This window comes from Schistosoma mansoni (assembly GCF_000237925.1).
Source record: "Schistosoma mansoni, WGS project CABG00000000 data, chromosome 2 unplaced supercontig 0108, strain Puerto Rico, whole genome shotgun sequence".
Taxonomy (NCBI): Eukaryota; Metazoa; Platyhelminthes; class Trematoda; order Strigeidida; family Schistosomatidae; genus Schistosoma; species Schistosoma mansoni.
The window spans coordinates 999,737-1,071,825 of NW_017385999.1; the positions used below are offsets into that span (position 1 = coordinate 999,737).

Genomic DNA, 72,089 nt, shown 5'->3' on the forward strand with positions numbered 1-72,089 from the left:
GCTCTGCAAATACTACGCAATGCACTCTTGAAAGCAAAAAATGCCAGACGAGTGTGACGATTAAACTCATCTTTTGGTGGATTTTCCCCTGTAGGACATTCAGTTGTCGATGAATAAGTGGCCCCAGAACTTTGCTTATAAGATTGAGAATGGTCATGAACGTTTTGTGAATGATATGGAGAAGTCAATGAACTTGGAGTAGTGGTAATATAATTAATCTTCCATCGCTCATGAAGTACTTTTGACAATAACCATAATTTACAATCATATGGAAGGAACGGTAATAAAATTCCAAATAAACAAACAATCAAACTTAGAATAAATAAGGAATTATAAAGTAGATTATGAAGCAGAATGATGCTTGTTCTGGAGTTTTCTGATTGACTATCACTGGTGCCACGACAGATTGTTAACGTACCTGCAAAAAAAGATTAAAACAAAGTTACTTCATGTACGAAAGTAAATGATAAGATACTAACAGGGCTACTTTAGATAGGACATTTCCTTAGAGGTAGCACAAAACGGGAGCTGATAACTGAATACAAATTATAAATTAGCTGTTTTCCATGGGCGGGAATGAACAGATGAGAACCTTTAGTTTAAACAGGATTAGAGTCACCACTGGAAAAAGAATAAAATTACCAATTACATAAATGTTACAAAACTCTACTATATTATGACTATCGATGTAACGAAGGGCACCCATTGAGTCATTGAAGATGCACATTGATTTGACCCAGAGCGGAGGTCTTCCCTTCACATAACTTCAAATTATGGGTCGACTAAAAAATATAGTCCGAAGTTCAGCCGAATGGAACGTTTTCCTTGGTGATCTTGAAAGTTTTTTTCCAGCTGCAGTGTCTCCTTAAAACTGAGTATCCATGAAGAGTCTTCTTTGGTGCTATGAATACTTACGTTGTTTTGCTTTCACATTTTTCTTAGTGAATCAAGGTGGATATCCATTGTTGATCAGTATCTACTGTAGTTTATCAAGTTCAATATCGATTGTATTCTCGGTACAGATGCGTATAACCCTCAAACAGAAAGAATGGATCAGGTCTCTTTTTTGCTTCAGTGGGACTTCTGAAAATTTGTGTACTGACCACACCATGCTGGCTTTCTATATGTCAATCTTTGAAGGGAACAGTCAGGTCTCCTTCTTACCGAAGCATCTAAGAAGTAGAATTCCGAATCCGACTCTGATTTCATCGTGAACTTAATTGATTGATGGCAGTTGTTGAACGCGTCCAAGATGTTGACGTTGATAGTTTTGTCACAAATAACGAGTGTCATCTAAGTATGTTTGGTGTACACAACTTTCAATTATTAGCCTAAGTATGTTTCCGAGATTGGCAATGAAAAAGTCAGCTAGAAGTGGGCTGACTATTGAGTTCATAGCTACGCTGTCAGTCTGTCCATAGAATTCATTGTTAAACTTAAATTGGACGTTGAGAGTAAATCAAAAAAAGTATTTCCTTCAAGTGATAGCGGAACATCAACGTCGAGTTTGTTGTTTTCGATATAATCACATAGTAGGTGAATTATTTCTGTTAGAGAGATATCTAGTGACGTCACCTTTCCGGGTAGGTTGACACGATATTGGATTAACAAAACCAAACGAGTCAGCAGTTGTGTATCGATTGAGTTGATTTCTGACCGGTCGTAGAATTTCCACTAGCCATTTGACCATGGCATGATGTGGAGAGTTATATCTAGTATGGGAAGTAGAGGGGTATCCTTATTTGCTTCAGGAAGGCCGTATAATTGTGGAATAATGGGTCCAGTTGGTCTGTTTTTCACAGATCTTTCATTTCCCTAAGGATTTTAATTGATTTCCGCTCACTTTGATCTGTAGCATCTCTCTGAACTTTTTCTTTAGGGAATTTGTTCGCATTAGAGAGGATGCAGAACACTTGAAATATAGTCCCTTCGATTCATTATAACTGCCAGGACCTTTGTCTGGACGACTTAACGCTATATCTTTGTTTCTCAATAGGTCCAATAGTTGGAATTTCTTCTCTAGAAAGTAGTCTAGTTGTTGACCTTGTATTGGTATATTGATTACGACAATTCACAATGTTTAATTTTCAAGTTCAATTTCTTTGTTGTATAAAGGGATAAGGCCTAAGTTTGGTGGGTCAGGCTTTCAAACTGAATTTTTGTGCTAAGCTCAATGACATTTGTAGAAACATCACAGAATTTCGGACCTAATAAGTGTTTGCAATTGAATTATGGACAAATTGATATTAGAGTACTTAACGACGTATTTCTCAGGCATTTCTAGAAAGGAATTGTGCAGCTCCATTGGTTTTAGACTTTTCAGAGACTTCACATATGTCAGCAATATTTTTACAATACCTGTTAGATGCATTTATATTCTAGCCAAGACGAAGTGAGAATGAATAAAATAAACTAGTCACCGATAAGTGATTAGACTTCCAGAAAACGTCTAGCTGATAGATTTTATAGATTATGCTACTGAGTAAAATTGAAGTATAAGCTTTCATAAAAATACAACCAATTAATCCTAATAGCTAAATACTCTGTACGTCAATAGAGTACATTATTTGTCCTAACTTAATATCTGACACGAAGTCAGGAAACTGAATATTGGAATAAATATACATTGTACTATATAAGCAAATACCAAACACCTAGACAGATAGTGTACAAGTACATAAGAAAACAAAGGTAATTTATTCATAATTTTAAATATTTACTTGAATTCGATCTATTTTTATGTGCTTTGACTGTAGAGAATACGTTGGAGAGACCCACACATTTCGTACGATCCAATGATGAGTATGTTTTAGAGGCAATAGGGCGCTTTTCTGACCCAATAAGGCTTCCAAAAGCTCGTGATAAAGATGCTGTTCTTAAGCTTGAGGTAGACAAACCAACATCATGATAACGACTGGGCCAGGTGCTGCATGAGTCTGAATCTTGAATGGCAACATTATGAGACGGGTTACGTGCAATAGTTGAACATATATAGTGCTCGCCTAAAAAGAAGCAAGAATGCAAATCATGACTAATAGAAATAAGTATAAATTTTACCTAATGAAATCTTCGTTACTTCCTTTTTAAACCAAAAACAATGGAGAAACAGCAAATAACGGTAATCAAGCCAGAAAATTAATGGTTTTAAGTATCTTGAAAGACATTGATAAATCTGTCTGAACATAAATCCAACCTATTAGTTGACTAGAGTGAAATAGATGAAAGTGAACGGCACTGACGATAATGTATTCAACCCTGATATCTCTCTAGAACCGATGAAACAAATCCCCTTATCGCAGATCCTTTAAGTACGTCTTAGCCTATCTGTAACCCAAGGTGGATTCATCACAGAGCACTGAATGCTCACAAGCCCAGAATCGATTATATGTCAGCTGACTACAGAATCTCCTATTCAGTCTACAGCTAATGTAACTCTTTACCCCAGTATGTGGTTAGGGTTTCACTAGGCGATGGATTCAAATAAAAGTTCAAGTAACTGAGAGATCCCCATCGCCAGGAATAACACATACCATCCAGCCTTGTTTTTTCCAAACTCAGATGGGGATTAAAGGCTAATGAAAGCACTAGGACTTTGAAAAACGCCAGCTGGACTAGTTTGTCAAATAGTCATCCAACTGAACTAGGGAAGTCGCAAACATCTAAGACCAGTGAAGACAGTTTGGAGTATTTGACCACACCAGATATGGAGAAAACAAACTACTGTTTACGGAAACCTACAAAAAGCGGAGCCATCGTATGAATCGAAAAACTGGATCTTGAAAAAGTCCTTTGTATCATCCGTTATTGAAACTCCGGAAACTGAAATATCTCTGAAGAAAATAGTCAAGTGAAACTGACAGAATTACGTTTCAACAAATTCACCAGACTTTAAAACGCCCTTGCATACTGATAGTAAATACTTGGAACGTGCTGTAGATAAAACTGAGTATTCAGTGATACAATCTTAAAAGACTCCTGAATTTACCTTTGAAGCGTAGTATTCTTGCTGATTTATTAACAATCAACACTTGGCATGTGTTGCAAGTGCCTTCAGTTGAATAGTGAAAAAATATGTTTGATGGCTTAACGAGGACTTCCTTGCTTGGATCCAGCGACATAACGAGTTTTACAAGACAAATAGCTGGATAAAAGTCCGTCACATCCTCACTTGAATATTTGCCGTGACGTTAAGAATTATATTGTATACATGACCGTTCAAATTTCAGTCTTTGAGGATAAGGTTAAAAGACCGATTGATCTGGATTATTCCTAACGGTATATTTTTGCCGTAAGTGTGGCCCAATCTGTTCGACTGGTGACTTTATTTGAGTTCACATTCGGCTATAGAGTAAAAATAACACGCTTGATATTATATATTAATGTAACTGATATGAGTTGAACAGAGATGACTACTGTAGAATCTGAAAACCCTTTGGATATTAGGCTACTGACGGCGGGAATGGAGCATGCATGTATCAGAGCCCACATATTTTGATTAAAATCAGTGATCTTTGTTAAAATCATTTGTAATCATTCATACGGTCGAGGATATTGCCTATTTAAATGTTCTCCACCCGTTAAAAAAATGGGGATTATGCTGTTTTGTCATTCACGTTTGAAGCCTGTAAAGTAATGTGCGATTTTGGTTTAACCTCGTCTAAATGTGCTGGGTGCAAAAATATCGGCCATGAAGGAATTCCCTGTAACAACGGGCTCGTCAGTAAATACTAGACCATTAATTGAAGAAGCATGGTCCGTGCCTAAATGTAGGCTTAGCTTAGTTACGTCTCCGTTTATAACGATCTCAGTATCACTTGCATCGAATGACTGTCCACCACGGATAACTAAACAGGTCAAGAAACAGCTTAAGCGTGGGGAAAGGCATTGCAGTATGTTTATCTCTACGGTCACTGAACAATACAGATCCACTTACTGTGGGACTAGGGACGCTTGTAGTAAGTAAGGCTAGATATTCATATAAGAAGCAATTGTTTAGGGACTGAGAAAATACTCCGAAGAGGTTGTCCTTATAAATATAAAGAGAAGTGATGAGATCCCATCACATCTAATACAAAAAAATCTGTTGATACCGGCGAGGAATGATCTTGCAAAGGCTGAAACTTCATTAGAATATTTAAGTTCAGTGTTTTCTTCCGACCATGGTAAAACACCAACAATTAATTAAGATGACGGCTAGCCAATGGATCCTGTGGTTAATGAAAACGGAGTTGTCTTACGATTATTTCAACATCTTATGCCAGATGCGTTCGGTGATTCCATCTATATTCATCCTAGGATTATGAGAGCCCTGTTGGATGTATATGCTGAACCTCTCATACTACCGTCTGATATGTATTTATGTAAGTGTGAACTGTCAGGGGATTAGAAAAACGCAGTTATCAGTTTAGTTTATAAAGCGGGGAGTAAAGACTTAGTAACTGCCGGCCTGTTAGTCTAATCAGTGTAGTTGATATATTTCTAGAAAAGATTATTCAGATGACCACTTCAAATTATGTGGAATGGACCAATGTGGTCTTAGGAAAGGCCTCTCATACTTCACAAATCTATTCGTTTCAAGAAAAGATTGGGCCGCGGCGAAAGATACAAATGTTCCATAAGATAAAATTTTCGTAGATCTATGTAAAGCCTTTGACATCGTCTCTCACCTGAGTCCTAAATTAAAACTGGAAAATTTCGGAGTCCATTGTGAATTAAATCCTTTCTGTAATCCTATTATTCCAGCCTCATTTAGTTTGAGGTTTCGTAGTCACCTCTAAGGAATAGAACAAGTGACTTCGCTACTCTCAATAGATTGTGTATTTATGGTGCGGAAAAAGAGATCCTTGAATTGTTCCACGTGGAACAATACCAATGAAAAATTCCTATGATTATGGAATAGGATTTGATCGTCTACGTCTTTCACTCAGAAAGTTACAGATCCAATATTTCAACCGTTCAACATTTTCTGTTATAATGCGAGGTAATGCTGACCAAGTATCTAAACTTTCACCCCTGCCCGAGCCTTGCAACCAAGTGTGGTTTGGGTAGCTCTCGATATGTCGAACCTTGAAACCCAATTTTCAAATGTTAACATTGGGGTTTGCTTCTACAAAGGCCGCTGTTACACTGGGTGTATTCGTTTGAATTTAATACTATTCTTGGATAGAATGGCGAAATACTCCGTAAATTTTGGATCGTTCAGTCGCTTTCTAAGTAGTTGTAACAGAAGACATATTTTGCGAATCTCGCCCAAGTGTTTTATTGGACAAAACTGTCATTCCTTCATTTTTTTCGTCTTCTATTTTAACTTTTACTCAAGGATTTTGGGCAAGCTTAAAACAATTCATATCCACAAACAATCGCGAGCTATGTATATATGCTGAAGTCTCCAAGTACTTGCATCCATGCCTGGATTAAATGTAACAAATTTAGACAAACACGCAATCTACTTAGTCTCCTTTTCAAAGACTTACACAGGGTAGTTGCGAGAGGACCGGTGCATTTTGTCGGACGAAAACACGAGAGCATATAAGCCATAAGTACAGATAGGTTGAAACGGACTTATGTATATAATTAACCAACATATATGGTGCTAGACTATTTATGTGAAGCAATTATTACATGACCGACAATTGCGAACGACAATTCTCCCGATGTTAACTTAAAAGGTCAGGTGACCACAACTGATTATTCAACTCGACATACCCAAAGTTCAAGATTATCCTCAAAGCCTCACTAAATATTTGTTATAACTTAGGTTCATTAATTTTTTTACTTTGTGTATTTAATTAAAGAACAAGCAACGCCAGATCTTTTTGCTTATCATCTGGCCTTTCCTGAGGAAAATAGAGGACAATATCGAATTATTAGTTACCTTAACAGGTATTTCGTCAATCCCTACGCATATCTTCTTCCATGCGTGTTATATTGATGTACATTACTAAGTATATTACACATACGACTAGCCCCCTGGACATTTCAACGAAAACTATAGAACATAAACACAATAGAGGAGTGTCACAAACGAATGAAGGATATTCAGCTGAGGTGAATGATGTTTTCAAAGTACCCCGTGAAATTAACCATACCTCAATACGGTTCTACTAGAAGAAGCGAATAGAGGGAGAATTTGACGGCAGCGCAAAACGAAAATCCCGCCCATACTTACTACACGACCCAAACAGTGAATTTTCAAAATGAAGACCAATTCGAAACATAATTCAGGCATTTCGTCGAACCTATCAAAACCACTCCAGACCTTTTAGCATTTATTACACGATGGGCAACTATATGTCCTATCATCAGTGTAGAACACACTACAATATGGACACATGAACCCCAGGAGATGAAATTTCGTTGAAAGCAAACTTAACAGCCTCAACGCTGTATCACCTTTGACATAGTGTTTGTATTGACTGAGGAGTGTATATAATACTATTGCTCGCTCTATTTTAATCACGAGAAAACGAATCCACGCATATTCACTGAATTATTTCTTACTCAAAGGCCGACCTGTTCGTAACTGTTAAAGTGCACCTAGGAATATTATGTTCAGTAGTATTACCCAAACACATTCGTACCGGGATGAACTGGTATATAACGAAGGTTAAGACTAACGTTAGGTTGTTTGTCAGTCTTTAACAAAATGGCCGCCAATCAACACCCCTCAGTTGACTAACGAGATAAATTATATCAGTTGGTGGAATGTAATAAATGCAAATGTAACGGATGGGCTATACATGAACATTATATGAGGTGCAGGAAGCAATTCCTACAACCCATTCAGCACCTCATGATACCAAACTAAGTAAAGTGCACTATGCGGATTTTATCGCAAAGGTACAATTTAAAACACCTGAGGAAAATTTTTATCACTATCGTAGAGTTATCTGAAATATTCTGCGGTTAAAAGCATCAAGTATCGTTTTATTATGTCGAATATCTATGTAATAGAAGGAAAGGTTTGAAAATCCTGCAATGATCTTTTGTTTGACAGTGTCGTTTTTTATTCTTTCACCATGCCTTATCCTTTGGTGTCTTCTCAACACTGTCGCAATAATGCTTTTCATTCTTTAGTCTTCTTTATCTAGGCCTTCATTATTTGACTTTGGTTAAGATTTTCACCAACTTTTTAAATTAATTGTTGTATGAGGTTGATAAATGTTGACTTTTAACTGACCCTTGAAAATGGTTACTTGAATCGTTATAGATAGATACTTGAGTCCCTATGCTGGAAGTAATTTTATTGATTCTCACGTGCCGAATACTAATTTAGTAATAACTTCTCTCGTTATTTGATATTTTGTTGTGTGCTAGAAGAATTTTTGCCTGGGTAGCATATACTGTATTGTAAGAGGTATTCTGTATTTTTCATAAGTCTAGTCTTCATTTCGAAAGTAAAATCGATCAAATTGGGTGCATAGTATGTGTATCTGTTCACTTTGGTACGGGTGACTCAGAATAGTTTTGTACGTCATACGGAAGAGCATAGTTAGACCAAATCGAATGAACTTTAGTGCGTTAGTCCTCCGCGGTCACACCAAATTTTGGAATTCCGGTCGCCACATCATATACGGTACTCCGTACTTCAAATGGAATGTAGAAGTTTTTATAATCTTGACATCCAGAAAGTAGAAGGAAGGTGAGAGTTGCCAGCCAGATCTGACCCATCTTCATACAGAATGTATTAATTAGCTGACCTTTATTCACAACTTCTAGATTCCACTGCTGGCAGGAACTTGGTATGATGGGGATGATCTCTACATTTACTCTATCGTATTATCACACAACTTGTTCAATGAAGAGAATATTCCATCGAATCAAAGAACTTACACAAACTTACGCCAGAATTTCCTCATTATTTGTCATTCGACCACGCGAACCGGACTACCAGTAGACTCATGTCGCAGTGAAACTATAATTATGTTCAGAAGTCTCCTTCATGACTTTATTTCCGAAAGTGGTTCGCGTCACCTATGAAATATCGAAGTGATTGCTAGTGATTTATAGAAAAGAGTTTCGACATCTGACTAACTGCCTTTAAAGCAAACTAGAAATTTTGAAACTTTGTTAGCTTATTTTATTTCGTTTTCTTTCTTTTTAACCGAATTTCCGAAGGCTACTTACGTTCATAGTTGTTATGGTAATTATTATTATCACGACTGGTCTCCTGACACATTAGATATTCTTTTCTCCCCTTCATTATCTTCACACTCTCCTTAATCCTTGCAGACAAATTTTATTGCTAAGCATACAAATTTTATAACTAAAAACATATTATCTTGCGTTAGACTTAAAAAAATTATTTTTTAAATCCGTTTTATCTTCACCACATATATATGGTACATACAAATTGATATTTGACGATTGTTCGCTGCAATCAGTTGACACTTCCATAACATTATCCTAAACGAATATTGTGCAAGCTCTTATCTTACAGTCAAACCATACTGCATTAATCATTAGGTTTCTCATTTATTGATCTTTATTCATTTGATAATACATACATAACCGTTTATTTTCATTCTGTTTTCACCAACGCGTTGACTTAACTATTGATTTATTTCATATATTCCTCCATTTTTTAAATTCTTTTTCCTTTCATTCTTTAAAGTCAGCTTAATATTCTTCTAAATTCTACAAAGCTTGTTTAAATATGGCCAATATTACGTCGACATTACTGAAAATTGTGTATTGCTCTATTTATGAACAAAACTGAAGTAGTTTCTTCATTACACTTATGTACCTATGAGCTGTTTGATAAAAATGATGATAATCTACTCTACAATGTGGAAGATGATTCCTTTAGGTTTTTTCCTCTCCATGCTATCGAAAGATTTTTGTCAACCAGTCTGTTACCGGCAAATAAGTATCACTGACACGACAGCTACTTTGACTCTTGTCTTGCAACGGGACTATACTGAAAATTTTTGTGACTTGGTTAATATACGTCCTAATGACTCCTCTTCAATTTAACGTATCGTTAAGAGTCTCTTTACCCGTTTGTTGCAATATTCGTTCCTATCCCCATCCATTCACAATTCTTTAGACATGAATTTACTGACAAGAGATATTTATATTCGATATCACAACCACTTTTAAACGATCTCCCAACAACCACTGGAATAAATCAGTGATGAGAATTATCAAGACGAAGATATCTAAATACAATGTTTAGTAGTGGAAGCGGTATTACCTGTGTATAAGTACAGGTGCAAAATATAAAAAAACTCGATACCCGAAAATTTCCTCATCTTGGCTATACAACTACTTACACTGAAACCTTGTTAATAATGAACCATAAGATTTCACGTATATAAAACATTCGAAAACGCGAAACGGGTCATCTGTCAAAGATAAAGTTGTTTCTGTCCATGAAGCAATCAAGCCAAGGTCAGGTAGAGAAGGCAGGGTGAATCACACTAACATACTCAAAGATATTTCATGGCGTGCAGTGAAAGTAGGAAAGTCCGTTAAAGACCACAAAATAGCAAAGATACAATTCAGGGACAAAAATTGTGGATGGAAGGAGTAATATTGGTTTCATTTATACCAAAAATAAACATAACAGGCAGCTTTGAGGAGTTTGAAATTTGTGGTTTAACATTTAGGATTTCGTGTGAGATGCAAAAAGGTGGGATTTTTACACACACATACATGAAAGATCTTGCATAGTGGGTCTTCATCTGCAATACCTTGAACGCTAGCTTCCCTATCGGTTAGTCTGCCATACTGCTAAAGTTCATCCTTCATGAGTTTGTCGAAGACTTTTCCATTTCCTGATTGAGTTTTGAATTGTGCCCTTTGAATGTGGACTAGCAACACTTACACAGTGTTTGTTATGTATGCCAGAATCAGTCCTACTTTAGTGGTGATGACATTTTGTCAATTATTCATATAGACAAGAAGTGAGAACAGCTACGCGACTAGATTAGAGTCAGTCTAGCTAGAAAAGCCATTATATGGTGTGACCGTGACGTATGATTACGTACGATGAGCAGTCATATCGCACCCTGAACAAACATATTCTCTCCTGAACAGATTTGAAAACCAGACAAATAAATTATTTTGAATATAAGTGGTTGCTAGTTTTATTAAATCTAATGTACTTATATCCTTTATAGCATCCAATTCTTTGCACCTATCTGTTTAGCAGTTATCTAACGAGCTATCTTACAGGTGAATTGATTTATTTAGAAACCCTCAGTTTAATTTGCTGGTGAAATTGACCTACATTCCATCCATCTATTTATTCTCACGGTCTAGAGGCTTACCTGTATGTGTAAAAATATAATATTCATAATACTTTCTCTGTGAGACTTTAATGTCATTTTATCACAACTATACTATATCACATTATGAGCCAAGTCTATGGATGTAAGTAAAATTAATCTGGGAACAAATTATGTGAACTAGCAAACTGTAGGAAACAGATGTAAACTGGAAGTCAAATTTTAGTGTGAGAAGAGTCTGTTCACATCAATGGAAACCTCAGGTTATTACAGAAATATACACTTGGACTAGGAATAGCATAAAAGGTGGATGATGAACAGTTTTAAATGTAAAACATATGCCCTAGATCCTTTCAGATACCAGGGCGGGAAAAGTACAGTTCACTACAGAAGCGTAGAAAATTCAAAGTATTAACCGGGGCAATTCGAATTATAGTTCGACAAATATTCTCTCACTGATGCGCATACTGAAAAATTAATAAGATTTACGATAGTATGGAAACTTCTGTCTTCTTCACAGAAGATTATCAGGCGTTCGTTGTTCTTAGGGGCCTGTATCTCAGCTATTCACCGCCCTATTAGGAGATGATAACGTTAGAAGAATGCTGGATATTGAATGGGTAATGAGAGAAAACTGTCGGGGTATAAAATGGTTGACACTGAAAAGTTATCTTAATTGAATGGGTCAGGCATCCAGACTTGGTGACCCATAAACCTCCTTTCCTATATTTAGTACATTATTTTATCCGTAATTTTGTATTATAAACCCGTACATCTTGACTTCCAAGGTAAAAATGTTGAAACATATGATGTATCATCATACATATTAAGTAGTCAGATCATAGTAAGTCCGGAACTATTACATTAGGTTTACCATCCTGACGACTGAAATAAGTCAATTAATATCTACTGATGCATTTAGGCCTACGTAACCTCAACTTAATGACGCGCCAGTTAAACAAATTGAATCCTACAGTGTGAACATTTCTCTACTCGGAACTTCTTATGAGCACCACTTCAGACTGACCTCACGAAGAAACAGATCCACTCATATGAAAGGGGACAATGAAAGGTTGACCCTTTTTTCTCTTAGGTGACTACAATACACGAAACCAGTATACGATACACCTACAGAGCTGAAAGTGGTAACTGACTAACCTAAAATGAATGCTCTATTACTTGTTCAGCATTTAACACTCATGGATGTAACTAGTTGAAAGCTTACGAAACTGGAATACTGTGATGCTCGTAAATGCAGTCACCGAACTATAGATGTCGCCTCGATTACAACGGTTTACGTTCAATGAAAAACAAACCGTTCCGTCTTGAAATATGTTGAGTCATTAAATAGTACGACCAATCGGCCATTAACGTAGTATCAAGAAACAACATACTGGCTTTCTTAGAATTTACCGAAGCAAAATTCTTCAAGTGAAAACATCTACAACTGTTTCATAATACACATTTGAGTAGTTAGTCACACTGCCAGCTCAACAGCCAAAGGGAGTAACATGAATGAAGACTAGATATTGATTTGAGATTAATAGATTAGTTACGCAAAGTTTAGTAGAGAGGAAAATACAAATTAAGTATCAGATATTAGACTGGTAATAATAAACAACGAGCTGACTCGTCCCTAAGATGTGTTTAAAGCTTACTGAGTGAGTTCGGAGTACCTCTTCCCAGCAACCTAAGGGAATATAATACCATAATTCACCAGAATCCTTTACTCTTCTTTAATACATCAACACATAATACATCAACGTCGTAAAACACACTTAAAGAATGCGAAAGTTTAATAATTTGTTAGTGGTATTTCTCTGTTGACAATTAGTTTTTTTACGCAGTTGTGTTTAAATTCACCAATATATGTGTTGACATTAAGAACGTAACAAAGATAGTTCGATTTCTCGGCCACTGTATACATAGTCGTACGACTTTGAACGTCTATAGAACTATTCTATGATTCCAGACCTCATTTTTGCGACCACATGTAAGACTCATTTGTTGGATGTTATTTGCGGTCGTGTATATTCAGTGATTCCGTTTTACCAACCAATTGTTCTTGATTAAATTTCTATGGAGAAGAATGACAAAAAATTGTAAGCTATAAACCTACAAAACTGATCAATAAAAGAGCTGTTTTGAAACAGAAAAAGGAGAACAAGCTGTTGGCTATGGAAACAAAGGAGATTGAAGAGAGACTGAAGCTGCTTAAATCGACTCTTTATTCAGAACTAACCAAAACAAATAAACTCAAGTAATGAAATTATGTAGTTTAAGTTCAATGATCAGTTTGTCTGTGCCGATTTGGGAAGGTAGTTGTCCGACCTCTATAGTAGAAAAACAGAAAAGCGATACAATAGTTGACGTATGAAATTTATTCAACCTGTTGTGTATACTTGATTTTAGATCAGTGGACTTAAATTCAAGCCTTTGAAGCACAGTATGACTTCTGAAAGTAGCTTGATTTACTAATTTGTTACTTATTAAGTCAAAAGCCCAGATACATATGGTAGTTTTATCCGAAAAATAAATGAAGGCATGAAACTTACACCCGTAAATCCTATCAATGCTCATCCGTCTATGTGTGGACAGTGTGAAGACAAAAAGGCTGTTGTTGTACGTGTTATTTTTCTGACTTTTTTTTAAAGTTGTGCCAGGAATGCAGTGAATATTACTGCGCTAAATGTTTTGCAACGTTTCATTTAAAAGGAGCACTTAGACGTCATCATTCGTTGCCTGTTTCGGTATGACGACCGTTTATAATCATGGTTTAGACTTGTAGCTTACGGCCTGAGTCACGTCCCTGTAAAGAAAGTGATGGTATTAACAAAGTAAAAGAATTGAAAGAGTCAGTTAGCAAAGTAAGTTTTATTTTGGTAAAATCTCAACTATACTTATAATTTGCTAATTATTATTAATATTTGTAATTTTAATCTGAAGCACCCTTTCTAGAAACGTTATTTATAGTCTGAATATGGAAACATTAAAACTCAGTTGTATCAAGATTAAACTTTGAGTACTACTAAATGAAATAACGTTTGACTTTTTTTATCTTATGTATTTAATAAATTTTAAAAGGTTCACCAAACATTTTGATAACAGTCACTCCAAAAATATCCAGGTCGGGACTTTCATAAAGCATTTAACAAAGCGTTTTAGAATTTCTAGTCTTTAATGTCACATCACTCAAGTCTACGAAAGACCACTTACAACGTAGGCAGGCTCCAAGCTTCAAAAGAAGCTACTATCATGTGAACATGCTAACACTTTCATGAAGTTAGTTCCCTTTATGAATTTAAATAAAGACAGAACAAACATTGATGCATCAATATTTGTTCTGTCTTTATTTAAATGCTAACACTTGTTTAATACTTGTTCGAGTCTTGGTTTCGATGCTACTATTTTTGCACCAAGCTAACGGGTTTGCATAATTTCGATTTTTACGTGTGTTAAATTGGCCCTCAGTACAGGATATAAACATCTACTTATCGTGCATTGAAAAAGTTAAATAAAACTTTCATCTATGAAGCAAAACGCATAAATGCAAATTAAAGTTAGTGACGTTGTAATGAGCTTCGTTAGCGCGAAGAATGATAAAGAATGTTAAATTTGTATTAGTGGCTAATCTTTGCTAGAAACCTTTTAAAAATCAGGGTACAATAGAAAAAACGGCTCCTCAATGTTTCTTGGTTTTAAGTGGTTATTTAACTACAGTCAGTCTGTGTTATAGAGACAGATTTATTTACTTTGATACATAAATAGACAATGCATACTCCTAATCTATTAAATAAAGAAGTCCTCAGTAAACATCTGTAATGTATAAAGACTTGGATATGCTCAACGACACAATAACAATGAAACGGTAATAAAGGACGGCATAAAATGTTCTTTATGTTTTTATTCTCTAACTTTGCAGGTTAGTTTGATCATAGCAATTAATTCATTCACATAAATAATTACTCAGTAAATTTTGAATGTAAATTTCGAACTTTTGTCGCATAGATTCGAATCAGGTGATATGAGTGAAATTCAAATGAGAGTTCTACTTAATTCTAATTAAATCCGAGGTTTTTGGACTATCTGGAGAGAGAATACCACCCATAATTATGCTTGATTATTTTACAATCAAAGCGCAATTATGACCATAAGAATCGTAAAATTTAATAAGTTTGTCCTAAACCTTTACGAGGTTTAGGGACTCAACAGTGCAAGATTAGTCCCTTGGTCACATTAAAAGTCAACCTGTTGCAAAGATAAAACTATTACGTTGAAGCGTCACAATCTTAGTTTTAATAGCTGGGTGATTTGAAGTAAAATATTTGTTAGTTCTAAATGACAAGGAAATAGGTAATTTGAACTGATTTTTTTAATGAATCTCAAGTATCATTTTCATCCAAATAACCTTTTTTATAAAATTTCACAGGGATGTCAAAGTTCCTTTAATATTGCGACCAAATCAAATTTAGCTTTGCAAACTGAAGCATTAAATGATCCCGACCAATATGGTACCCCTATTAAAACACCACTAACAACAGAACAATCTTCAGCCACAGTCAGTCATATAACCTCAATACCATATAAAACATTTGTTCCGGTAGAAATATATTTCAGGCCAAGTATATCTTATGCAGAAAAATTATTGCTTCGTTCGCATCGGAATTCTAAGCTTCGGCAACCAATAGGACAAGAAGGCTTAGATGGTCAAAAAGTATCTGAAAGGAATTTCTTGCCAAATCTAAGTATTGGTGAGTTTCATGTTTTGATCAAATTTTCACTGGGAATACCGTGCAATGTATTGATCCAAAAGTGACATAAATAGTCGGAAACTTAATGTGTTAGAAAATGCTCAACACTGAACAGTTTGACTAGCATGGACCTGGAAAATACACTTATCACTGTAACTTGCGAAAGAGTTACTACTGTGCAAGTTGGTTGTTTCAGTTATCACTGGATGTAACGCTTGATGTCAAAGGTCTCATTTGAAAATTTATGTAGAATTAAGTTTGTTCACTTAAAAGAATGTACACCATAAAGTCGCAGCTCATACTTCTGCTGAAGAAAGACGGCTCGTCTTCATCATGAGCTTTAGCTATTTAGATAAGAACAGTAAATCTTATTTCCTACGTGCGATTCTTTCCTTTTGAGACCACAGAACTTCTTAATGAAGTATGAAGATAAGATTTATTTTTAATTACTTTAAATAGTGTTTACTCTGATGCTTTGTGATATGAGATGAAGTTGAAATCGGTCTTTATATTATGCACTTAACATTCAACCTTAATTTTTCTCTTAAGTCTAGTCAGCATAAACATAAATTGCCGGCCAAATGCTGGAAAATTACTTCAGTATATTCAAACTTATGTTGAATGAAGTTTTAAAATCACTAAGAATTTTACAAATATCGACATTTTAAACTATTTGATTTTTAGAAATTTGTATTTTGAATCACAGTTACATCCTCTTGAAACAATTTTCGCCGCAAAATGTTAATAAAATTTCAAGAAAAAGAAGTTCAGAAATCGGAGTACATATGGTTTTGGTTTTGTTTTTTAAGAATGATCCCTACTATCGGGGTATAAATACGCCCAAGAAACAGACATTATGAAATTTTTCATGTTCACATCAGTAAAAGAAGAGAATAAAAAGTTAGCTTCGTCGTTCGTCAATAAATTAGAAAAATTAATCTTAGGACTTAATCATCACTCCATAATTTATAGACATGACTAAACACAGTGGGCGAAAGCATAATGTTTGAGTAGTTATTCCGTACAATGATTATTCTTTGCTAAAATATTAACGTCTGTATGCATTTTCTTACTTTTTGTTTACTTTATCGCCTTTCACATTTGTGTCATCAATTCAAAATGGAATTCGAAAGAAGAACAAGAGAAAAACCAGAATGGAGTTATGGAGAATTGCACATTAAATAGGAATTCATTTGATGAATTACATAAATTGGCTACAACACGAATGCAATTGAGTAATGATAATCCACATGTTTTCTCGCATTCTAAATTAGATTCGGAAAAGCCTATTACTCAAACAGATGAAGTAAATTTAATATTCGATTGTCTTAATTTCATATTTTAAGTCTTCACGTAATTACCTACTTTTAATTTTCTTTATTTATAACAGATAATGTATCCAATTAATGATGAATCGAATGAAAATTATTCAAGTACACCCCTTTTTGATGTAGCACTATGTGAATTGACTAGACAAAAAGAAAATACTGGCAAAATCCACAAAGGACAATCTTCACAGTAGGTATTACAATTCTTATAAGTATTTATCATAGAAATGTTGGTTTTGTTTAAACCATGATAACCTCTGTAATCATCTTTAGACTAATTAGATTATATCATTTTGTTACGATCTAGTATATGGACCTTTAAAAAATGTTGGTTACTGACAAATTACTTAGATTTGGATCCTATCTATCACTCAAATACATGTAAAAAGTGACGTCTTACTTCGGACTCGATAGCTGAATATATCTACATCCTGTTGTTGATGTTTACGCTGGTACCAGAACCTAGTATTTATCATATTAAGCTTCAATGCGTCATCCAATGATCTGCTGAGTTCAGATAGTTAATAACTTGCCCGACAAATGTGATGTTTATTCTTAACAATTTGGATTTCCCTGTTGTTAGTATTAGGGACTGAAACTGACAAGTCTATTATTATACAAACATCCTAGATATTATCTGTTAGCTTCAATTTTTTAGTATTTCTCTATTGTAGTCAAAAGAGTAAGCCGGGGTGCTCGTTTTGTCCTACTTGACCACTCTCCTAAGGATATCAGTAATGGGCAAATACACGCACTTATAAACTGATGACTGGATTGGAAAATTATCCTAAATATCGCCATTGGTTGACAGTCTGCAAAGATGAATAAATTTTGTATCTTATACGTGATATCATGAAGGTAATCATTCGAAATCATTCAGTTGATATCAAATTATACGAATAATGTATTACTGAAGAACGACCGTTAGACTTACAAGACATAACAATAAAAAGGCAGATATTTAAATACCATGGTACTTGTGTAGGTGCACTTACACAAATCAGCTAGTGTCACCAATTTAATTTACATTATATAAGTATCAAACAACAGTGTCTGTTATATGAAACCAAGTTTATCAATAGTGTACACAGGGTATTCTAAAAAGCTGACAAACTGACATGACTTAAGCACTAAAAGCTTATGATAAATATGATGACAAATGAATAAAACCAATAAAAGCTCCTCAGGATCAATAGACCCTGAGTGGGCACTGTGGGAAAAACCCATACAAAGGAATGATTCCTGAAATGTGCCCCAGCCAACTTATTCTGATAAAGCGTGACTCAATAGTTACAACTAAACAAAAATAAGCTGAAGACATGTAATGAATGAGGTAAGCGATGAGTACACATACGCTCATGTAAAACAGTCAAGATCATCAGCGAAAATTATAGAGTCAAAGTATGACTTCAGAATATTAGATTGATTAATCTATCCAGAAGTTAGAATAACCCATATAGGCTTGACATAGTACTAGAAGCTACAAATTTAATTAACGTTGAAAAATATAGCTTTGTGTTGCACATAAAATTAATTCACTCTTTAGAAATATATGCTTATTGAAAGGGTATATTATGGTGTGTTGTCTGAATATACAATAATGTAAGTTACATTTAGCATAAAGATCATAGATAATGTATAAACTTATTCATCTACAATGGTTTACCTTGAACTTGTTTATACGATTTAAAAATATAAAAAAAACTGTACAAATAATTATCCAAAATATCTCACGAATTAAGTAAAACTATTTCATTTTTCAGACTAACCATGTTTTACTTCTATTTCTAATAAAAACTGTATTTAATAGCAAAGTATATATCCTTCAATATATTTTTCAAGCTGAATTGAATAGAAATGAATAAAACAATGAAGACAAAACACAAAAATACATGATTTCATAGAATTATTTGATTTGATTTATTCATTATCACCTCTTACGTAATCTGACTACTTGCGTTAGTAGTCAGTCACTTTGAACACTGTCCTTCTTAGAAAGTGCCGTCAGCTGAATGATTCATAGTAGTCATTAATGATGGTCAATCAATTATTAGTAACTTGAGTCTTGATAATCATTCACGTTAACCACCGGTAAAAAATAACTTTATGATGAAACAGATCGGATATTTCAATCGGATCTTTTTACGTTTAAATCTACGTAAAATGTTTTATAGATATGGAAAAATATAGAAGGTACTTGGTTCTATTGGAGTCATTCTTAAAATACATTTAACGTCCTAGATAAACAGATTTTTCTCTAAAGCGTTTTAGTTGTGAATTATCACTATTCTCTTGCAATTAATAAATAGTACAATCTTATCAAAATAACAGATGCCAGCATCAGTGAAGTTAAACTTTCAAAGATTTCAATGATCTTTTCATTTGAATTTGTTTATTTATTCATCCAACTTTCTTTAGGATCAGTGATGAAGATGATCTCGTCAATGAAATTCATGAGCATAGTAAAATTATGGGTATGTAAAGTGTCAATAAAATTTAACTGTTTGTTTATGTAATAACATCATATTTTCTTATTCTTTTTAAATAAGACAATAAATGAAATATTAATAAGAGATATCGAAATTAGTGATGTATATAAGAATAAATACAGATTTTTCTATAAAAGCTAAATAATATTTTGGTAATTTATTTATGAAAGTGAAATTCTAATTTTAAGCTCTATCAACCAGTCGGTAGTACATTTTGTGAACTACACTTCAAATGCCCCCAAATGCCCCAGTACGGCCGAGAGTGTGAAGGGGCCACCCTCCCTCTCGAAATGCTCTCACACGGCCACGCGTATATAGCCTCTGCCAGGGAAGCCCTACTCACTGCCTTCTCGTGGCAGGGGTATTGTTTACGAAATTAAGAGGACGAAAAGCGAATATCTGGCGCTTCCACCGGGTTGGTGGACACGGAAAGTCCACCTAGGGGAGTTGGAAAACCCTAATTCCAAACCAATGGTGCATATGGGCTCCAGTATCCTGAGGGAACAAATGGCGTATGAATCAATTGTTTGCCACCGGCTACCATGGGACTGCATCCCCCCACGATGCTCCACTGCCTTGTGGATCAGATCTTTCGGTCAAAGGCTCCGAGTGTGGCCCCCTAAGAAAACCACCTGCTTCAGTTTGGGCACCTGGGCAGTATCACAGTACTCACACAAATCAAATGAGATTTGTGCGGCGCATATATATTTGGCGTCCCTTTGTACCAATATTTACGTGTTCAAATAAATAATAATAATAACACTTCAAATATCCTCCTATTCATATTGATATAAATTTATTATTAACGAAAACGTAATTAGCCTTAACCAGTTCTTTTTTATCACTTTTGTGTTTATATTTTTATGACTATTAATTAATTTTATTGTTTCAACAAAGGTTCATTAAGTAATAAACAAAATATATGGTGCCCAGTGCAATCACTAATTAATCCTGATTCTAATATAAATCTTCGAATCAGTGAAACAATCATACGGAATTTGAATATGGTTTTAGATGAACAGTCAGTGAACATCACCGACCCACAAAACAGCTTTATAAAAGACTCAATAATGAAGTAAAATAATTCGCAAACATCAGCATTATTCAAAATCAGTGTTATATGGAAAAAAATTAGACAACTTTCACTTTTTTCTTATGTATAAAAAAGCAACTTATTCGGTTTTCATCAATAAATTGCTTTTCGTATATTTTAATTGATTTCTTATTGTTGACTCATTCGTTTGATAAAGAAATAAACAACTTAGTAAACTAAACGGAGCACTATTTTGTCTGATAAATTTCCGAACCGGATCGACAGGAACTTTATCATATGAAATATAAAGTTCTTCACCCATATCTCTCCTTTAATTACGCCCCATCTGTGGCCGTACAATAATCGTATCCCCATGTTTACTCGAAATATCCTTACACATTCTCAAAATTCAATCCTCAGCCCCAAGTACCACATAAAAACCGTATGAACAAAGTTCCCTAGTTCAGAGCATCAGCAATTGTCGGAACAGCAATCGGTAAGCATAAAATACCACATAGAACTTGATGCTTATTTCAACACAGGTAATTATTGGCTATCCTTTCAATACATCATTTTACAATCTTTTAGATACTCACCGAAACTCTTAATTTCATGGAAAAATATATTATCACTATAAACTAAAGTCAACCTTTTAAAAATATCCCTAGAGCTTTTCCGAAGGTTCAACAAAAAACCTTAGCAGCGCAATTTAAAATGGTTTGAATTATCCCGTTGTCAATATTTTGGCTAAAATATTATCAGACTTAGTTGGCATATGTACACTCTAAGCACACTGCCACGATATATCCATTTTCCATAAGTTTTTATAGAATAGACGAACTGTAGTTAGCAAAAGAATCCAGGACGAGCATTTACTTCTATTTCAGACACAGTAGCAAAGTGGATAACGCGATGCCGTTTTTAGAGAAAGGTACTGGGTTCGAATCTTGAAGTCGACATCGACTGTGGGACGCAGATACATCCAGCTTATTAGTCCTAAATAAGACAAAAACGCGCGTCTGAAGCTTCACTGCTAGCCACAGTCCATGTTTTCAATGTAAACTTTGAAGCTCAATCCGTTTGGTTACTAAACAAACATGTATATTATGGTAAATATTTGTATTTAATAAACTATAGAATTAGTTTGTTTGTATCTTCAACACTAATTTGTATCTTTTGAGAAAAATTTAAAATCCGTAGAGGAAACCTTCAAACTTAAAATTCTAATTATTTATTCTGTAGCCACTTCAGACGCTTACAATTATTTAAACACAATGAAATCAAAAAGCATGTAGTCCTTTCGATTTTGGAATCTACAAATGTCATTTCTCAAAGTTACGAAGTAGTTCATATCGTACGACTAAATAAACCACTAACTCTATGATAGGCATTAGGATATCATATAATTAACATAAGTCAGGGAACAAATATTTGAAAAGCTTTATAAATATCATAATCAAACAATCTATTCCCTATTACATAAAGTTACGTATCTTCAGATTCAATGTGATATAACGAAAGACATATGAAAAGTGTGAAACTCACTGACATACGCCTGTTACCCTTCTCGGAGAACCAGAGGCCGCACCCCATGATTCTCCAACAAAAAAATAAAACTCGAATGAATTGTATATGACAGAATATAAACATTCGTGGAATGAAAATAGGAACCAGAAATTAAATAAAGAACAGCGAACTGAATAATAACATAGACGTCGAGCTATCGGGTTATATGTATCGTGCAAAACTGACAAGAAGAATGAAAAATAAAAAGCACATGAAGAAACGGTAACTGATAACGAGTGGAAAAACAGAAACCAAAAACATTGTATTAAAATAAGACATAAAAATATTCCACAAAGAAAATATGTGAAGGAAAAATAAGAAGCCATCAGGGTGAAGAGATGGATAGGCAAACGCCCAAAAAAAGACTGCATTTAGGCATAAGGCCCACAGTCAAGCCTCCTGGAAATTAAGGAGGATAGAATGCGAGGGAAGAGAGACGAGAGTTTATCCTTAGTTCTGTGATGTTGTTAGGAAGTTCACTATTGTATTTCGGAATATATTAGGGCCATATGCTCAAACTATCTGCGACCAAACACTGGAATAGTGTGAAAGTTTGTACGTAATTAAAATTTGATGTCACGGCCATTTTTATTCGTTATCACACAAACTCAATACAGTTTTCTTGCTTTTAAAGGTCTTCTGGATAATGGAAAGAGGAAACGACCACATAGGAGGGAACGGCGGAATATTAGTTTTGTGGCCACAGGATGGACTCAGTGCATCTGAAGGGATAGGAATACTAATGTTACTGTACATGTCAGTGGATTGATGGATGCACTTTACCACGAGTGATTCTCAGGAGGTCATACTTCTGCTTATCCAGATGGAAAGGGAGTAGGTGTGCATTGTGGATCCTAAGTCTGAGTCGAAACCACAAGATAGTGAAGTGGTCAGTAGGATATAAGTTTCAGGAGGGCCTTGGATTTCATCTAAGGATGGACTTTGGATATCTCGGATTTGCTCATGGATGCTTGGGATGGGATAACGGGGAGTAGGTTGCAATCCAAGCTGTCAGGAGCATACTCGTATCGTATGTCCTGTACGAAAACACTCACTCAACAACGGATACTAGATCACCACAACTGTTCTGGAACATTTTTCGCCAATTAAATGCCTTGGCGTTCCACCCTTGCAATGGACCCCAAAACAGTCGATAGACGTCCATGAAATCGAAGGCTATCGTCCAGCACTCATTGGACGTAAATAAATAATTCCAGTTTGGCTTTTAAAGCTAGGTAGTCAATTTCAACGCTGAGAAGCCCCGTTTCCACACCAGGACCCAACTTTATTTGCTTTTGTGTCAAATAAATTGTTTAATCTCTTGTCTTGATATCACGTGTTGGTCTTATGAAGTCCATGTAGTCCCGACCAGGAGCTGGTTGTCACGAAACGAAAGTGACTGCCAGATGACAGGTCTACGTATGGCATGTTGTGGTAAGATAAGGTTCTACAATTTTACATTCCGGTAATGCCAACCTGAGAAATTTCTCGCTTGTTAGTGTAGGCCATTAATTCTCAATACTTCGTGGCTGTGAAGAGTTTCCCTGACAAGAATCCCGTCAACTATCTAGAGAAGCATTTCGGTCGACTCCATTGCTTGGTTTGTTGTAGTCAGGGCTTGTCAATGAGTGTAGGTGGTGTGGGGTCCTTGGAATCGTGACTGGCCATCGAGGTCATCGCTTGAGAGGTGTTTGTTCATACTCACTGTCAGCAGATTTTAGAGACCATCTAACTTCGGTTCAGTCTTCAGACGTCCCTATTTATTGGGTTGTAAAACTGTAAACAGTCTCTGTCATTACTTTACTGGCTCTATATGGTATGTGCGTTTCTAGAGGATGGGTGGTGACCTGTCTCTTATATTGTAGGTCTCCCTACGATTGTGGTATCCAACCCTCTGACTTGGTTGTGACAAGTACGCTTCTACAGGACACTGACGTCCCTGTCCACCGCACCAGAAACTTAGTCTCGTAGTTGCTTAGCTGACTGCGAGCTACCCCCGGTCATAATCACTCAACAGCTACTGTGTAGTACTGACTAGTATGAGGCGCACCAGGGACGTGAATTCTAATTATGTATAGAAAAGGACGAGGTACTGTGTTCTAAGATTAGGAGGGTGGGAAGTTCAGAGTCCTGAATCAGGTTAGACGGTAAACAATACAATAGTTGGGCATCTTGGTCATCTCGCATCACACCAAGCCCAAAGTTTGTCTAGATTTAAGCGCAAACCGACGGGCTATGCACTACAACAATCGACATTCATTGAGCCAGTAAGCTGTCTTTATTTCTTCAACATGGCTGTTTGGTTAGACATGATGTAGATATTGGTTAACTCGCATGTATTGGTGCCACCGAGATTGTCTTCTCCGTGATCATATAAACCTTGGAGTGCGTTCTCACGACACAAGTACACCAATCTTGTTGAGGGCTGGTCTCATGTGCGACTAAAGTGTGTTCATTGTTTGATTCACGACTAATCGTTTCTGTATGCCTGACTACTCATTTGTTGGTCTGTTAGTGTTGAGCCCGTGATCATTGCAAGTGTAGCGGGATTGTGTTGTCTCTTCGGTCAAGATCTCAGCAAAGAAATAAGTGGGGATCGTCCAGTCTCGACACCCGGATATGTTCTCGCCCAAGAAAGACTGTGTTTAGACATAAGGCCCACAGTCAGGCCTCCTGGATATTTAAGCGGATAGAATGCGAGGGAAGAGAGACGAGAGTTTATGCTTAGTTCTGTGGTGTTGTTTGGGAGTTCATTATTGTATTTCGGACTATGTTAGGGCCATATGCTCAATCAATCTGCATCGAGAGGTAAAACCAATGTAGTTGTTGTAATTAGCGATTTTGGATTACGCATGGTGAGATTGTGACATAATAGCATCGTAGTGAACCGTGAAAGGAGTGAGTGTGAAACTTAAAGGTGTATGGGACTACTTAGGTGGTCGGTGAGAGTTACATTGTGAAGCTTCTGGTGAATTGGGAGTTAGATTAGACTCAGTCAGACCCATATTTTATTATTTCAGTGCCAATCGGTGTGACGAATTCTCCTCATGTTGGCCACAAAGGAGTTATTAACCAAGTCAGTCAGTGAAGTCTTTCCTGACATCTAATGCTTTGGAATTGACAAGTAGACAATTTATGCAGCACGTCGCCGTTTCGTATCTTACTGGGACAGGACTTTTCACTTTGCACAAAACAATGTGGTCTTTTTATTGAAGCTATTGTTGTGTTGGTACTTTGTAGTTTTCTCCAATCAGGATAGATTTCAGAGGCATATAACGACAGACATTGATCATGTGTGGTTAAATCTACGAATAACTCATGCAAGCACTAGTACTGTTGAAAAAACTTTGAGGTTGTATTTAATGAGAGGGAATTTGTGTTCAATTCATGCACTAATATTTTACGATACTTAATGTAACCCCAGACTGTGCATCGATCCATCAGTTTCATTCTGAACACTGTGTGCAAAAATCATGCCTCCAAACTACACCTCAGATAGGCGTAGAACATGTAAATCCACACACAGCATAGAAGTAGGATAGAAGGCCTGATAGAAGTTAACAATCAATTCAGGGTTTGGGGGACTTTTGTTTTATCTGTTCAAAACCTCTGTTGGGCGGTAATCTAGAACCTACATCAAAATGTCCAGAACTACTCACAAGATCTATGTTGGGAATTTGCCTCCAGATACCAAAACTCGAGATATCGAGAATCTATTTTCAAAGTATGGTCCGATTGCAGCAATCGATCTGAAAGCTGGACAAAGACGTGGTCCACCGTTTGCATTCGTTGAGTTCGAAGACGAGCTGTAAGTTGTGTTTATATGACGTGGACTTTCCCAGTGATGCGTCAGATGCCGTTCGTGGACGCGACGGATACAACTTTGATGGGTACGCCTTGCGAGTTGAGTTACCACGTACTGGAGGTTTTAACAATGGGAATGGCGGTCCCAACCCTAACCAGTTCCGGAGAGGAGGTTTCAATCGCGGGGGTGGTGGGGCTAGTGGCCCTTCAAGGAGGTCAGACTTCCGTGTAATTGTCACGGGTTTGCCACCCACTGGTAGTTGGCAAGATCTCAAGGATCACATGCGTGAAGCTGGAGATGTTGGATATGCTGATGTGTTCCGTGATGGCACCGGTGTGGTTGAATTCCTAAGGTACGAGGACATGAAGTATACTATTAGACGTCTGGACGACTCCAAGTTTCGTTCTCATGAGGTATGTTTGTCGGTCATAGTAATTCAAACTTTGTAGGGGGAATCCTCGTATATCCGTGTCCGCGAGGAGAGGGCTGGAGGGTCTCGTTCCAGGTCTCGGTCGTATGGCTCACCACGGAGAGGTCGATCCTACGATTCGTGCTCTAGGTCAATCAGCCCTCGACGATAAGACACTGGACAAGTGTGAAAGTTTGTACGTAATTAAAATTTGATGTCACGGCCATTTTTATTCGTTATCACACAAACTCAATACAGTTTTCTTGCTTTTAAAGGTCTTCTGGATAATGTAAAGAGGAAACGACCACATAGGAGGGAACGGCGGAATATTAGTTTTGTGGCCACAGGATGGACTCAGTGCATCTGAAGGGATAGGAATACTAATGTTACTGTACATGTCAGTGGATTGATGGATGCACTTTACCACGAGTGATTCTCAGGAGGTCATACTTCTGCTTATCCAGATGGAAAGGGAGTAGGTGTGCATTGTGGATCCTAAGTCTGAGTCGAAACCACAAGATAGTGAAGTGGTCAGTAGGATATAAGTTTCAGGAGGGCCTTGGATTTCATCTAAGGATGGACTTTGGATATCTCGGATTTGCTCATGGATGCTTGGGATGGGATAACGGGGAGTAGGTTGCAATCCAAGCTGTCAGGAGCATACTCGTATCGTATGTCCTGTACGAAAACACTCACTCAACAACGGATACTAGATCACCACAACTGTTCTGGAACATTTTTCGCCAATTAAATGCCTTGGCGTTCCACCCTTGCAATGGACCCCAAAACAGTCGATAGACGTCCATGAAATCGAAGGCTATCGTCCAGCACTCATTGGACGTAAATAAATAATTCCAGTTTGGCTTTTAAAGCTAGGTAGTCAATTTCAACGCTGAGAAGCCCCGTTTCCACACCAGGACCCAACTTTATTTGCTTTGGTGTCAAATAAATTGTTTAATCTCTTGTCTTGATATCACGTGTTGGTCTTATGAAGTCCATGTAGTCCCGACCAGGAGCTGGTTGTCACGAAACGAAAGTGACTGCCAGATGACAGGTCTACGTATGGCATGTTGTGGTAAGATAAGGTTCTACAATTTTACATTCCGGTAATGCCAACCTGAGAAATTTCTCGCTTGTTAGTGTAGGCCATTAATTCTCAATACTTCGTGGCTGTGAAGAGTTTCCCTGACAAGAATCCCGTCAACTATCTAGAGAAGCATTTCGGTCGACTCCATTGCTTGGTTTGTTGTAGTCAGGGCTTGTCAATGAGTGTAGGTGGTGTGGGGTCCTTGGAATCGTGACTGGCCATCGAGGTCATCGCTTGAGAGGTGTTTGTTCATACTCACTGTCAGCAGATTTTAGAGACCATCTAACTTCGGTTCAGTCTTCAGACGTCCCTATTTATTGGGTTGTAAAATTGTAAACAGTCTCTGTCATTACTTTACTGGCTCTATATGGTATGTGCGTTTCTAGAGGATGGGTGGTGACCTGTCTCTTATATTGTAGGTCTCCCTACGATTGTGGTATCCAACCCTCTGACTTGGTTGTGACAAGTACGCTTCTACAGGACACTGACGTCCCTGTCCACCGCACCAGAAACTTAGTCTCGTAGTTGCTTAGCTGACTGCGAGCTACCCCCGGTCATAATCACTCAACAGCTACTGTGTAGTACTGACTAGTATGAGGCGCACCAGGGACGTGAATTCTAATTATGTATAGAAAAGGACGAGGTACTGTGTTCTAAGATTAGGAGGGTGGGAAGTTCAGAGTCCTGAATCAGGTTAGACGGTAAACAATACAATAGTTGGGCATCTTGGTCATCTCGCATCACACCAAGCCCAAAGTTTGTCTAGATTTAAGCGCAAACCGACGGGCTATGCACTACAACAATCGACATTCATTGAGCCAGTAAGCTGTCTTTATTTCTTCAACATGGCTGTTTGGTTAGACATGATGTAGATATTGGTTAACTCGCATGTATTGGTGCCACCGAGATTGTCTTCTCCGTGATCATATAAACCTTGGAGTGCGTTCTCACGACACAAGTACACCAATCTTGTTGAGGGCTGGTCTCATTTGCGACTAAAGTGTGTTCATTGTTTGATTCACGACTAATCGTTTCTGTATGCCTGACTACTCATTTGTTGGTCTGTTAGTGTTGAGCCCGTGATCATTGCAAGTGTAGCGGGATTGTGTTGTCTCTTCGGTCAAGATCTCAGCAAAGAAATAAGTGGGGATCGTCCAGTCTCGACACCCGGATATGTTCTCGCCCAAGAAAGACTGTGTTTAGACATAAGGCCCACAGTCAGGCCTCCTGGATATTTAAGCGGATAGAATGCGAGGGAAGAGAGACGAGAGTTTATGCTTAGTTCTGTGGTGTTGTTTGGGAGTTCATTATTGTATTTCGGACTATGTTAGGGCCATATGCTCAATCAATCTGCATCGAGAGGTAAAACCAATGTAGTTGTTGTAATTAGCGATTTTGGATTACGCATGGTGAGATTGTGACATAATAGCATCGTAGTGAACCGTGAAAGGAGTGAGTGTGAAACTTAAAGGTGTATGGGACTACTTAGGTGGTCGGTGAGAGTTACATTGTGAAGCTTCTGGTGAATTGGGAGTTAGATTAGACTCAGTCAGACCCATATTTTATTATTTCAGTGCCAATCGGTGTGACGAATTCTCCTCATGTTGGCCACAAAGGAGTTATTAACCAAGTCAGTCAGTGAAGTCTTTCCTGACATCTAATGCTTTGGAATTGACAAGTAGACAATTTATGCAGCACGTCGCCGTTTCGTATCTTACTGGGACAGGACTTTTCACTTTGCACAAAACAATGTGGTCTTTTTATTGAAGCTATTGTTGTGTTGGTACTTTGTAGTTTTCTCCAATCAGGATAGATTTCAGAGGCATATAACGACAGACATTGATCATGTGTGGTTAAATCTACGAATAACTCATGCAAGCACTAGTACTGTTGAAAAAACTTTGAGGTTGTATTTAATGAGAGGGAATTTGTGTTCAATTCATGCACTAATATTTTACGATACTTAATGTAACTCCAGACTGTGCATCGATCCATCAGTTTCATTCTGAACACTGTGTGCAAAAATCATGCCTCCAAACTACACCTCAGATAGGCGTAGAACATGTAAATCCACACACAGCATAGAAGTAGGATAGAAGGCCTGATAGAAGTTAACAATCAATTCAGGGTTTGGGGGACTTTTGTTTTATCTGTTCAAAACCTCTGTTGGGCGGTAATCTAGAACCTACATCAAAATGTCCAGAACTACTCACAAGATCTATGTTGGGAATTTGCCTCCAGATACCAAAACTCGAGATATCGAGAATCTATTTTCAAAGTATGGTCCGATTGCAGCAATCGATCTGAAAGCTGGACAAAGACGTGGTCCACCGTTTGCATTCGTTGAGTTCGAAGACGAGCTGTAAGTTGTGTTTATATGACGTGGGCTTTCCCAGTGATGCGTCAGATGCCGTTCGTGGACGCGACGGATACAACTTTGATGGGTACGCCTTGCGAGTTGAGTTACCACGTACTGGAGGTTTTAACAATGGGAATGGCGGTCCCAACCCTAACCAGTTCCGGAGAGGAGGTTTCAATCGCGGGGGTGGTGGGGCTAGTGGCCCTTCAAGGAGGTCAGACTTCCGTGTAATTGTCACGGGTTTGCCACCCACTGGTAGTTGGCAAGATCTCAAGGATCACATGCGTGAAGCTGGAGATGTTGGATATGCTGATGTGTTCCGTGATGGCACCGGTGTGGTTGAATTCCTAAGGTACGAGGACATGAAGTATGCTATTAGACGTCTGGACGACTCCAAGTTTCGTTCTCATGAGGTATGTTTGTCGGTCATAGTAATTCAAACTTTGTAGGGGGAATCCTCGTATATCCGTGTCCGCGAGGAGAGGGCTGGAGGGTCTCGTTCCAGGTCTCGGTCGTATGGCTCACCACGGAGAGGTCGATCCTACGATTCGTGCTCTAGGTCAATCAGCCCTCGACGATAAGACACTGGACAAGTGTGAAAGTTTGTACGTAATTAAAATTTGATGTCACGGCCATTTTTATTCGTTATCACACAAACTCAATACAGTTTTCTTGCTTTTAAAGGTCTTCTGGATAATGGAAAGAGGAAACGACCACATAGGAGGGAACGGCGGAATATTAGTTTTGTGGCCACAGGATGGACTCAGTGCATCTGAAGGGATAGGAATACTAATGTTACTGTACATGTCAGTGGATTGATGGATGCACTTTACCACGAGTGATTCTCAGGAGGTCATACTTCTGCTTATCCAGATGGAAAGGGAGTAGGTGTGCATTGTGGATCCTAAGTCTGAGTCGAAACCACAAGATAGTGAAGTGGTCAGTAGGATATAAGTTTCAGGAGGGCCTTGGATTTCATCTAAGGATGGACTTTGGATATCTCGGATTTGCTCATGGATGCTTGGGATGGGATAACGGGGAGTAGGTTGCAATCCAAGCTGTCAGGAGCATACTCGTATCGTATGTCCTGTACGAAAACACTCACTCAACAACGGATACTAGATCACCACAACTGTTCTGGAACATTTTTCGCCAATTAAATGCCTTGGCGTTCCACCCTTGCAATGGACCCCAAAACAGTCGATAGACGTCCATGAAATCGAAGGCTATCGTCCAGCACTCATTGGACGTAAATAAATAATTCCAGTTTGGCTTTTAAAGCTAGGTAGTCAATTTCAACGCTGAGAAGCCCCGTTTCCACACCAGGACCCAACTTTATTTGCTTTGGTGTCAAATAAATTGTCTAATCTCTTGTCTTGATATCACGTGTTGGTCTTATGAAGTCCATGTAGTCCCGACCAGGAGCTGGTTGTCACGAAACGAAAGTGACTGCCAGATGACAGGTCTACGTATGGCATGTTGTGGTAAGATAAGGTTCTACAATTTTACATTCCGGTAATGCCAACCTGAGAAATTTCTCGCTTGTTAGTGTAGGCCATTAATTCTCAATACTTCGTGGCTGTGAAGAGTTTCCCTGACAAGAATCCCGTCAACTATCTAGAGAAGCATTTCGGTCGACTCCATTGCTTGGTTTGTTGTAGTCAGGGCTTGTCAATGAGTGTAGGTGGTGTGGGGTCCTTGGAATCGTGACTGGCCATCGAGGTCATCGCTTGAGAGGTGTTTGTTCATACTCACTGTCAGCAGATTTTAGAGACCATCTAACTTCGGTTCAGTCTTCAGACGTCCCTATTTATTGGGTTGTAAAACTGTAAACAGTCTCTGTCATTACTTTACTGGCTCTATATGGTATGTGCGTTTCTAGAGGATGGGTGGTGACCTGTCTCTTATATTGTAGGTCTCCCTACGATTGTGGTATCCAACCCTCTGACTTGGTTGTGACAAGTACGCTTCTACAGGACACTGACGTCCCTGTCCACCGCACCAGAAACTTAGTCTCGTAGTTGCTTAGCTGACTGCGAGCTACCCCCGGTCATAATCACTCAACAGCTACTGTGTAGTACTGACTAGTATGAGGCGCACCAGGGACGTGAATTCTAATTATGTATAGAAAAGGACGAGGTACTGTGTTCTAAGATTAGGAGGGTGGGAAGTTCAGAGTCCTGAATCAGGTTAGACGGTAAACAATACAATAGTTGGGCATCTTGGTCATCTCGCATCACACCAAGCCCAAAGTTTGTCTAGATTTAAGCGCAAACCGACGGGCTATGCACTACAACAATCGACATTCATTGAGCCAGTAAGCTGTCTTTATTTCTTCAACATGGCTGTTTGGTTAGACATGATGTAGATATTGGTTAACTCGCATGTATTGGTGCCACCGAGATTGTCTTCTCCGTGATCATATAAACCTTGGAGTGCGTTCTCACGACACAAGTACACCAATCTTGTTGAGGGCTGGTCTCATTTGCGACTAAAGTGTGTTCATTGTTTGATTCACGACTAATCGTTTCTGTATGCCTGACTACTCATTTGTTGGTCTGTTAGTGTTGAGCCCGTGATCATTGCAAGTGTAGCGGGATTGTGTTGTCTCTTCGGTCAAGATCTCAGCAAAGAAATAAGTGGGGATCGTCCAGTCTCGACACCCGGATATGTTCTCGCCCAAGAAAGACTGTATTTAGACATAAGGCCCACAGTCAGGCCTCCTGGATATTTAAGCGGATAGAATGCGAGGGAAGAGAGACGAGAGTTTATGCTTAGTTCTGTGGTGTTGTTTGGGAGTTCATTATTGTATTTCGGACTATGTTAGGGCCATATGCTCAATCAATCTGCATCGAGAGGTAAAACCAATGTAGTTGTTGTAATTAGCGATTTTGGATTACGCATGGTGAGATTGTGACATAATAGCATCGTAGTGAACCGTGAAAGGAGTGAGTGTGAAACTTAAAGGTGTATGGGACTACTTAGGTGGTCGGTGAGAGTTACATTGTGAAGCTTCTGGTGAATTGGGAGTTAGATTAGACTCAGTCAGACCCATATTTTATTATTTCAGTGCCAATCGGTGTGACGAATTCTCCTCATGTTGGCCACAAAGGAGTTATTAACCAAGTCAGTCAGTGAAGTCTTTCCTGACATCTAATGCTTTGGAATTGACAAGTAGACAATTTATGCAGCACGTCGCCGTTTCGTATCTTACTGGGACAGGACTTTTCACTTTGCACAAAACAATGTGGTCTTTTTATTGAAGCTATTGTTGTGTTGGTACTTTGTAGTTTTCTCCAATCAGGATAGATTTCAGAGGCATATAACGACAGACATTGATCATGTGTGGTTAAATCTACGAATAACTCATGCAAGCACTAGTACTGTTGAAAAAACTTTGAGGTTGTATTTAATGAGAGGGAATTTGTGTTCAATTCATGCACTAATATTTTACGATACTTAATGTAACTCCAGACTGTGCATCGATCCATCAGTTTCATTCTGAACACTGTGTGCAAAAATCATGCCTCCAAACTACACCTCAGATAGGCGTAGAACATGTAAATCCACACACAGCATAGAAGTAGGATAGAAGGCCTGATAGAAGTTAACAATCAATTCAGGGTTTGGGGGACTTTTGTTTTATCTGTTCAAAACCTCTGTTGGGCGGTAATCTAGAACCTACATCAAAATGTCCAGAACTACTCACAAGATCTATGTTGGGAATTTGCCTCCAGATACCAAAACTCGAGATATCGAGAATCTATTTTCAAAGTATGGTCCGATTGCAGCAATCGATCTGAAAGCTGGACAAAGACGTGGTCCACCGTTTGCATTCGTTGAGTTCGAAGACGAGCTGTAAGTTGTGTTTATATGACGTGGGCTTTCCCAGTGATGCGTCAGATGCCGTTCGTGGACGCGACGGATACAACTTTGATGGGTACGCCTTGCGAGTTGAGTTACCACGTACTGGAGGTTTTAACAATGGGAATGGCGGTCCCAACCCTAACCAGTTCCGGAGAGGAGGTTTCAATCGCGGGGGTGGTGGGGCTAGTGGCCCTTCAAGGAGGTCAGACTTCCGTGTAATTGTCACGGGTTTGCCACCCACTGGTAGTTGGCAAGATCTCAAGGATCACATGCGTGAAGCTGGAGATGTTGGATATGCTGATGTGTTCCGTGATGGCACCGGTGTGGTTGAATTCCTAAGGTACGAGGACATGAAGTATGCTATTAGACGTCTGGACGACTCCAAGTTTCGTTCTCATGAGGTATGTTTGTCGGTCATAGTAATTCAAACTTTGTAGGGGGAATCCTCGTATATCCGTGTCCGCGAGGAGAGGGCTGGAGGGTCTCGTTCCAGGTCTCGGTCGTATGGCTCACCACGGAGAGGTCGATCCTACGATTCGTGCTCTAGGTCAATCAGCCCTCGACGATAAGACACTGGACAAGTGTGAAAGTTTGTACGTAATTAAAATTTGATGTCACGGCCATTTTTATTCGTTATCACACAAACTCAATACAGTTTTCTTGCTTTTAAAGGTCTTCTGGATAATGTAAAGAGGAAACGACCACATAGGAGGGAACGGCGGAATATTAGTTTTGTGGCCACAGGATGGACTCAGTGCATCTGAAGGGATAGGAATACTAATGTTACTGTACATGTCAGTGGATTGATGGATGCACTTTACCACGAGTGATTCTCAGGAGGTCATACTTCTGCTTATCCAGATGGAAAGGGAGTAGGTGTGCATTGTGGATCCTAAGTCTGAGTCGAAACCACAAGATAGTGAAGTGGTCAGTAGGATATAAGTTTCAGGAGGGCCTTGGATTTCATCTAAGGATGGACTTTGGATATCTCGGATTTGCTCATGGATGCTTGGGATGGGATAACGGGGAGTAGGTTGCAATCCAAGCTGTCAGGAGCATACTCGTATCGTATGTCCTGTACGAAAACACTCACTCAACAACGGATACTAGATCACCACAACTGTTCTGGAACATTTTTCGCCAATTAAATGCCTTGGCGTTCCACCCTTGCAATGGACCCCAAAACAGTCGATAGACGTCCATGAAATCGAAGGCTATCGTCCAGCACTCATTGGACGTAAATAAATAATTCCAGTTTGGCTTTTAAAGCTAGGTAGTCAATTTCAACGCTGAGAAGCCCCGTTTCCACACCAGGACCCAACTTTATTTGCTTTGGTGTCAAATAAATTGTTTAATCTCTTGTCTTGATATCACGTGTTGGTCTTATGAAGTCCATGTAGTCCCGACCAGGAGCTGGTTGTCACGAAACGAAAGTGACTGCCAGATGACAGGTCTACGTATGGCATGTTGTGGTAAGATAAGGTTCTACAATTTTACATTCCGGTAATGCCAACCTGAGAAATTTCTCGCTTGTTAGTGTAGGCCATTAATTCTCAATACTTCGTGGCTGTGAAGAGTTTCCCTGACAAGAATCCCGTCAACTATCTAGAGAAGCATTTCGGTCGACTCCATTGCTTGGTTTGTTGTAGTCAGGGCTTGTCAATGAGTGTAGGTGGTGTGGGGTCCTTGGAATCGTGACTGGCCATCGAGGTCATCGCTTGAGAGGTGTTTGTTCATACTCACTGTCAGCAGATTTTAGAGACCATCTAACTTCGGTTCAGTCTTCAGACGTCCCTATTTATTGGGTTGTAAAATTGTAAACAGTCTCTGTCATTACTTTACTGGCTCTATATGGTATGTGCGTTTCTAGAGGATGGGTGGTGACCTGTCTCTTATATTGTAGGTCTCCCTACGATTGTGGTATCCAACCCTCTGACTTGGTTGTGACAAGTACGCTTCTACAGGACACTGACGTCCCTGTCCACCGCACCAGAAACTTAGTCTCGTAGTTGCTTAGCTGACTGCGAGCTACCCCCGGTCATAATCACTCAACAGCTACTGTGTAGTACTGACTAGTATGAGGCGCACCAGGGACGTGAATTCTAATTATGTATAGAAAAGGACGAGGTACTGTGTTCTAAGATTAGGAGGGTGGGAAGTTCAGAGTCCTGAATCAGGTTAGACGGTAAACAATACAATAGTTGGGCATCTTGGTCATCTCGCATCACACCAAGCCCAAAGTTTGTCTAGATTTAAGCGCAAACCGACGGGCTATGCACTACAACAATCGACATTCATTGAGCCAGTAAGCTGTCTTTATTTCTTCAACATGGCTGTTTGGTTAGACATGATGTAGATATTGGTTAACTCGCATGTATTGGTGCCACCGAGATTGTCTTCTCCGTGATCATATAAACCTTGGAGTGCGTTCTCACGACACAAGTACACCAATCTTGTTGAGGGCTGGTCTCATTTGCGACTAAAGTGTGTTCATTGTTTGATTCACGACTAATCGTTTCTGTATGCCTGACTACTCATTTGTTGGTCTGTTAGTGTTGAGCCCGTGATCATTGCAAGTGTAGCGGGATTGTGTTGTCTCTTCGGTCAAGATCTCAGCAAAGAAATAAGTGGGGATCGTCCAGTCTCGACACCCGGATATGTTCTCGCCCAAGAAAGACTGTATTTAGACATAAGGCCCACAGTCAGGCCTCCTGGATATTTAAGCGGATAGAATGCGAGGGAAGAGAGACGAGAGTTTATGCTTAGTTCTGTGGTGTTGTTTGGGAGTTCATTATTTTATTTCGGACTATGTTAGGGCCATATGCTCAATCAATCTGCATCGAGAGGTAAAACCAATGTAGTTGTTGTAATTAGCGATTTTGGATTACGCATGGTGAGATTGTGACATAATAGCATCGTAGTGAACCGTGAAAGGAGTGAGTGTGAAACTTAAAGGTGTATGGGACTACTTAGGTGGTCGGTGAGAGTTACATTGTGAAGCTTCTGGTGAATTGGGAGTTAGATTAGACTCAGTCAGACCCATATTTTATTATTTCAGTGCCAATCGGTGTGACGAATTCTCCTCATGTTGGCCACAAAGGAGTTATTAACCAAGTCAGTCAGTGAAGTCTTTCCTGACATCTAATGCTTTGGAATTGACAAGTAGACAATTTATGCAGCACGTGGCCGTTTCGTAGCTGCCGGGGACCGTCTTCTGCGTCATGTTATGAACCATATGGTGTTCTTATTGTTTCGGCTTCTTTTTGAGTTATATTCCGCTCAGTTTTTGATGTAAATTCTTTGCGGAGCGAATGTTTTGAATGCTTTTCCTGTTGTTTTGTCCTGTTATCAGTTGTGTCTTCCTTTGCTCGGGAAAAATGTATAGCATAGTGTTTCGTTTTCTGGATTTTCAGTTTGTAGTTTAAAATATCGAACCAAATCCTGGGTCTTCACTATAAGTTATCGTCCAATTGGAACACAGGAATGACATCATTTCGTTATATCTTAGGAAATATGGTTAAATTAGCGGTTGCCTACTCTTTTGTTTGAAAATGAGCAACATTAGTGCTAATTTAGGTAAAGCAGCTTGTTGTCGTTTTTCTAACAGTAATACGTCATGCAATTTCTCTTAATATATAAGATTTCAATGAAAAGCTATGTATGGAACGTTGCAGAGAGGTATTTAACGTGTTTATTCAACACCGAAACACGCCAATTGCCTTATTAAGTTTTTTATGGTATCTAGTCATCGATATCTCGTTTATTTTCAATTCTAAGTGAAGAGGAACGACTTATGCACGCATGCATACAAAAACCAACTTTTCTTTCTTATTTGTGAAGCTGTTACGCATCCAGAAAAGTATCAGTTCGTTCGAGTGGGCCTACGGCAACCGGTTTGTAACTAATATTAAAGGCGAAACAACTAATTATAAAACAGTAACGTATAAGTGGAGTATTAGAATGCCTTCGGGGCTGTCGATTATTGTCAATTTCTATCCTTAAGTAACGATAATTCTTTCGTCGTTATTCTGAAGGGAATCTGCGCAAAATCTAAGTGCTGATTACGCCGTTCAGAGTAACGAAAAGAGCTCCATGACCAAACCATTCAGCTCAGAACAAAACTCCACCAAAATCCCTCACTTGAGCTACAGATCCCCTCCCACCATCTTAGTTTGTAACTCATACCAACTATATTTCTGAGTTTCTAAATATAGGATTATGGTCTCAGTACCCAGTGCTATGGTTTGTTTCCTTAATTTGCGTTATTGAAACATTTCACTGGTGAGCAACGCAACTTTTAAACGCCGGAAACTATTTTATGCACAGCGAAAACGCTTAGTCTTTGTTTTTGAAAGCACATTATTTAACATCTGAAAGACTTATAGTGGAAAGTGGACTTGCTTTGTAATCTGGCTAAAGTTTAGAAGTCCATGATATCCTTCATTTCCCTAGAATATTTTGTAACTGCTGACAATCATACGAATATGCACAGCAACTTGCACTAGCTAAGTAGGCCGTATGCATGAACTAAGTGATGTCGTGTCTCAAGAACTCGATGTATAAACTTTGGGCTGGAAACAGCCAGACTATGAGGTCACGAATGACTAATACAATTTCTACTGACGGAATAACTCCTTGTACTCTTAGAATGCAGTTATTCCCTAGAGTAGATTGTTTCGGCAATTATTTCCGGTCAATCGTCATTAACATTAAACGTGCTGGAGTTACTCAGGTTCATTATATTCTGTAACTTGCCAAGGTCTCCAAAAAACAGAAGCATGTTAACGAAACGACCCAAGTGGATCTTTTAGTGAGATGAGGATGCTTAGAATACTCAAATGATGTAGTCTTGGTCGGTGAAGACGCTGATAAAATACAGTCTTGGTAGCACTAAGCAACAATGCGAGGATGTTGAAAATGCGTTTCTCTCCCTCTAAATGTAGACTGTTGCTTCAGGACTAACCTGCGTCAACACCTAAACTAAGGCTAGAGAGTGTAGTCGAACGCGTCGACAACTTCACTTAACATAGAAGCCTGATCAACCCTGATGAATTGGTCTCTGACGAAGTTTGTGCATGGATTCAAAAACGTCTTTTGGCTTATACAGACTAACGTCACCTATGGCGAAGGCGAGATATCCGTCTATCAATTAAGGGATGAGTGTACTGCGCAGCAGTTAGTTGTCTTCTACTTTACAGCCGCAAAACGTGGCCATTAAGAGTAGAAGATACTCACCAGTTACTAGTATTTGGTCACATGTGAATATTCATCGACTGAGATGGTTGGAGGCTCTGGGTGACGTGGCTCAAAAGCGATCACAATGGCGTAGGTATATATACTCTTCGTCTTCTTTTAAACCGTGAGATTAAAGTTGCTTTACATATTTCTACCAACTACTTTCTTCTTGTACTGTATCCTTATACACAATCTTCCTTTTATATATTGCTACGATTGAAGTAACTACTTCTATGAATTTGGTTTTCACCTTGTTGTGCTAATGAGGTGTAGCAACGTGGGCCGATGCATATATGTGCCTGGTCCTATGCAGTAGCTAAGGCGAAAGAAGCGATAACTTGACAGCTTTAACAACTACAATATCCAATAATTTCCCAATATTTCTTCTAATAACCGTGACTATTAAGTATGAATGAACCTAGTCCATTCTTGAGTCAGTCTGCTACAACGTAGGACCAGGCACATATATGGATCGGTCCAAGTTGCTATACATCATTAGCACAACAAGATGAACACCGAATTCATAGTATTTAATTTAATGGTGGTTATATGTTTAAGTAACTAGTGCCAAGTACTGGGAAACTTTAAAATCCTTTCAAACCAGTATAACATAGTTCAACTGGGTATTAGATAGCTGTGTAAAACTGCGTCGCTGAGTACTCACGACAGTATTACATTTACTTAATGCTAAGACAAGTTTTGTTCAGCGACCCTTCCATATGAGCAATGCTTTGCATGCAAACGCAGAGTAGTTCTGCACGGTGGACTTACAGTGAGATAAGGTTGTGTACCTTTACGTGCAAGATATGGACGAAAGTCAAACGTGCTTGTATGCTGAAACTTTTAACTTGCTAGCACGTATTAACTGATTCCTAGCTTAATGTTGGACATGAAGCAGAGACCTGACATAGTTGGTTAAGAAGTCGAAATCTGGGAAGCTTCGCCGGTTTTCGCTTAGGTAGCCTGGATGTTTCACCAGTTCATGTATAAAAGACCTACTGCTATGTAAATGAACCTGACACCAGATAAAAATGTGGATTTAAAAACAACTGACAAGTGACTTATCCCAACACAGGAAGTCTCTCAAAAGAAGTCTGTGAAACAAATTTAGGAGACACCTGTACGCTATGAAATCCAAAAGACTGGACCTTTTTGTAACTGCGACATACACTACGACATAAATTGATACTTCCCAGAGACGTTCTGTAAGATAGAACATTGTTGTTGCTAAAACATGAGATAAGATGTAAAAATATTAGGATTATGCCAAATGAATACTTTGAGTATATTATTCCAGAAGATTAATCTATGCGGATTTTTCGCCTACATAGACCGCATTAACTCTTAATTATTAGTATGCAACCTTCGTTGTCGTGTACAACCATACACAACTTGTGTTAAGCAACATATCTGGATGTGTAATATCCAGAGGACTCAGGAAAGCTTCTAACGATGTCTTCATGAACCATACTCCTATGTTTAGGTGTTATCATTGGTACTTTCAGCAAAACTATTTAAAGTCATTTGAAGTTCATCCTTTTAATTTCATCTCGGGGTGCTAAAATAAAGGTTAACTATAACCAGATAACTAGTAAGGCCTTAACTTTGTAACCTAGAAAGATCACAAACATTTTGAAAACAAACATTAAGTGAGGGGATGGTCTGAAGACTTTAGTTATGTTAAAGGGTGGATGGGGCTTTTATCACGGTCTGTGAAAATAATAAGTAAAAGGTCCTATCTTTTTACCCTTCGGACGATCTATTTTGGGGCCAGTGTCGTTTGTCCACATAGTGAAGTACGATTTTACTGCGCGCAGTAACATACATAATAAAGACATCAAAGAAGACGACTTAGACGGCCACACGCAGTTTATAAATTGATTGTAATCATAATTAAATACTAGTGAGTGTTGTAAGAACCACTGAATATAACTCACATTACTAGATGGCTAACATGATGTTCACGGTTCTCTACGTTAGTAGGTAATGAGTTATTGTAATTAATGACCTAAAGACTATAAATTACCATAAAAGCATCAGCTGTCCGAGGCTTGCGATCACCTAGTACAGCATTCAAGAGTTTAGATACAGTCCCGGATTTCATCAGAAAAATACTGACACATTCATATTTTAAATACAAAGTGGACATGACAAGATGGGCTATAGTAAAGATATTTTTTATCTTCCCTACAAAGTAGTGAAAACATCTAAGAATTCCGGGCCGGTGCTAAATAAATAGGACACCGTACAGCATAAAGCCAAAAGTCTGCAGGCTCGGTGGTTAATTCATCGTTACTACATTCCCATGATATAATGAGCAAAGCTAAATATTTGCATCTCAAAGTGAACTACTAGAATCCTTCGGAAAGTAATGAAAACACACTTTAGAGATACTGCTAACGAGAGATTGAATCCTCAGAACGATACACTTTAGGAATAACGAAGGTTATTTGAATTATAACTAGTGACAAAGATTTATATACATTTTAACCCCTATTTATTCATCAGGCCTGGTGAGGCTCACGTGTTAATTTATTGAACTTTTCGACTTGTCTTTAAACCCACTTTGAGGTCAATGTCTTCTTTTTAAGAAATCCGACAAGACGATTGAGTCGACCTCGAAGTTATGGTTTCACATACGACGATAAAAATCACACTGAAAAACCCGGATGACACAGCTGCTTCTTGGTTTGATAAAAGCAGTTTTCGGAATCAGATTTTACTACATAATGTAGGTGCACAAAGCAAATGTTAACACTAGTTTGCAACTAATTTGATTTCTAATGATACTTAGAATGTTTGTGACTCCTGTGTTCAGCGTAGTCCGAGAAATAACGAAAGGCTGCAAAAGAGAAAGTCAATTGAAAGAAAGGCACGACAGATGGCCTTTTTGTCATCACCCAACGAAAAGCATATCTCCAGTAAAAGCGACTAACCGCACGTAACATATCCACTGGATTTTTGCTCCTACGTGAAAACCACTCACTGAGCTGACCTAGCTGCACATCACCAAACGGAATGTCCTTTTTGCCATAATATGTTCCAGGGAAATATACACCATGTACTCGTGCATTGTATTCCTTGGGAAGAAGGCCGAAGTTCATCATACAGTATGTTCCGTTCACGAATCTAAACGGCGCCGCAGTATTTTCAACAAATCAACTTTTGGGATAAATTGCTTTATTGATCCTGTAAAAACAAACTGTAAATCGCTTCATAAATCACTATTAATATGTGTATGTTGTATATATAAACTGCTTTTTTTTCAAAACTAACGTACAAATAGCGTTGTATAGAGGAGAGGTCTTTGGTGTGAAATTTTACCTTGATGGATTCTTATGAGTCCTCAAAAGCATGAAGAAGATCCTTCAATACTACTTGAGTTTATTTAAATTGTATTTTTACATAGGTGGATAGCTATTACTTCTAGATTTTGCCATACGTGAAGTTAGTTTTAACGAATCCTTTAAAGTTTTTAGCATATAAGTTCATTGCATTATATTAGATTTGCATTCATGCCTGCTTGTTAGTGACAGAGGGCTGTCAGCCTTTGTCTGTTTTTTTTCTTTTAGGCATTTGTGAGTGTCTAGCTTTCTCTTGAAACACTCAGTTAAAGGTGCGTACACTACTGCCTCGAGTAATAGGTTCCAGGGGCGAGGAGAACTGTATACCACCTGGATTTACATGTTACTGACTTTGAGTCCGCCTACTATGTCCTCTTAGGTGGTCTGATCTAGTAATAAGAAGAAGGATTTATCATATATAAAATCGTTTCTTAATATTCTTTAAGTTTAAACCAGATCATGATTTAATATGCCATGAGACAGAGTAATGGGGTCTAAATTTTCAAGCTGCTTGGTAAACCTCGGGATTTTGGAATTTGGTGGGTAGTTATCCTTTGCACTTTTACGGGACGTCTTGATCACTTTTCGAACAGCGGTGCGCACAGTTGAAGGGCTCCATACTAGGATGAAATGTCCATCCAGTGCTTACAGTTTTTCAACGGTGGTCAGACATGGGTCGGTTTACGGTCTCAATAAAACCTCAACAATCTCTATAACCTCATACTGATATCCATTCTTGCCAGCATTTTAAGTATGACGCTAGTAAGGCTGGCAGGTAATGTAAGTTCTCTCGATACTGTATTTGAGTTGGAGTAACGGTCGGACTCTACCAGTTCACAGGTCACCCACGTCGGTTGAGAGATGTCCTGAATGTTGTGGTGAGAGGAGTATAGTGTTATACTTCCCAGGATATTAGGGTGTAATCCAGTGGATCCTGTTGATTTCACTGTTTGAAAAGCTAGATGCCTTTGAAATATCGTCTTGGTTGAATTCCACAGTCAATACACAGTTTGATGACAGTAGTTCTAGGTCAAGTCCTTTGTCTAGAAGAGAATTATACGCGAAAGCTGTCCCTAAGTAATCAGTCTTGGCTTCTTCTTTGCTCGTCCAGTTTATAGACAGTACAATAAAGTCTCCAACTGCGAATATCCTGCACCTTCTTCACCAGGACTGAAGTTTATTGTGGGGGGATTTATCTGCTACACACTCAAGACTAAGTTGTACCATGTCTTTCTCTTTTCACGCCAACCGTTGTCGGACCGATTTAAGTATCCTTGAATTGTCCTTCGCTGACTGGCAGTTCGTCAGACTAAGATGGCTCACAAGTACAGGATGTTGCCGCCTCGCCGATGGTTTATTATTTCGATCCTATAATGTAAGAAATCAAACAATTGGATTTTCACCGTAACATCTCTGACTTAAGCCACGTTTCTCATGGCAATAAAATGATGGTTTACTGCATATACTAAGTTTAGAGTTCCGTCGTTTTGTTTGATTGGCTGCAAGTGTTCGCATAGCAGACTTCTGGCTCTGTAAAATGCACTTCGCCGTGATTTGAAGGTCGTTTTGCTCCGAACTTTGATGTTGTGAAAAACACTAATTAAAGGGTATTTCACACTGATCATTAATTTTCGCTCCTGCAGATTGTCTGTCAATACAACTATAGAGAGTGATATCAATATAAAAATCTATTACGAATCGACTCAGCTTATGTGAGTTTTCTTTTGGCGGATTTATCTCCTCAGTAAGAGCTTGAGTATTTTTCGAAATATGGGTTACCTGAAGACTTTCTTGATCCACTTTCTGTTTTACTCTGGTTCTACAGTTTGTAACAACCTAGGAAAAAAGCTACATATTATTAACATGACGGCGCTCATTGTGTTCAAACCTAGCCCTCCAGTCCATTTCGGTGGATTATTTTAACTTGTGAAAATTTCTTGTCTCTTTGAGAGACCTATCTTGCCAAGCTTTAAGATTTCGTTACTCACACTTAACCTGTTTTCTTCCACTTGGCACTGTTTGGAAAACAGTGTTTTGTATCTCAACGAGAATATTTAATGGTAACTGTTGGTATCCATTTATGGTCTAATCCTATACATATATTCTGCTTGTATAATTGTTAAGTAGCTAAACTATTCATATTCGTGCTTCTCTCATTACAAGCTTAATTTTAACCCATAGACTATTATTACAATATTTACGGTTCCTGAGTTGCGATGTGATCTGCTTTATTGGTATGTAAACCCAGTCTGTTTGAAGTACATGATTCATATCGCAGGGCCTGAGATTGGCGTTCTTGACTCAACAGGCAGGCCTAGGCAGGAAGAAGGACCGATAAGGACTCCAGACTGCTCGCTCGGGTTTACGAGTCACTAATCCGGTCGATAAATCGCTGTTCTCTAGTCAGTGACATCATGGCGTTATATGTTACTACGGAACAAGGCCACAAGTTATAACACAATGTAAGGGATTCATCTTCTATTTGCGTGATTGATTTTCTGGAAGCCGCCTTGAGCACACTGTTGACTTGATTTTATTTCCTTGTCAGGCCGTCTACACGGTGTAAATTGGGCTTGGACATTGTCTAAGTTGCATTAATGTGGGGTGCTGAGGCTGGATCTGTTAACATGCACCTAAAGCCACTTATGGTTTCCCTCTCCTCCAGTTTTTCCCTTTCTTTTATAGTCTCCCTTAAATCGGCATGCTTATCATTCACTGCGTTTTGAGGGTCTATCATGGTGATTTTGTTCAGACCTGATATCATATCGGTGATAGTACTGATTACCGCTTCCATGCCATCTACATGTTACTATTCAGCTTAGGAGAACTTTCTAGTTCTGTTCAGCTACTTAAACATCTCCTGAATCCGTAGTGATCACGTAGAGCGGGGATATTCTGCATAGCTGACACGACTGTGGCTAGGAATACCTCCTATGTGCATTAGGAATGCGGTTAGCGCATTATAGCACTTAGTGAATTTACCATATTGCATTTCATCTTCTATCCGAAAGAAGTATGTAAGTCTATCACAATGACGCTTTGTCCAAATAGTTTAGTTTCTCTAGTGAACATCGAAGGAACAAGGGCTTTGAACTCTGGAAAAGACGAAACAAATGATTCAAGAAACCCTATTTTAATAATTGCTTATATGTTAAAAAACAGTGAATACCAGGAAGAGGCCTACGGTATCGTATGTTAGCACGTGACAAACTATTGCCACGGCGGAACTGTTTGATCAACCAGTTGCAGACCACTCGATACGTTTTAATGATGCTAGTCATTTGAGAGCAGTTAAAAAATGAAATAAATTTGACACTATGAAAAAAACTAATGTTTTTACGATACATTAACTGAAGACTTTATCGGATTAATGAAAAACGGAAATTTCGGTACATTAAATACAATCAAAACACTCGTATTTTCTCATCAAGGAAAAATGTCATTTCATTTGAACAACACACTCGCGATAACTTAATCCTTATATCATGTTTGAGAGCAGGGGCGTGTCACATGTTGTCATGTGAACATAGTGCGCTGTTCTGTTTGCTCAGCAATTGAATAAGACATTTTAACTCACCAATAAAACTACTAACCAACCCTGATATTGTCTTGTTGAAGCCTGATTAAGGATCAGACGTGGTTATCATGAACAAATGTGAGTATAAAAGTAAGATATTATTCATTCTCAGTGATGAAAGTAAATTCGTATCTGATGTTGAGTTTGAAGGTAATGACAAACTAGAGAGACGAGTAAATTCAAACCTGGAAAAATTGTCACACATGAGTATAATTGATAGAGAGGAATTTAATTCCTCAAAACCTATTGGTCCTGAGTATCCTCATTTATATGGACCACCTAAAATTCACAAATCAAACATTTTTTACGCCCAATTTTATCAGTGTGCCGACCACCTACACATAACCTAGCTAAATGGCTAAAAGCAATTGCTGGATTCTATTCGAAGACGTTTATATAAGAACTCTCTGAAGGATTCTTTTCAATTGGTCTATCATTTAAATGATATTAATACCAAGGGAAAAACAATGTGTTCATTTGACGTCCCTTTAAAAATTCTTAAAGATTTACTACTATTTTGTGCTGAAAAGTTCAGTTCATTTTTGGAGGTGAATACTTTCGCCAGATCAATGGGGTTGCAATGGAAAGTCAGTTGGGAGATGTGTTACAGGATGTGACACATGTGATATGTTTGTGTGATGTGTTTGTGGAACATGTTGAAAATCTGGCTGAAGACCTAATCAAAAACATGTCACTTTGTAAGAGATATGTGGACGATATCTTAGTTGTTGGTGAAAGAAAGGAGGATATGAACTATTTATTGAATAAACTTACCACTATTCAAAACAACATCAACCTCTCATGTGAAGAGGAGAAAAACGAACAGTTTCCATTCCTTAGTATACTTCCAAGTAGACGAGAACATGGCTCAATCAGACGATCCATTTTTAGAAAACCGACATGGGCAGACCAATACCTTAGATATTATAGTTATTGCCCTGTGCAATACAAACAAGGCTTGACAAGGTGCCTTTTTAACAGGCTTGACAGTATTTGCACAAATGAAGCTATTGATGATGATGTAAGTTTGTTAAACAAGGGATTAATGGGGGGTAGCTATCCACTTACACGCATAAATAGATGAAAAGTTCATGGTACAGCGAGACCTAATGTAGCCTTGGTTAAGAAAGCCTATCCACACCACCTAACCACTTAGAGGTGATTCAAATAACCTTATATTGAAACAGAGGCTTAAATCAGTAATCAACAAATCGTATTGTGCAGCGAAGGTCATTATCAAAGGAAGAACGATGTTCATGCTTCATCCAAACCTAAAAGACATGAAAAGACATGTGAAATTGTGTAACATTCCACTGCACTTATCAATTTGAATGTGTGTGTGGTCACACATACATAGGGAGGAGCAATCGTGATCTGACACTAGGGTGTGTGAATATGTGCCAAAATGGTTGCAGAAACAAATAGAATCAAATGACCCAATAAGAGTAGAGGGTAAGCATCCATCATCCTCTACTGCCAAACATATAATCGAAACACGCCATAAGATTGGCCTTAGCTTGGCTTTTGTGATGTTGTACAAAAGTGTAGGAGGGCGTATACTCAGGTTTATTGAAGCCTTAGCCATACGAAAGTTCAAACCCCCTTCGTGTATTCAAAAACAGTTTGTTCTTAACTTAAACCTACCCTGGTAATATTAGCTTATTATCCAGAGTTATTTGGTTGCAAAGTGTTGTGACATTATTGCTATTATTATTATCCCTTTCTCCTTTCACCCACCATTTCCAGTCCAGTTGACCTTTTATTTTTATGTGTAAATGTTCTTGGCAAGTATACTATGTGTGATCAGATTGTTCGAAATGTATTGCGCCAATATATCACATAGTTCTGATAATCTTCGTCTTATTACACTATCGAAATTCGTCAAACTTACTAATTATTTGATTATTTCAAAGAATTATTTTTATCCAAATGTGCAATTCAGCTCATAAAGTTGCATCCTCTGCTCGTTTTTTCAGGTTGCATGTTCGATTGCATTACATCACATACATGAAGCTAACTTATGCTAAATCGGATTAGTTGGTGGTAAGTGGGAGACTTTCTTTACTTCAGTTTCAGTCAAATGATGTGTTTCCCAAGCTGTTCGGAAAATGTTAACGGTATATGTTATTTAGTTCATCCTATGTTGCATAGATCGATGTAAACGATCTTTAGCCAGATATACCTAATATAACGATAGCCTGGATTATCTAGTAATTGATAGGATTCGGTATGTGATGTTAAGAATACATTGACACCGCTTGACTATGTATGTCATTGTTTTGCTACGATCCCTACAGCAACTCATTCTAACTCAATTTTACGGTCAGTACAACAATTTCATGTCTTAGTATTTATGCGATCAACTTACCTAGATTGATATGGAATATTTTCAATTTATTCGTCTTGTTCTGGACAATGGTGTGTGAATCTATTTTGAAATGCATAAGTTAAAACTATAGTTCACGGAATCTGATGATGTGTGTATTCTAAACACAAAAGTTGTTGGTACGGTCCAAAAATACATACTAACACGTAAGAACCAACTTACATAAAAACAATCACTTTTGCAGTGGTTTACTACTTGTTTAAAGTTAGTAGAACTACTAGGAAGTAGACTTATTGCCCTTTTCTTAATACGCATTTACACCCAAACTAACCTTACAGGAAGATAATAATTGTATTTTTTATGTGTCTTATATTCATATTGTAAACGTGCTTCGTAAGTTTTAGAAACAATTCGGTATCTATCAAGCCTGACGCCATACTATTCAGACAAAAATGTGATGATTGAGATTGCCATTCGGTAATTCTGTTAGATCTGCATTATGTTTTGTTAGACTATATTGTATTTGGTACCTCCTAAAGCATAATAACACCTCGTTGAGTTCAGGTGTGTCCATCTTAATTTTCCTCCGGAACATTATTCAGTACGTTGTATTTTTTCACCTCTTGAACGAAGCAGTGTCTTCCTTGAAGTGGTTCAGTAAGAAAATGTCGAAGTTATTCATTTATTAACTGCTATTGGTTTCCAGGGATGGTTCTGCAATCCTGATTTTACTGCCTTAGATTACTCTTAGTGTAGCAAAGCTTCTTTGTAGCTTTCTATCTATATGCATTGCATTAAAACGACCTTACTACTTTACCACTTTCTATCCACTAAGCTCCACTGTTCGAGATCAATGCCGCATACTAGCGGCCGACAAAGAAGTATGTCAAAATATATTCAGCTATAACTAATTAGGATGAAAGGACTGCCACTTGTGGCGTCTCGTGTACATACCAAATGAAGGTCATGCGGTATACATTGGAATGTATTTTTAATTGTGTATCCACAAAGTAGATAAAAGGTCATCCAGATGGACAGCAGCACTATTTTATGCAATGGAAGCGGACAATGTCTTTTTGGACAAAATTAGTCAGTTCAGTTAGTCTTATCTTAATTAAATTCATGATAAGAGTCGTAGCTAGGTTGTTTTTGACTATTAGAAGCCCGATGCATAGGTCGGTCAAACGATAATTGCTTGGTGGACATAATTCTGAAATCCAAGGAAACAAAGATAAATCGAGCTATTTGTAGTCATTTAAAACTGTGGCCGTAAATATACAGCTTGGCTAAACTTGATCTAATCAAGATATTCTGGCAGTAAGATGGTTGGAGGCAGTCTACAGGGAATCCTGGATATAGGTTCCGTGCTATTTGGCTCTCGTCAGCAAGATGTAACTGCAACTTCGAATGAACCACTTTGGTACCGTGTCACCTAACTTTACATTTATAGACGTCATAATTGAAATATCAACCCAATTCAATCCGGAATGAGAGGAACCTGACATAAATATCATTCGTCATCATTCAGAGACCAAAAATTTGAAAATAAACTGATAGTCTTGGTGACAGCTCAACTAGACAAATCCTTATCCACAATAAATTGGTAACATTTCAACCAATCCTAATTGCGCAATAAGCTGAATCAGAACACGTGTAAGTGCCCCAAAATAGACTGTTGTCAAGTAATCCTTAAAACCTGCTTGGAACTGACGAAGAAAGACGATGAAGTGGCTATTATTGCTGTGCTGCTTACTACAAATTACTGGGACTTTCAGATGAGCTAGCGCGATTTCACGTCAACACAACCCATTACTGTTTGACGAGATCTGCCTAGATCATCCAATAATAACCTTTCAGGAATTATAGACATTCCCATAAACAAAGGTCACTACAAGTCCCAACCCTGTGATTGATTATCTTATTTGAACAACTTGAAACACAAGTAGATTCATGTGTGAGAACAGTGCAAGTATCTTCGACACACTCTTTTTCTACTAGAAGAATCCAGACGCTTAATGGCACACATTACAGATTGTCCTCATAAACTACCAGTACACCAAATGGTGGTTATTAAAAGACATCATAACAACAATGATAACCTTGAGGTCGTGTAAAAACGCGAACCAAACTGTCGACAAAGAGAAGTAGACAGTGAAGGTTTGATAAGCTACAGAAGCGCGTTTAAGTGCGATCATCACAAAATTACCACGATATGACATTATTAGGAATTATTTTTGAGGCAATAAATCAAGTGTTTGATGGTTGGGAGATGAAAGTCTAAAATTCTGCTTACTTGTAGTGGTATTAGTTCATAACTACACGATTCTCAGGGTTGAACGTATGATTACTGAGAAGTTTGACATTCAACATGTATCACTTGGTGGAGGTTGGTTATGGTGAATGCGGGAACAATTAGTCGAAATGACATGACTTGTACACGCTGGCATTGTCATTCTATCTAAAAACTATCTCCCCTTGTGTTGAATATATTACTCCCTACCCAGCCCAAATGTTTACTTCAGAGGTGTCAGGTACTATATTGCTGATTATTGCAATAGGACAAGTCAATGTAGGCAATGATGTGACTTCTACGTAAGATCTTATGGATTAGGCTTTCATATCACATATCTACAATTCTGCAATTAGGTCTATTACTACAGTGGCATAGATGAATTCACTAATAGCGAATATGAGCTATGATTCCACAAGTATTCATCTGAATATTCTGCCATAATGTAATAACTTACAAATACAATATAAAGTTTCGCGAAAGTTGTAAACTGTTGTAGTACTTATAAGTTCTTATATTATAACAGATACTTACCAAGTGAATACTTCGTTGTTCCCAAGTGTCACAAACAGTCACATATGGGCATTATAGGCATGACTTTTCATACAACTGCGATGAAGACAAAAATAACAATTGCGCAATCCAGTTGACTGATACATAACTACTACTTATGAAGTAAAGACAACAACAGTTAAAGTGGAAATACAGACGCAATAGACTTTTTATAGTTGACGGACTTTCTTTCACATTTTCACAGTCTTTTATACTTGCAGCCATATTCGATGATATCATCAAGCATAGACTACACGGAAATATGCATTTGAGAAACCAGGGTCTTGCCCAGAATGGTAACCAATAGAATTCCCAATGTGTGAAACGAAAGTGAAACAGTGGTCGAAACCCTAACAACGTTCAGATGATGACCATGTTTCAGAAACTTTGTACAGTATGGTAAAAATGATTTCAAACAAATCAGAAGAGGAACAAAATACACTCTAATACAGATAACAATGGAAGTGACTATAGATAAAAAGAGAAAAACAAGGGAACACTCATGTATAACATATACGGAGGGATTTTGTCAAACATTCTTACCAGCGAATGAAATTCCTCTATACAACACAGAAGTCTTCTAGATACTGTGTCGGTAAACAAATCCCCGAAATAGATAGCTCTGTAAGTGTTCGACATTGGATACTGACCACATTAGTTTTAATGGACTAACCTAGCTGAAGGAGCTCGGTCATGCATCCACACCAGATCACGAGTGAGAACGCCATGCTCAACTTATCCTGCGATCACTAGCGAGTTTAGATCAGTCACTTCTCGATGTATTGATAATCCATCAAATATATCTTCGCACCTCCTCACTTTTGACTTTTGATTTCACTGGATGGGCACGATTCAATTATAGAAGGTGTTACTGGTTAGTGTTGTCAAACTACAATACCTATGGCGTCTTCAATACTTCCTTTCAAAGTCTCGATCTAATTAATTAACGTTTTCAGAGGCTGAGTAGAATTTCCAGCAGTGCATCTGTCTTATGTCTAGCTTTTTGCTAATTCATATCGGGCCTAAACATGATTTGTATTCTAGCAGAGCGTAAGAACTAGAATGTGTTAATGAATTTAGAAGAGAAAGAAACAATAAACTGTGCGACTCGACGACTCAGTAAGCAAATTGGTTAGGCTTACATTTAAATGGTATTAGTGACTGATAATAATCAGGATAGACTTTGACGCGAGATTAAGGGTGTCTGACAGCTGGATTTTGAAAAATTTGAAAGCGGGTTGGCAATCAAATCTATAGTGTAAAATAGTCCAGTCACAAAACAGTGGAAATCTCTGCCTTATTATTAGTGGCATCGACTGAGAAATTAAGCTATTTCGGATTCTTTTAAGAGTAGAATCGTCGTTTTCCTAAGGGCTCAAAATAGTACCTCACATAAATTTACTATCAAATTCCTTATTTCTGTTTGATTTCATATACTTAAGATCTCAACTGGAGGAGTGAATAATAAGTTGATAAAGATATGTACAGTTTTGGTGCCTATAGGTAACCCTCGTGCTATTGATAGAAGAAACCAGAGAAGTAGTGAATAGGTCTTTATTTCGATCTTCGCGCAGTCACAGTGGAGCGTGGGATTATCTGTTCAGACAAACAAAGGCTCTCAACATTCCATATAAGATAGTAGGGAATATAACGCTTACAAAAGGTAAGGAAGTGAATGAATACTTGAACAATACTGTTTTAGCATATGCTTGGTTGTTTGGGGTCAACTCTTAACCAACCAACCTGAGCTGTTACATTAGCTTCCCCCTAGAATCGACTTCCGTAGGAACGTCGGTTCGATTAACCTATCTATCGATAACACCTTCGTTCTATTTCTCATCCCAAGGCGAAACTATCAACTCGCTCACTATTTGACTTACAATCAGTTACGACTAACGCTTTCAATGATAGTCCATGGATGTCTCTTCATTTACCAGCTTGTCATCTTTGTAGCATGTGATCTTTTCTACAACTATCGCTGACGGTTTGCTGCGTGCTTTCAAGAGAAAGTGTGAGAATGTGGAATAAGAATATCTGAGGAAGTGCCGCGAGCGGGCTACCCAACACCATGTTGGTGAGGTACGATTTTTCCATGCTCAGACCGGCTATCAGGTGTTTACTCACCTGCCTCTTGAGTCGCCCTCAAGTAAAAAGTAAAGAAGAGTCTGCTTCAAAGGTTATGGTGAAAATCAAGCAAACCTGAAGAACTGCTCCACTGCCTGCATAAAATAATAAGATACAAAATGGAAATACATAAATGCAATTGATAATTGTTCCGTTCATGTAAGTGCTTGGCCTCCAGAACGGATTGGTATTCTGGAAGGAAATAAACATAGTGTAGATATCTTGTGTACGAAGAACCATGAAAACAGCAACAAAACAAAAAAAAACTCTTTTGTAATGCGTATACGTAAAAGGGTGAACTTGCTAGAAGTTGGACTCTTTAACAAAATCGATCAAGTGCATGACCTTGAGCCGGTGATGACCGCTTTTTACAACTAGGTGCATAACCAAGGGTGCATCAGAGTAATCCACAAAACGGAAACGAATATACGGTTAAGAAGCAAAAAATTGTGTTGAGTATGCGGATCAAGTACAGTTGTGTCAAATACTCTTTTTACGTTATTATTAAACCGAGAAAAAAAAGTATATATATAAGCTATTGACATAACATGTCTTTTTTATAACGCTAGTGTTAAGTTCCAGGGTTTTGTATGGGCCACTAATAATAATTGGTTTAACGTTAACATAGCCACGATAGTCATATCGTCAGTTCAATGTTATGATTACTTAACAGTTCTTTTATACGTTGTGTTTAAAATTAGGTATGTGGAATCAACGCGGCTAAGATAGTAACCTTACAGTAACGTACTGTACCATATCTTCACGGTTATTGATTCTTAAATGTCAGAAATTAAAAAAAAATGATGAGAACTTTAATAAGTACTTGACCATAGTAATTGTATCAAGCTACTAAACATATCTTCGACCGAAAACTTTTAGAATTAGTTCATATGGTATATATGTATAGCCAGTATAGTTAATTAACCAGAAAAAGAAATTATAAAACTCGCCTGGGTTGCTTTTTGAATTCGTTGTATTTGCCAGTGTAAGTTGTACGAGTTTGAATAAAATCCTCAGCCATCGTTTCGGAATACCTAGCTCATGTGTCCAGTATTTAAAAAAAATATTTAACATAACACTTATATATCAAAGGTAAAAGTTCTGGGGAGTTGTATGTGAGGCGGAATGAAGAAAAAAAATTATTTTTAAGTAGATGCAGGGTCTGATTAGCTACGTGGTTAGATTTATCCTGCAGTCGAAACTGTCAACATCCTTGACTGACTAATCGGATGTGCCCAGCGAACCGTTTTAGTCATTTGTAAAGATTTATCATCTTTATATTTTGATTCCGCAATGGATTTGTCAGTTAAACGATCTAACAACACGTATGGTGGTTCATGATCTAGATAAGCCGGCTTTAGCCTATCAATACTTACTGTGTCGATGTTTCCATGTTTTTCTATCACGAAATATTTAGATTTTCTTGAGATGACTTTGAAAGGACCTTCAAATGGAGGACTGAGTGGTGCTTTTATTTTGTCACATCTTATCCAGACGTGCGTGCAATTGCTTAGGTCTTTAGGTATATATACGGCGCGCGATTGTTCACGAGTATTAATCGGCTTAAGTTTAGACATGTGGTCCCGTAGTTGATCTACATAATTTTCTAAATTAAGTTTTTGACTGTTAGTATTAGGGTTAATAAATTCACCTGGTAGTCTCAGAGTTGTTCCGAAAACCAGTTCCGCAGCTGAACACTGTGCGTCAGTTTTGACAGATGTTCGTATTCCCAACATAACTAACGGTAGGAATTCTGTCCACTGATTCGGGTTTGAGTGAGATATAAGAGCGGTTTTTAGCTGACGGTGAAAACGTTCTACCATCCCATTAGCCTGAGGATGATATGCAGTGCAGCGTATCCTATTGGAGCCTAGAAGTTTAGCCAAGTTATTAAATAGTTCGGATTCGAATTGCGCTCCTCTATCCGTCGTTATTGTTATAGGTGTACCAAAAATGGTTACCCAGTTCTGCATGAAAACTTTGGCTACTGTTTCCGCTGTGATGTCCGCTATCGGGATGGCTATAGGGAATCTGGTAAATCGATCTATGCATGTAAAAAGATAATTAAAACCGTTTGAACGTGGTAAAGGACCTACCAAGTCGATATGCACATGGGCAAAACGTGCATCTGGTTGCGAGAAAACACCTATGGGTGAATTTGTGTGACGATTTATCTTTGATTGTTGACATGCTGAACACTCTCTAACCCATTTGTGTACATTCTTCTGTAAATTCGGCCATATATATCTGGCATTGATTAGTGTTTCACCTTGAAAAAGTCTTTGGATTCTTTGACTATCTGATAATGATAAACGGTTTATTATCTCTCGTCTTAAGATGGTGTATGGTTGTGGTAATGGTGGATCTAAAATCAAGTCACGGACTTCTTTGACAACTGAAGGAGGAAGGATAGAACACAAGTCTCTATAGCGAATCCCTTCAGATTTGATATTGTGTCTTGTGAAATAATGCTCTAGTTGAGCAAACCACAACTCAGGATCACTACGATCAAATTCTGGAAGTCGGGATTTCGTAGTTATAACAGTGTCTATCACCACTGGTGACAAATCCTCCAGATTATGGGTTTCTATTGAGTCTGACATGAGGTATGTGACAAATATAGCAATAAAGTTAGCACGAAAAATGGTTACTATAACACGAATAACTTAAGATAATACGGAATAAACTAGTTATATACTCAACTTAGTTTACGGATAATCCGGTCTACTTTTACGATTAAGTAAAAAAAAAGATTAATAACAGAAATGAGGTTAAATTGTGTTCAAAAAGGGCTCACCACTTTCGTGCCTATAGGTAACCCTCGTGCTATTGATAGAAGAAACCAGAGAAGTAGTGAATAGGTCTTTATTTCGATCTTCGCGCAGTCACAGTGGAGCGTGGGATTATCTGTTCAGACAAACAAAGGCTCTCAACATTCCATATAAGATAGTAGGGAATATAACGCTTACAAAAGGTAAGGAAGTGAATGAATACTTGAACAATACTGTTTTAGCATATGCTTGGTTGTTTGGGGTCAACTCTTAACCAACCAACCTGAGCTGTTACAGACTCACAGGTTTTAATATACCAAGGAAATACGTGAGTGTCTCTTTACGGTTCTTCACTTTCGAGGTTCTCATAAAGCTTGATGATGCAATGGATGTTCTAGTTTTACAAATAGCTACCAGTAGCACCGTCTATATTCGATTGTTCTCAGTCAGATAGAAATCAGAAGTCAGACGAGAAGAGGCAGGAAAGATATATTTGATTCGTTACCAATATATCGAGGACCTTTTCTATAAGCTGGCTAATGAAACGTAGGAGCTGTGTCCCACACCGTGTTGAAACGTGATCTGATGCGGATGCATGACCGAAATCCTTCAGCTAAACAAGTCCACTTAAACAACGTGGTCAGCATCCAATGTCGAACACTTAATGAGCCATTGATTTTGGGGAATTAAATGAATAAATTAATACACTTACAAACAGCGTAAAAGCGATCGGAAAAAATGATTTTCTTTTGGGTTTTATATATATACATAAAAATATATATATATATACGCTTAAAAAAATAAAAATGTTTTTTTATATAAATAAAAAAATGAGCATAATAAAAAAATTTTATAATAAACTATGAAGGGGTAATTCAAGATAAAGCTTATATCCTACGTGCAATATTCGTTAGGATGTTCTGGAAATCTTACTCGTCTTCCAGAACGCGTTGTTTTAAGTTTTTCTATCGACGTTGACGAAGTATCAAGTTGTGTGTCGGTTGTCGTGTGAGGTACTAAGAGTGTAGTAGCTGTGTCGTTTGCTTGTACCGAAGGAAAATCGACGTAGCTAGGGTTTTTTATTTTTAAGTACGCTGCTTTTAGTCGATCGATACTGATGCTATCTTTCGTACCGTTCTAATCGACTACATAGTACTTAGGTTCGCGTTGAAGAACTTTGAAGGGTCCTTCGTATGCTGATTCGAGGGGTCGTCGATGTGAGTCTCGACGAACGAAGACGTGTGTACAATGTCGTAATTCGGGTTGAACAAAAACATCAGTTGATTGAGGTCAAGTGAACGCATAGCGTTTGTAAGCCTACTCGTGTAAGAGTTTAGATCCATGTTCAATGAAGAGGCTGAAGGATCCACGAATTCTCCTGGGAGTCGGAGTGTCGTTCCGTAAACGAGTTGTGATGCCGTGTAATACCTAGCAAGACGAGTGGAAGAGCGTCTGTCCACTGTGAAACGTTTGAAGCTGATAATAAGGCTTTTAGTTGTCGATGAAAACGTTCTACCAACCCGTTTGCTTGTGAGTGGTAGGCGGTCGTTCGGAAGCGCGTGATTCCTAAAAGTGAGGTTAAACAACAGAAATGTAGTCCAGTTGGACGATCCCTACCTGTAGATGTGTCACAGAGTAAGGTTTCCTTACCTGTTCCCATCTGCCTAATACTTAGTTTAAGAGTTGTCGAGGATAACTCATGCTGAAGATCAATGTCTTCTTTTTGAAGCTGAGCGAGTTTAAGAAGGTCGATTCCTTGGAAACTGTTCAAGGAGCTAATTCGAGACAAGGCGTCTGCGACTACATTGTTTCCTCCAGAAATATGTTGTATGTCTGAAGTAAACTGCGAAATGTAGTCCAGTTGTCGAGACTCTCGCGGTGAGTACTTGTCTGAAGATGAATTTAAAGAGAAGGTAAGAGGTTTGTGATCGGTAAAAAGCGTGAATTCTCTTCCTTCGATGGAATGTCGAAATTGCCGTACAGCACAATACATAGCTAGGAATTCCCTACCGAACATGCTGTACCTAGATTCCGCGTCTAACAACCGTCTCGAGAAAAATCCTAAAGGTTGCCACGAGTTGTTAACCCATTGTTGTAAGACTCGTCCGATTTCTGAGTCGGATGCGTCTACGGCGATACTAATGGGCGCTTGAGTGTCCTGATGAACAAGCAGGGTTGTCTTAGCGATGTGTTCCTTAACTGTGGAGAATGCTTTACGGGCTGTGTCGTCTAAACTAATTGATTTCACATTTCCACGAAGCTGATCGGTTAACGGTTTCATTAGGGATGCGCATTTGGGTATGAACTGTCTATAGAAACTTACGAGTCCGTTAAAAGTTCGTAACTGCCTGATCGTGGTCGGTTCTGGATAATCCAGAATGGCCGCCACTTTGCTCCTAAGGGGTCGGATGCCTTGGGCATCAATAGTGTGTCCTAAGAAGTCTAAGCAGTTAGTTCCGATTTGGCATTTCTGAATGTTGACAGTAATGCCATGCCTTTGGAGTCGATCGAAAACAATGTCCAGATGCTTGAGATGTGATTCTCTGTCCGGACTTGCTATTAGACAGTCATCAACATACGCATGTACGAAGTTGAGACCTCGGAAGACGTCGTCTATAAACCTTTGGAAGGTTTGAGTCGCATTTCTTAGACCAATAGGTATTCGTAGAAATTCGTAAAGACCGAAGGGAGTGATGATAGCGGTTTTAGGGATGTCGTCAGGTGCCATAGGGATTTGGTTATAAGCTCTAATCAAGGCGATTTTCGAAAAGACAGTTGTACCTTTCAAGGTAGCTGTCAAATCGTGAATATGAGTCAGCGGGTAACGATCGGGAATGGTTTTTGCATTCAGACGCCGATAATCACCAGTTGGCCGCCAATCATTGCTGTTCTTTTTAGGGACCATGTGCAATGAGGATGACCATGGACTATGCGATGGTCGAAGTATCCCTAGGTCCATCATGTGGTCGAATTCGTTTTTAGCTAACCTAAGCTTCTCGGGAGCGAGTCTTCGGGCTTTCGAAAATACAGGTGGTCCTGTAGTCCAGATGTGATGTGTAACATTGCTGGTTACACAAGGAAATTTCGATTGCGATTGGTATAACCTGGGGTATTTGTCGAGTACTGATTGGTACAAGGGGTCTATGGCGTGCTTAATTGTGACTGAGGATAACCTGCAACCGGAACAAGGAGTTACGCAAACGGATAACTTAGTGTTTCCGTCTATTAACCTTCGTGAGCGTGTGTCGATGAGTAGATTGTAGTGTTGTAACAGGTCTATACCAATGTTTGGCATAGAGACATCTGCAACCATGAAAATCCAGTGTATGGGTTTGCGTAAACCCAAGTTAAGGTAGACGTACCTTTTACCGTAAGTAGCGATCACCTTTCCGTTTTGCCGCCTGTAAACATAAAACAGACTCGCGAAGTCTGTCGTCGGGATTTGCTGGATCAACGCTAACTTCTGCGCCGGTGTCGACGAGCTAGCGAACTTTCGTAGTTACATCCGTGACATATAAGAGGCGTCTGTGTTCGCCGGCTACGGTTGCCGTAAACGCGTGCCGGCTGGGAAGTTTCCCGAACTGTTTTTCGTGTCACTCGATTTTGGTATCGGATAATTGCAGGGCTTCCTGCAATTTCTAGAGGATTCACCGTACTGGTTGTAATAGCAGCACCAGTAGGGGTTGCATGTCTCTCGTGGTTGAGAGACAGATCTCTTACGTGAAACGCTCCTACGTGGGGATTTTGACTGACTACGGTCATTACGAATTCTAAGATATCTTGTAAGCTGATTGCCTCAAACCCCGACATTTCCCAAGTTATGTAACGGTTGATTGTAGAGGACTTTATCAAAAGCTTTTCTGAAGTCAATGTAGACTACGTCTATGAGCAACTCATGGTCTTTAAGACAGCACCAGCTTTGACGAACCACTAATAATTTTGTGAGACAGGAATAGTCTACCATAAAACCATACTGCGTTTCCGAAAGAATCCTGTTTTCATAGAGGTCCTTAAACAACTACTTCCGAATAAGCTTGTCTAAAATGTTCACAACCACGCTAGTCAGGGGAACGGCTCAGTAGCTCTCACGTTTGCTTCGTTTCTGTTTCCAAGACAAGACTTACTATGAAGTTCTTAGATTTATGTCTTAGTATCTCACTATGAGTGCTTTTATTACAGTCATTTTCAAAAATGACATAGTGTTCATGTTGCACACCAAGTGACTTTTTAAAAAGTTTGTAGCCCTCAGAAAGTAAATGTGAGGGGCGCTCAGTATGAGTCGTGACCTCGAAGGATACGTACGTGAAGTTTGTTTCAGATGTAATAGGCTCTTAACTATGCACTGTGAGTGTGATACTGAAAAAAGAAATAAAGGAGAAGCATAGAATTTGAATATAAGCCCTAAATAATACTTAACAGTTTCCAGCGGAACAGATACGGGTATGATAACTTATTAGAAAAAACCCGTAGCGGCTATTGTCGCTTAAGTGCAATGTGGTTAGAGCCTCTAGAAAATATAATACAGTAATCATAATATATTCTTAGATAACAAGATGTTACATGAGGCATTCCGGTTTACAGGCATGATCAAGCTGCTACAAGTACTACAGGCTTCACTTTATCAAGTTATTGAATTATGTTAATATGTTGAAAGGCACACGGGCAATATAAATAGAGAATAAATTTTCATACATTAAAATGTTAATGTCAGTGGGCATCCTATGTTCAACATAAGAGGTGGCGCGTCTCATGGGGGCTGCATTGCGATAAGCAATTGATGGTCGAGAATGAGTGGAATTAAAGTCCAGAACAGTCAATCGAAGACGTCAACTTGAACGTATTAGTAAGGATCCTCGATAGTGATCACAGACGAATTCCTCAAGTATAAGTGACGGCTGAGGACTATGAGGGTGCTGAAAAAGGGAGAAAAAGGGAAGGGCGATAAGCAGGACGGACAGTGTTCATGACTAGTGATGTTTTGTCACTTGTGGAGGGACAATTAGAGTATGACTACTTAGACTCATTCTCTTTCATCAAATCAGTTCCTAAGCAAATGTATTTCATGAGGTTGGGAAAACAAGCGACAGTATGGAGTTGAATGAATAAAGCAGTGTACAAATGGAATTATGTGTTTTTAAAATTTGCTAGGGATAGTAAAGTGTTCAAATGTTAACTGGCTCTTTTTCGTCAAAATTATTATAACTCGTTTTTATTGTTCTAATGTTTGTGGAGTGATGAGTGGACTCATATTTAGCTTAATTGTCCAGTCTTGCTTGCAATAGGGTTTCTCTGAAGAAAGTGAAACCAATTCAGGGTTACAGACATGAGCCAAAAATGTAATTGGCACAAGAAATTGGCACCAATACAATTGGTTAGTGACATCCAACTAGACAGTAAGGAGCCGTAACTTAGCACAAAGTTCTGCCCTACAGACATAAGTGGATTGAAGTTGTCTCCTCCCCATTATGTTTGCTTATTTATTTATTTAAACACATATATATTGGTACAAAAGGGCACCAGATACATATGCGCCACACAAAATAATGAACGTAGGAAGAGAAAGGATGAAAAGATAACGCGGACTAAAATGTACAACCAGAAGACTCTTTCAGTTAAGAAAGTTAGAACCACTCTTTGAGTAGAAAGTAAAAGAAGTTTGCAGCAGGATCGTCACTAGCTTCTATTTTGAGCCATATCCGATAACGTCTCTAGTCACTGTGTTGCACCATCTCTCGGACTCCAGCCAGGGAGTCGTGAAGGACCAACAGAAGCTAGCCCTTTGCAGCTTTCTTTCATGCCACGACACCATGTCATACACTGACCTCCTCTCCTCTTTTTCCAACCAGTCTCAGAGTCGGCAAATAATGCACGGCGTGGAAGTCTCTGGGACGACATTCGTAAAACATGTCCAAGCCACCGAATTCGGTGTTTCAAGTTGGTGACACCAATTGAATTATCGTCTCTGCGCCCAAACACACGATGCCGAACCTCTGTATTACTAACATGATGTTGCCACTGAATGTCAGCAATCCTTCGGAGACAACGATGATCAAACACAGAGAAACATCTAACATCCTCAACTCGGAGAGGCCAGGTTTCGCGAGCATAGAGCAAAACTGCTCTCACCGACGCGTTGTAGATCCGACCTTTTACAGCCAGACTAACAACACGAAGGCGCCCAAGATGGCCCAGATTGGCATAAGCCGCTCTGGCTTTCATTATACGTGCATCAATCTAATCACTCACGCCACCACCAGCACTTATATAGCTACCTAGATACACGAACTTCTCAACTACTTCAATCTGCTCACCATCTAAGGTGAGTACAGGATGAGAATCCTGCCAGTCTTGTAGGAGTACTTTGCACTTGGAGGGTGCAAAGCACATATCGTACCTGCGGACACTGATTGCCAACTGATTAAGTTCTGATTGCATGCCTTGGGCATTATCGCACAGTAAGACAATATCATCCGCATACTCAAGGTCGAGAAGTCGTTCTTCAGGCAGCAGATCCACACCGCCATTACTTACATCTATCACAGCTGTTTCCAGGATGTCGGCGATAGCAAAGTTGAAGAGGAATGGTGAGATCGGGCAATCCTGCCTAAACCCACTGCTCGAATGGAACAAAGGAGAAAGGGGATTGTATGCCCTCACTCTGCCTGAGGTGTTCGTATACAGGGCCTTTAAGATGTTAATGAACTTCTCAGACACACCCTTCTTCAATAGACAATCCCAGAGAACAGTCCTGTCCAACGAATCGAAGGCAGCCCTGATATAAAGAAACACTAAGATTGTTGGCCTGCGATAAGTATGACGGTGTTTTAACATTTGGCGGAGGGCGAAGATGTGATCAATACATCCTCGACCAGAACGGAAATCAGCCTGCTCCCCGCGAGTCAATCGTTCTCGGGTTTTAGACAACCAACGAAGAAGGATAGAAGCCAATGGTTTGGACGCAATCGAAAGTAGACTTATACCCCGATAGTTGTTGCAGGAACAACGTGAACCCCTTTGAAAGATAGGGATGACTATTGACTCATTCCATAATGTTGAAACACTTTCTTACTTCCAAACCTTTGCAAACAACACAGTCAGTTCCTTAGCCAGAAAGTCAGCACCATCTTTAAAAAGAGCCGGAGGTAAGTCACCTGGCCTCGGTGATTTGTAGCGCTTCAAGAGTTGAAGTTCCATTGCGGACTTACGCCTAGTTTGGTGGATCAGTCGTCAACGGCCATTGGGGACCGGACAAACTCATTGATGTTGCCGGAGCAGCAGACCAGTTGAACTGCCCTTCGAAAAATTCCGCCCATCGTCCAAGACGTCGAGAGATGTTAGTGATTGGCATCCCATCATCCTCGTAGATTGTTTCACTCACACCAGACTTCTTGCTGCCAGTGGCTCGGATGAGTTGGAAGAGCTTCCGGCAGTTAACAGATGCAGCTGCTGCTTCCATCTCATTTTCATGGCGTCGTGAAGATGCAACCAATGCTAATCTATACTTTTCGGTGGGGTGATAGCTAGCCTAGAGGCTAGCTTCGCTCGATACTTACTTGCAATAGATGTTGCAGCCAGTTTACTGTGCCGGAAGTTAATGCTGGCCAGAAACAGGTTGTGGTCTGTGCACAGTTGCAGCAAACGGTCCCCGTTATCTGTCCTGCGACCAACAAGTCCCCATCGGCCAACTTAACGACTCTCTTCTGTGCCTAGACGCTCGACCTGAGCATTCAAGTCTCCGGCTAGTACTACAATATCTGTCGAACGCGCTTTCTGGAGAAGAACTGTTAACTGATGGTAAAACTCATCGTTGATTGCATCCGGGCTGCAATCTGTCGGAGCATAGGCGGAGATGACGAAAAGACACCGTTTCTCACGCCTATTTCTTCTCACTTTGATGGAACTTTCTAATCCAACAGCACATAACCGACTGTTAATGGGGATCCAATCGATTAGTGCTGCCTCAGCCCTAGCGCTTAGTGCGACACCAACGCCAGCAAGACCAGACGAACATGCCACAGGGTCCCCGGATAAGCGCACGTGGAACAAGCTTTTCGAGGTGACAGATGGAGAGCGGATTTGTAGTACTTCACTAGAGTCTTGAATACGGGTCTCTGATAGACAACAAACATCAACATTAAGACCTTCCAAAGACATAGTCAGCCCTATCTGTTGTCTGATATGCATTAGTGTGCGAACGTTGGAGGAAGCCAGCTTGAACGGCGTACGTGGTTTCAGAAAGACTGCTTCAGTATTCATAATCGGTGGGAGCATTCACTTTCAACCAGACAGTGACTGAAGATCGTTTAGATAGGACAGATTTTCCACCATGGGCGAGCTGCTGCATAAGTTGAAAAGTAAGGTTACGCAAATTGGGTATAAAAGGGGGTGAGTTTGTGGCATGTATGGATGTTGTTTTAATGTATATTGCAAACCTTTTTCGAATAGTGTCACTACTAGTTCCATGTTACAAGCAGATCAGACAGCTAAAACGTTTGCATTGTGGGTTGAATATCTGTTTACTGTATCGCATTGCTATGAAGAAAACTAGTGGTATAGGTTATAATATATCGGTCACATTATATGTGGTTTAGAGATGATAAGGACAAATAGCTGGCCGGAGAATATGAAAAGGAAGTTTCAGGTTATAAGATATATAAGTAGGACGATGAGTAAGCGGTATAAAGAAACTCATTGTTTGGACGCTAGTGATGAAAAACATTTCAGACTAGTAAAATATAGACTAGAAGTGACTCACAGTTATTTAGGATGGTTTCTGAGCTTCTTATGATTGGATAGTTTTCGATTTTTCGCCTGAACATTATCTAGTTTCATCAAGTTTTAATGGGTCGTGGTCCAAGGCATTTCTAGGGCCCAATGTGTACAACATCATTGTAAGACATCAACGTTGATGTTCTATGTCGAAATGATTGGGGGCCTACTATAGTTAGACGAGAATGGTGCCGAACCAACTAACGTTGAAATCACACCTCGCGACCAGCCCTTACGTGGATTGAACCATCGACGCATCAAAGGATCATGGACGCTATGGAGACTGTACAACACAAAGGACGTTATTACAAGAATATATTAGTTAAGGTACAAACACGAAGATGCAGAAGTGAAAGAAACAACCACTGCCGCGTGGGTCAGTTCATGACATATATTTTATTGATGCGCGTAGACTATTCGTGACTTTGACAGGGATCGATGGTCTGTTCGATATTCAGTGACATTTCACCGACCCTACAATACTCCCCCACCAGATTCAACGGCCCTTTGAATCGATACCAAACATGTTGGGAGTAGTCGCGCGCCGGAGGTTGCCAGACGATTAATATGAATCCTCCGGGTATTGCCGAGCTGTAAGAGAAATGGAAAGGAGGCTGCAGAAAGTGATCGGGAAACAACGGGTAATAACACGTAACAAGGACGTTGGTTGAATATTTAGCGATCAACCATAGAAATAATAGAAAAAGAAATATTTTAGAGTTTTATCAAGTCGCGTTGAAAAAGATAGCTCTGACAAGTGGTTGAGTTCCTCAGATGAGAAAGGTTAAGTTTGCCGCAAGAGTAGTGATGTCACAGTGATAGTACGATAAGTGTATTACCAAATGATGCCGATGTTTGTACTGCCCTCGTTACAGAGTAGAAAGTCAATAAGTGTTGTGAAGATAAGTCAATGGTTTCCTTGTGTGAAGCTTCTGATCAACTTGCAGTCAGTTTGGAAAAACTGATATCTGCTGTGACAATCAAGAAGGGTCGAATAATACAGATGGAGAGCGAAGGTGGCACGCTGGAGTCTCTAAAAGATGATAAACGGTGGGTGCTGCAGGTTTGTTTGATTAGTGAAACGAAAAAATGTCGAAAACATAAGAAACTAAGAGTGTCACTCTGGACTCATGTCAATGACATCGGTGAAAAATGCTGTCAGTGTTGAGGTAGGGACGACAATATCGTTGTCAGATTGCAGGAGATGCGCTCGACTGCGTAAACCGACGATTCGCGTGAACGAGTGTCGTCAAACCAAGAATTGAACTGGACAGGATTTAGATCGTCGAGTAGTTGAACAGCCGATTGATGTACCGAAACCATCTATTAGATAACAGCCACGCGGAAACAATACTTCATAGGTTGGAAAAAATACGATGTCGAAATTGAATAATTACAATAGTTCGGATGTGTTGTAATGTCACATCGAAGTAACAGCATTTCGTATACTGACAATTGTACTGAACGTTCGTTTGGGCATTGTTTATGTAGCAATTGTACGTGAAGTAGCAAGCATTATCCTGGGGTTCGTGGAGAGTTTCAGAGGTCGTTTAGATATTCTCCAAACCCGTATTGCATGTGAATAAACGGAAGACGGAATTCAAGTGACTCCCGTACGATAAGGAAATCGAGCCATGATTTACCGTGAGATAACAGCACATACAAAGTGTGTAGTAAACAATAATTTAAATGGTAACCAACAATGTAACTCAAGTTTAGGTTTAGATAACGTGATCGTTTCGTAAAATGGCTTATTATCTAGCGTTGAGTGACATATTAAGTACGACAAAGTGTCTAACTAGAACATGGACTAAGATTACTCGTGTACATGAAATACGTTTTTTCGGAGTATGTTGACTTACGAGTCATAAATGTACATAGTTTCGACTAAAAGGTGACGGCAGTGACAGAATGTATGACTACTCTAAGTGAAAGTAGCCTCCAAATGTTATCAGACATCATAAACATTATACGAAACTATATAACGCAGTTATAAAACTCGCCTGGGTTACTCTAGCTCTCAAGTAATTGAAATTCGTTGATTAAATTCGTGGATTAACGAAGCATTGTAGCCTGAATTTGTATAAGTCCAATTTAGGCCGAACACGTAGAATTGCCTGACGAGACAGTCTAAAAATGATCTAACATTGCAGGAAATTTATAGTTCAAACTCACCGTAAATTTCTAGCACTCGTATCCTCTGATTCACCATGGAACTCAGCAATTGGAAATTAGGCAGGCAGTGGTCAAGAAAGTAAATTATTCTAGTAGATAGTTTCTGGTAGTAGTTAGTTGATAGTGATTAGGCAGAAAGATGAATTTATAATCGACAGTTAATTCTGTATTGGTTATACAAGTGGATAAGTTGCAAACAGATTAGCGTTCGTGTTTCCTTGAGGCTATACTTACGAGTGGTTGATATTTTAACAGACATTTACATTGTAGCTGTAAATAATTCCCCAAAAAAAATAGCTCATTAAGTGTTCGACATTGGATGCTAACCACGTTGTTTAAGTGGACTTGTTTAGCTGAAGGCTTTCGGTCATGCATCCGCACCAGATCACGTTTCAACACAGCGTGGGACACAGCTCCTACGTTTCATTAGCCAGCTTATAGAAAAGGTCCTCGATATATTGGTAACGAATCAAATATATCTTTCCTGCCTCTTCTCGTCTGACTTCTGATTTCTATCTGACTGGGAACAATCGAATATAGAAGGTGCTACTGGTATCCAGTTGTAAAACTAGAATATCCGTTGCATCTTCATTGGTGAGCCCGACGTGATCTGATACACCAAGTCAATATACTGTGGGTTTGTTCCATTTTGTAATATTATTATTCATTGTTATTCTTTATTTGAATTTTATATATTGTGATATACTTTTTTTCGCGAAATTTTTTCCGGATATATTTTAATTAGACATTTTTCGTTATCTATATTATTATGACGGAACACTCACCCTAGGTTTTTAAGTTAAATTCTATTCCCCCTATTTCGATTCAGTTAACGCCATTTTGGCTTGACAATATGGAGTCGTGGTTCTTCTATGCAGAAGCCGATTTTTGCATGCACGCAATCACGGACTCGCGCACACGTTTCCTCGCTGTTGTTAAGGCGTTACCGCGCGAGTTTAACAGGTACGTAACACCAAGTATGTTTACTAGTGATGTTCCCGAACCTTACGAAACGCTTAAACTATCGATTTTAAAACGCGGAAACCTAACTGATCGACAACGGTTAGACCAACTCCTTAACAATATCGACTTGCAACATGGTTCTGCTACAGACATGTTGCTTAGAATGAGAGAAGTCATCGGCCAACGAACCTTCGATGATGGCCTATATAGACAACTTTTCTTGTCTAAACTCCCTCAACAGGTGCAGGCAGTGCTTGTTTCATTTCAAAACAATGCCATAGATGAACTAGATTCATCTGCCGATCGAATCTTGGAAATCACAAAATTTTCTAAGGCCCAGGTTTTTTCCATCAAAGAAAAACCGCAATCGACCTAGACTGACATGGCCGAACTATGTCACACGCTTACAAGATATCTTAGAATTCGTAATGACCGTAGTCAGTCAAAATCCCCACGTAGGAGCGTTTCACGTAAGAGATCTGTCTCTCAACCACGAGAGACATGCAACCCCTACTGGTGCTGCTATTACAACCAGTACGGTGAATCCTCTAGAAATTGCAGGAAGCCCTGCAATTATCCGATACCAAAATCGAGTGACACGAAAAACAGTTCGGGAAACTTCCCAGCCGGCACGCGTTTACGGCAACCGTAGCCGGCGAACACAGACGCCTCTTATATGTCACGGATGTAACTACGAAAGTTCGCTAGCTCGTCGACACCGGCGCAGAAGTTAGCGTTGATCCAGCAAATCCCGACGACAGACTTCGCGAGTCTGTTTTATGTTTACAGGCGGCAAAACGGAAAGGTGATCGCTACTTACGGTAAAAGGTACGTCTACCTTAACTTGGGTTTACGCAAACCCATACACTGGATTTTCATGGTTGCAGATGTCTCTATGCCAAACTTTGGTATAGACCTGTTACAACACTACAATCTACTCATCGACACACGCTCACGAAGGTTAATAGACGGAAACACTAAGTTATCCGTTTGCGTAACTCCTTGTTCCGGTTGCAGGTTATCCTCAGTCACAATTAAGCACGCCATAGACCCCTTGTACCAATCAGTACTCGACAAATACCCCAGGTTATACCAATCGCAATCGAAATTTCCTTGTGTAACCAGCAATGTTACACATCACATCTGGACTACAGGACCACCTGTATTTTCGAAAGCCCGAAGACTCGCTCCCGAGAAGCTTAGGTTAGCTAAAAACGAATTCGACCACATGATGGACCTAGGGATACTTCGACCATCGCATAGTCCATGGTCATCCCCATTGCACATGGTCCCTAAAAAGAACAGCAATGATTGGCGGCCAACTGGTGATTATCGGCGTCTGAATGCAAAAACCATTCCCGATCGTTACCCGCTGACTCATATTCACGATTTGACAGCTACCTTGAAAGGTACAACTGTCTTTTCGAAAATCGCCTTGATTAGAGCTTATAACCAAATCCCTATGGCACCTGACGACATCCCTAAAACCGCTATCATCACTCCCTTCGGTCTTTACGAATTTCTACGAATACCTATTGGTCTAAGAAATGCGACTCAAACCTTCCAAAGGTTTATAGACGACGTCTTCCGAGGTCTCAACTTCGTACATGCGTATGTTGATGACTGTCTAATAGCAAGTCCGGACAGAGAATCACATCTCAAGCATCTGGACATTGTTTTCGATCGACTCCAAAGGCATGGCATTACTGTCAACATTCAGAAATGCCAAATCGGAACTAACTGCTTAGACTTCTTAGGACACACTATTGATGCCCAAGGCATCCGACCCCTTAGGAGCAAAGTGGCGGCCATTCTGGATTATCCAGAACCGACCACGATCAGGCAGTTACGAACTTTTAACGGACTCGTAAGTTTCTATAGACAGTTCATACCCAAATGCGCATCCCTAATGAAACCGTTAACCGATCAGCTTCGTGGAAATGTGAAATCAATTAGTTTAGACGACACAGCCCGTAAAGCATTCTCCACAGTTAAGGAACACATCGCTAAGACAACCCTGCTTGTTCATCAGGACACTCAAGCGCCCATTAGTATCGCCGTAGACGCATCCGACTCAGAAATCGGACGAGTCTTACAACAATGGGTTAACAACTCGTGGCAACCTTTAGGATTTTTCTCGAGACGGTTGTTAGACGCGGAATCTAGGTACAGCATGTTCGGTAGGGAATTCCTAGCTATGTATTGTGCTGTACGGCAATTTCGACATTCCATCGAAGGAAGAGAATTCACGCTTTTTACCGATCACAAACCTCTTACCTTCTCTTTAAATTCATCTTCAGACAAGTACTCACCGCGAGAGTCTCGACAACTGGACTACATTTCGCAGTTTACTTCAGACATACAACATATTTCTGGAGGAAACAATGTAGTCGCAGACGCCTTGTCTCGAATTAGCTCCTTGAACAGTTTCCAAGGAATCGACCTTCTTAAACTCGCTCAGCTTCAAAAAGAAGACATTGATCTTCAGCATGAGTTATCCTCGACAACTCTTAAACTAAGTATTAGGCAGATGGGAACAGGTAAGGAAACCTTACTCTGTGACACATCTACAGGTAGGGATCGTCCAATTGTACCAAAACACTATCGCCGCAACGTCTTCAATACGTTGCACAATCTTTCTCATCCAGGTGCTCGTGCAACAATCGAACTTATAGCCGAACGCTTTTGTTGGCCTGGCATGAATAAAGACGTGAGGGAGTGGGCACGCTCCTATGTAAGCTGTCAGAAATCTAAGGTGATCAGACATAACAAATGTCCCTTAGGCTCTTTCAAAACCCCTGACGCTCGTTTCGACCACGTCCATCTATATTTGGTAGGACCCTTACCCGACTCGAACGGATACTCATATCTCCTAACATGCGTAGACCGTTTCACTCGATGGCCAGAAGCAGTACCGATTAATGACATTACTGCTGAAACCGTGGCCCGCGCTTTCGTCGAACGATGGGTAGCAAATTTCGGCTGCCCTTCCACAATCACTACAGACCGCGGACGACAGTTCGAATCCTGACTTTTCCGTTGTCTAACCTCACTAGGGGGGTAGTGATCTGTAGCTGTAAATAATTCCCCAAAATCATTAGCTAATGAAGTGTTCGACATTGGATGCTGACCACGTTGTTTAAGTGGACTTGTTTAGCTGAAGGCTTTCGGTCATGCATCCGCACCAGATCACGTTTCAACACGGTGTGGGACACAGCTCCTACGTTTCATTAGCCAGCTTATAGAAAAGGTCCTCGATATATTGGTAACGAATCAAATATATCTTTCCTGCCTCTTCTCGTCTGACTTCTGATTTCTATCTGACTGGGAACAATCGAATATAGAAGGTGCTACTGGTATCCAGTTGTAAAACTAGAATATCCGTTGCATCTTTCAACATGCTGCTAATGCTCGTTAAGGAACTACGATAGTCGTAGTTGATTGGTTAGTTCTATCGATTGACCTAATTATTTCATTTGAAATAGTAATCAACTTTGATATGAAGCAACGAATGTTCACAGAAACTGATAAAAACACTCGAAGTGAAAAATGAAAATTAATAAGTATAGAATGCAATAAAAAGTAATAATGATAGGTTGCGTTATTCGAAGTCTTGCTTACCAGTGTAGAACATCAACGTTGATGTTCTATGTCGAAATGATTGGGGGCCTACTATAGTTAGACGAGAATGGTGACGAACCAACTAACGTTGAAGTCACACCTCACGACCAGCCTTTACGTGGATTGAACCATCGACGCATCAAAGGATCATGGACGCTATGGAGACTGTACAACACAAAGGACGTTATTACAAGAATATATTAGTTAAGGTACAAACACGAAGATGCAGAAGTGAAAGAAACAACCACTGCCGCGTGGGCAGTCCATGGCATATAATTGATTGATGAGCGTTGACTATCCTTGACCTTGACAGGGATAGATGATCTGTTCTATATTCAGTGACATTTCACCGACCCTACACCATAAATGGTTATGGAGATGAAAAGAAAATCCAAGAATCGTTGTTACTTAATAGTT

General features: G+C 39.0%; 5 protein-coding genes across 5 annotated transcripts in view; 2 read left to right on the forward strand and 3 right to left on the reverse strand.

The window, feature by feature from the left end:
- Smp_033870 (hypothetical protein) overlaps positions 1-4,173 on the reverse strand; it is a 5,372-nt gene extending 1,199 nt beyond the window's left edge. The window contains exons 1-5 of the mRNA XM_018791636.1: positions 3,986-4,173; positions 3,867-3,942; positions 3,739-3,830; positions 2,721-3,002; positions 1-418 (exon numbers count right to left, since the gene is read on the reverse strand). The exon at positions 1-418 is cut by the window's left edge and continues 56 nt beyond it. Coding sequence (XP_018645241.1) covers positions 1-418; positions 2,721-3,002; positions 3,739-3,830; positions 3,867-3,942; positions 3,986-4,118 — 1,001 coding nt within the window. The 5' untranslated portion in view covers positions 4,119-4,173. The remainder of the gene's footprint in view (positions 419-2,720; positions 3,003-3,738; positions 3,831-3,866; positions 3,943-3,985) is intronic.
- A 9,602-nt stretch (positions 4,174-13,775) lies between these two features.
- Positions 13,776-19,792, forward strand: Smp_140470 (hypothetical protein; the record flags this gene model as incomplete). Its single annotated transcript, XM_018791637.1, has 6 exons — positions 13,776-13,853; positions 13,886-13,981; positions 15,661-15,982; positions 17,116-17,288; positions 17,373-17,500; positions 19,729-19,792. The coding sequence occupies 6 exons, from the start codon at positions 13,776-13,778 to the stop codon at positions 19,790-19,792; spliced, it is 861 nt and encodes a 286-aa protein (XP_018645242.1).
- Positions 19,793-29,894: 10,102 nt separating this feature from the next.
- Smp_185230 (arginine/serine-rich splicing factor, putative) lies at positions 29,895-30,639 on the forward strand (the record flags this gene model as incomplete). The annotated part of the gene is made up of 4 exons (XM_018791638.1): positions 29,895-30,061; positions 30,096-30,178; positions 30,230-30,471; positions 30,508-30,639. The coding sequence occupies 4 exons, from the start codon at positions 29,895-29,897 to the stop codon at positions 30,637-30,639; spliced, it is 624 nt and encodes a 207-aa protein (XP_018645243.1).
- A 67-nt stretch (positions 30,640-30,706) lies between these two features.
- Positions 30,707-30,864, reverse strand: Smp_185220 (hypothetical protein; the record flags this gene model as incomplete). The annotated part of the gene is given in 2 exon segments (XM_018791639.1): positions 30,707-30,715; positions 30,724-30,864. Coding segments are annotated over 2 exon segments (150 nt in total).
- An 11,003-nt stretch (positions 30,865-41,867) lies between these two features.
- On the reverse strand, positions 41,868-42,306 carry Smp_140480 (ATP synthase f chain, mitochondrial-related). The gene has a single exon (XM_018791640.1). The coding sequence runs from the start codon at positions 42,265-42,267 to the stop codon at positions 41,941-41,943; it is 327 nt and encodes a 108-aa protein (XP_018645245.1). The 5' UTR covers positions 42,268-42,306; the 3' UTR covers positions 41,868-41,940.
- Between the last annotated feature and the right edge of the window lie 29,783 nt (positions 42,307-72,089).

Coding starts and splice junctions, on each gene's coding strand:
- Smp_140480 (XM_018791640.1), bottom strand. CDS start 42,267: ATGATGAACTTCGGCCTTCTTCCCAAGGAATACAATGCACGAGTACAT.